The 69,315-nt window shown below is 38.8% G+C and overlaps 8 protein-coding genes and 1 long non-coding RNA gene across 14 annotated transcripts in view; 7 read left to right on the forward strand and 2 right to left on the reverse strand.

Annotated features, from left to right (window-relative positions):
* The first annotated feature begins 17,905 nt into the window (after positions 1-17,905).
* LOC121793752 (basic leucine zipper 43-like) lies at positions 17,906-18,764 on the forward strand. The gene has a single exon (XM_042191786.1). It carries the CDS (start codon positions 17,988-17,990, stop codon positions 18,642-18,644), a length of 657 nt encoding a protein of 218 aa, XP_042047720.1. The 5' UTR covers positions 17,906-17,987; the 3' UTR covers positions 18,645-18,764.
* A 1,252-nt stretch (positions 18,765-20,016) lies between these two features.
* On the forward strand, positions 20,017-24,864 carry LOC121794931 (chaperonin 60 subunit beta 4, chloroplastic-like). Of its 2 annotated transcripts, none has more exons than XM_042193339.1 (14): positions 20,017-20,367; positions 20,434-20,559; positions 20,864-21,001; positions 21,063-21,158; positions 21,229-21,471; positions 21,565-21,799; positions 21,872-22,041; positions 22,153-22,302; positions 22,376-22,480; positions 22,554-22,646; positions 22,730-22,822; positions 22,917-23,041; positions 23,120-24,169; positions 24,686-24,864. In XM_042193339.1, exons 1-12 carry the CDS (start codon positions 20,209-20,211, stop codon positions 22,980-22,982), a joined length of 1,674 nt encoding a protein of 557 aa, XP_042049273.1. In that variant the 5' UTR covers positions 20,017-20,208; the 3' UTR covers positions 22,983-23,041; positions 23,120-24,169; positions 24,686-24,864. The 2 variants fall into 2 exon arrangements, with proteins under 2 accessions (XP_042049273.1, XP_042049272.1); XM_042193338.1 differs by having other exon boundaries at positions 20,018-20,367; positions 22,909-23,041.
* A 480-nt stretch (positions 24,865-25,344) lies between these two features.
* LOC121794053 lies at positions 25,345-27,544 on the forward strand. Its single transcript, XR_006049225.1, has 2 exons — positions 25,345-26,658; positions 26,976-27,544. It is a non-coding gene; the product is annotated as an uncharacterized LOC121794053 (long non-coding RNA).
* Positions 27,545-37,747: 10,203 nt separating this feature from the next.
* On the forward strand, positions 37,748-40,104 carry LOC121794933. Its single transcript, XM_042193342.1, has 2 exons — positions 37,748-37,882; positions 39,122-40,104. The coding sequence occupies exon 2, from the start codon at positions 39,144-39,146 to the stop codon at positions 39,942-39,944; it is 801 nt and encodes a 266-aa protein (XP_042049276.1). The 5' UTR covers positions 37,748-37,882; positions 39,122-39,143; the 3' UTR covers positions 39,945-40,104.
* Positions 40,105-40,189: 85 nt separating this feature from the next.
* Positions 40,190-42,175, forward strand: LOC121794932 (peroxidase 11-like). Its single transcript, XM_042193340.1, has 4 exons — positions 40,190-41,016; positions 41,102-41,293; positions 41,372-41,537; positions 41,609-42,175. The coding sequence occupies exons 1-4, from the start codon at positions 40,696-40,698 to the stop codon at positions 42,034-42,036; spliced, it is 1,107 nt and encodes a 368-aa protein (XP_042049274.1). The 5' UTR covers positions 40,190-40,695; the 3' UTR covers positions 42,037-42,175.
* A 202-nt stretch (positions 42,176-42,377) lies between these two features.
* LOC121794935 (F-box/FBD/LRR-repeat protein At1g13570-like) lies at positions 42,378-44,738 on the forward strand. 3 transcript variants are annotated; one of them, XM_042193344.1, is made up of 4 exons: positions 42,378-42,552; positions 43,168-43,987; positions 44,131-44,289; positions 44,365-44,738. In XM_042193344.1, the coding sequence occupies exons 2-4, from the start codon at positions 43,187-43,189 to the stop codon at positions 44,659-44,661; spliced, it is 1,257 nt and encodes a 418-aa protein (XP_042049278.1). In that variant the 5' UTR covers positions 42,378-42,552; positions 43,168-43,186; the 3' UTR covers positions 44,662-44,738. The 3 variants fall into 3 exon arrangements, with proteins under 3 accessions (XP_042049278.1, XP_042049279.1, XP_042049280.1); XM_042193345.1 differs by having other exon boundaries at positions 44,131-44,283; XM_042193346.1 differs by having other exon boundaries at positions 44,131-44,283; positions 44,375-44,584.
* A 121-nt stretch (positions 44,739-44,859) lies between these two features.
* On the reverse strand, positions 44,860-48,045 carry LOC121794934 (protein NSP-INTERACTING KINASE 2-like). The gene is made up of 11 exons (XM_042193343.1): positions 47,648-48,045; positions 47,443-47,569; positions 47,284-47,355; positions 47,073-47,216; positions 46,913-46,984; positions 46,774-46,833; positions 46,606-46,691; positions 46,360-46,512; positions 45,936-46,274; positions 45,491-45,870; positions 44,860-45,414 (listed from the first exon to the last, which is right to left on the reverse strand). Exons 1-11 carry the CDS (start codon positions 47,736-47,738, stop codon positions 45,094-45,096), a joined length of 1,845 nt encoding a protein of 614 aa, XP_042049277.1. The 5' UTR covers positions 47,739-48,045; the 3' UTR covers positions 44,860-45,093.
* A 7,995-nt stretch (positions 48,046-56,040) lies between these two features.
* LOC121794936 (S-adenosylmethionine decarboxylase proenzyme-like) lies at positions 56,041-57,448 on the reverse strand. The gene has a single exon (XM_042193347.1). The coding sequence runs from the start codon at positions 57,297-57,299 to the stop codon at positions 56,217-56,219; it is 1,083 nt and encodes a 360-aa protein (XP_042049281.1). The 5' UTR covers positions 57,300-57,448; the 3' UTR covers positions 56,041-56,216.
* Positions 57,449-64,591: 7,143 nt separating this feature from the next.
* LOC121794937 (choline/ethanolaminephosphotransferase 1-like) overlaps positions 64,592-69,315 on the forward strand; it is a 5,196-nt gene continuing 472 nt past the window's right edge. Inside the window, exons 1-18 of one of the 3 annotated variants that reach the window (XM_042193350.1) lie at positions 64,592-64,735; positions 64,972-65,165; positions 65,770-65,779; positions 65,890-65,940; positions 66,204-66,281; positions 66,558-66,633; positions 66,753-66,775; positions 66,858-66,958; positions 67,042-67,136; positions 67,240-67,308; positions 67,625-67,694; positions 68,020-68,083; positions 68,187-68,227; positions 68,301-68,385; positions 68,511-68,573; positions 68,769-68,827; positions 68,941-68,993; positions 69,148-69,220. In XM_042193350.1, coding sequence (XP_042049284.1) covers positions 65,029-65,165; positions 65,770-65,779; positions 65,890-65,940; positions 66,204-66,281; positions 66,558-66,633; positions 66,753-66,775; positions 66,858-66,958; positions 67,042-67,136; positions 67,240-67,308; positions 67,625-67,694; positions 68,020-68,083; positions 68,187-68,227; positions 68,301-68,385; positions 68,511-68,573; positions 68,769-68,827; positions 68,941-68,993; positions 69,148-69,220 — 1,148 coding nt within the window. In that variant the 5' untranslated portion in view covers positions 64,592-64,735; positions 64,972-65,028. Of the gene's footprint in view, positions 64,860-64,971; positions 65,166-65,769; positions 65,780-65,889; positions 65,941-66,203; positions 66,282-66,557; positions 66,634-66,752; positions 66,776-66,857; positions 66,959-67,041; positions 67,137-67,239; positions 67,309-67,624; positions 67,695-68,019; positions 68,084-68,186; positions 68,228-68,300; positions 68,386-68,510; positions 68,574-68,768; positions 68,828-68,940; positions 68,994-69,147; positions 69,221-69,315 lie in introns of all 3 variants that reach the window. The other 2 variants (XM_042193348.1, XM_042193349.1) reach the window with 2 other exon arrangements.

Raw genomic sequence — 69,315 nt, forward strand, 5'->3', positions numbered from 1 at the left:
GCAGCAGCCGTTTGTTTCCATAGTCTCTTAGCACTACTTTGCGAATCCATCTCTGTGGGATCGACCCCACTTCCATATACTAATTCATAGTATTCGGGTTGAGGGATTTATTTTTGAAGGGGAGTCGAGTGTGTCCAACGACAAAAACACTGTAGTTCTCTAGAGTTCCTGGACCCAGTGATCCAGTGGATTTAAGGAGCGTTGTGTCTGGACCGAGCTTTGCATTAATTCTCATATGTGCACACTCGCTTACTCCTGAGTCTAGTCATTCGACATTAGAGTCGAGGACGACCCACTTCAAATGGCGCCGTTGCCGGGGATGGATGGCGTGCTTAGTGTTAGTGTTCAGAGTCTGTGGTGTAAATAGTTTTGATTTGTTTTCTTTCTCTTTTGTTTGCAGTTTATGAGCAGAGGCTCAAGATCTACCTACTGGAGCAACTCATCTGGGTGGAAACACGGCCAGTTTGATTGGCGGGTTAAGGATACAGTCTCTACTGTGACCACCAGATCAGGGTTCACCACGGGAGGCCCGTTTCCGAGTGAATTTACTAGCGACGAATCTTGGACGTCATCAGGACGCGAAGATCCAGAATCACCACCCGAATCAGAAACAGAGTCAGAAACAGGGGAAGCAGAGGAAGTAGTCATGGCGCAGGTGGTAGACCCGGATCCAGAAATCGGCTCTCTCACTGCCCATTTAGATGGAGAACCAGCTCAAGCTATAGTGATGAATCCACGCCAGAGGACTATCGAGATCAAGACAAACGTACTCGGCATCTTGCCGACGTTCTCTGGGCGTAGAAATGAGTGTCCGTATGAGTTCTTAAATGAATTCAGTAAGTTATGTGGTATTCAGAAGAGGCCGAATGATGCAACAGAGGATGATTATCGCCTACGAGCGATTCCGTTTACCTTGAAGGGGGAAGCTAATACGTGGCTATTGAGGTTGCCTCCGGATGGCGGATTCTATCCGCACGTGGAGGGACTTCAAGTTAGAATTCTTAGATTATTTCTTCCCATCCAACAAGACGAATGCACTTAAGAAAGAAATACTATAGTGTAAGCAAGATTACGATGAATCGTTGAGTCAGTATTGGTCGAGATTTAAGGGGTTGTTGGATGCATGCCCGAATCACCGAATGATAGAGGCAGAGACCTACTCTCTGTTTTACGATGGAGCCACTCCCGAGTCAAAGGACTTAATGAACTCCTCGAGTGAATTTCACAAGAAAAAGGGGAAGTGAGGCAAGAGAGATCCTAGGGAAGCTGATTGACGCTAAGAAGGCATACGATAACCCTAGGAATGCAGTGAGAAGAGGATCGGTGCATGCTGTGAGAGAACAAGAAGATGACAAAGTCGAAGCAAGGATTGATAGGCTCGAGAAGGCTCTTTTGAACGCGATTGAAAAGGTGATTCCACTGGCTTCACAAGGGAAGGAGAAATCTCCTGGTCCAGGAGATAATCAAATTCAACAATATTACGGGACCCAGGAAGGAGATTATCATTCCCAGGTCAATGCAATGGGAAGTTGGAATCCCGATGGGAGCTGAAATCCAGGGAGACAGAGAGATGCGCCCTGGAGAAACCATCCAAATTTCAGATGGACTGACAATGAACAGAATCAGCCGGCACCGCAACAAAGTCAGCAGTTTGCACCTCAGCCCGAAAGACAAGGTAATTGGTCAGGAAGGAATCAAGAGGGGCAAGGCAACTGGATTAATCGGAACCAAGGAGACCACTCGAGCTGGGGAAACAGGAATCAGAGCAGTCAAGGGAACTCTTATGTACCCCCACACCAAAGGAATTTTCAGAACAATTACCAGGGCCAAGGAAATCAATACAATAACTCTTCAGGCGGTCAAGGAAACGCTCGTCAGAATCAAGCAAGTGGACCGACTCTAAGTATCGGCCTAGGACCCAGTCAGCCACCGAAACCACCAAAAAGTATCGATGATATGGTGCACGACCTCGTCAGTTCTCAGCAACATATGCAAAACAACCTGCAATCGAACAATGACGTAGTGCACAAGCTTCAAGATGCTCAACAGGAGCAGAAAGCAGCCATGGATATGCTGGCTAAGCAATTGTCCCAGATAGCTACTTCTTTGTGTGATATGAGGGGAAATGAAGGGAAGATTCCCGCCTCCGTAAGGCCACCGGACAGAGCTAATATAAGTCAGATTACCTTGAGATCCGGGAAGGGATATGATGGGGAACAAAGGAGGTGACAGATCCCGAGGAAGACAGGGAAGAAGAGGATACAATTCCTAGGCCAAGACACTTGGAGGGAGGAAGTCCCTTGGTCAAGGATGACCTTAAGACAGGAGATTTAGAGAAACCTTTGCCTAGATCAACTGAACCATTCTTCCTCGATCCAGAGCCGGAGTTGGAAGATGAGGCAGTGGGAAAAGAAACTGGAGAGTTATCAGCTGAAAGTTCTACCGGAGCAGGGAAGCGACTGAAACCCTTTCCGAGTCGGGGGGAAACCAAGAAACAGAAGGAAGAACCGATAGACTTCATGGACATTTTTGGGAAGTTGGAAATCAATCTGCCATTCTTACAGGCCCTGAAGATGCCAGTCTTTAGCAAGTTCATCAAGGAATTTATAGCTGGGAAGGCTAGGCCCAGTGGGAAAATTCTAATAGGCGAGAACGTCTCCGCAGTGATTCAGAAGAGGAAGATGCCTTCAAAATGCAATGACCCAGGTATGTTCACCTTGCCCATCTCTATTGGTGATGTGAGAATCTAGCACGCTATGTGTGATTTGGGTGCGTCGATAAATGTGTTACCACTTTCCATATACAAGAAATTAGTGGGGGTAGGCATGGTAGACACGAGGGTTGTGATTCAACTGGCGGACAGGTCATGCATCTGTCCTGAAGGGGTGCTTGAGAATGTGATAGTCAAGGTACATGACTTCTTGTACCCTGCTGATTTCCATGTGATTAAGATGAGTGATAATGAGTCTGCAGAGTCGGGCGGAGTACTTTTAGGGAGACTCTTCCTACGTACCGCTAAGACTATCATTGATGTTTTTGATGGAACAATTTGCCTTGATTATAATGGGGAGAAATACACATTCAGCATTGATGAGGCAATGAAGAAACCTCTTGACGTTGAAAATTTACATGCTATAGATGTTATTAACCCTTTGGTCCAAGAATACCTTCAGACGGAATTAATGCAGGAACAGATTGAGAACTCCGGGATGAGTCATGCCATTGATAGAGAAGTGGCCAGTTGGTGTCAAGCAATGAACACAAGCGAGTTATCAGATGAGGAGCTAGCTGAAGCAATTCTAAAATTCTGTGCAAATCCGGAGCTAGCTAGGTCAAGGAATACACCTTATGTGGCGAGTGTGGAAGGTTCTGCTGGGTCGAGGAAGGGAATGACAACGGAAGTAACAGAGAAAAATCCCTTGCCCCAGGACAAAGATGTTCCCAAGAAAGAGTTGAAAACACTTCCACCAGGCCTAAAGTATGCTTATCTAGAGGAAAACGAAACTTTCCCTGTGATTATCAACAGCAGCTTGACCGAGGGACAAGAAGAGGGACTGCTGAAGGTAATCCGAAGAAACAAGAAGGCTATTGGGTGGACACTCTCTGACCTGGTAGGAATTAGTCCAGATTTGTGCATGCATCACATCCGCTTGGAGGAAGGAGCAAAAGCCTGCAGAGATCCTCAACGCAAATTGAATCCTAACATGAGGGAGGAAGTGCTGAAAGAAGTATTGAAACTACTCTCCCTAGGAATCATTTATTCCATACCAGACAGTGAATGGGTGAGTCCAGTCCATATGGTACCCAAGAAGTCAGGAATACAGGTGGTCAAGAACGACAAGAATGAATTGGTGCCCACCAGACTAGTTACTGGGTGGAGGATGTGCATCGATTATAGGAAGTTACATGAAGCGGCCAAGAAAGACCATTTCCTTCTACCTTTCATTGACCAGATGCTGGAGAGGCTAGCAGGCAAGCAATACTTCTGTTTCCTAGACGGGTATAGTGGGTATTTTCAAATCTATGTGGATCCCGAGGACCAGGAGAAGACAACTTTCACGTGTCCTTTCGGCACGTACGCTTACAGGAGGATGCCGTTTGGCCTGTGCTATGCGCCAGACACTTTTCAGCGGTGTATGATGAGTATCTTCTCAGATCTTTTGGAGGACTGCATCGAGATTTTTATGGACGACTTCACTGTGTACGGGAATTCATTTGACTCATGTTTGGCTAGTTTGGATATAGTATTGAGAAGGTGCCAGGAAAAACATTTGGTTTTGAACTTCGAGAAATGCCACTTTATGGTCCCTGAGGGAATTGTCCTAGGGCACGTAGTCTCGGAAAGAGGTATACAGGTAGACCAGTCAAAGATTGAGGTGATCTCAAAACTGCCTTACCCGACGAATCAGAAGGAGGTGAGAGGATTCCTAGGGCATGCAGGATTCTATAGGAGGTTCATAAAAGATTTCGCAAAAATTGCTCAGCCACTCACCCACTTGTTGCATAACGATGTTGATTTTGTCTTTGATGAGGAATGCAAAAAGGCTTTTCAGTTGTTAAAAGACAGGCTAGTATCTGCGCCTATTATTAGAGCGCCCGACTGGAATCTACCCTTTGAGATTATGTGTGACGCAAGCGATTATGCCGTGGGAGCGGTGCTAGGTCAAAGAGTTGATGGGAAAAGCTATGTGATCTTTTATGCTTCAAAAACGCTAAATCAAGCTCAGAGAAATTATGACACTACTGAAAAAGAAATGCTGGCGGTAGTATACTCATTTGAGAAATTTCGGCCGTAGTTGCTTGGGTCGAGGGTGATAGTCTTCACCGACCACGCGGCTATAAAGCACATGTTGGCAAAGAAAGAATCCAAGCCGAGATTAATCCGATGGGTGTTGCTTTTGCAGGAATTCGATTGGGAAGTCAGAGACAAAAAGGTAACAGAAAATAAAGTAGCCGACCATCTGAGCAGGATATTTCAAGGGGAGACCGAGGAAGCAATACCGGATGCATTCCCAGAGGAACATTTGTACTACGTAAAAAAAATTCCTCGACCTATCAGCTGGGAAGAGATTATGGTGTTAACAGGTCCAGGGGATGCCGAAAAAGGGAAATGTAATCAAAACGCTGAGCCATGGTTCGCAGACCTGGCAAATTACTTAGTCACTGGAGAGGTGCCCAGTTCGCAAGTAATTTCCCGAGCCCAGAAGATGAAATTGAAAAGCGAGGCCAAGAACTATTTCTGGGATGACCCGTATTTATGGCGAATGGGAGCCGACCAAGTAATCCGGAGGTGTATTCCGGAGTGGGAACAGAGGGATGTGCTGAATCATTGCCATGCCCTAGCTTGTGGAGGTCACTTTGGACCTAGGAAGACCGCAAGGAAGGTGTTAGATAGTGGTTTTTACTAGCCTACATTGCATAAGGATGCGTTCGAGTTTTGTTAGAATTGTGAGAGGTGTCAACAGACTGGGGGAATCTCCAGAAGAGATGAAATGCCGCAAGTCCCGGTGATCGTTTGTGAAATTTTCGATGTTTGGGGAATGGACTTCATGGGTCCATTTCCATCTTCATACGGGAATACATACATACTAGTGGCAGTGGATTATGTTTCGAAATGGATAGAAGCCAAGGCAACCACATCTTGCGAAGCTAAGGAGGTATCGAAGTTTCTTAGAGCTAATATCTTCAATCGGTACGGAGTGCCCAGAGCTATAATATCTGACAATGGGACGCATTTCCGCAACCGGACTATTGAAGCTTTGATGAGAAAGTATGGCGTCCACCACAGACTGTCTACACCTTATCATCCTCAATCTAACGGCCAGGCGGAAATATCCAACAGAGAGATAAAGGCGATACTGGAAAAGACGGTTAATCCGTCTAGAAAAGACTGGAGTAAGAGGCTTGGAGACGCACTATGGGCTTACCGGACGGCATACAAGACGCCTATTGGGATGTCACCATATAGGCTTGTGTTCGGTAAAATGTGTCACTTGCCCGTGGGAGTAGAACACCGAGCATATTGGGCGGTCAAGGAGATAAACATGAGACCCGAATCTTGCGAGGAAGAGAGAAAATTGCAGCTGCAGGAGTTGGAGGAGCTAAGGCTGGAGTCATATGAATCGGCAATGTGGTACAACGAGAAAACAAGACTTTGGCATGACAAGAACCTCCGAGTCAAGGAATTGCAAGTTGGGCAAAAAGTTCTCCTATTCCAATCCCGGCTCAAGTTGATGCCTGGTAAGCTGAAGTCCAAATGGGTCGGACCATACACTGTTGTGAGTCTTCGTGCAAATGGAGCAGTAGAGATCCAGGGAAGTGCTCCAAACTCTACTCCATTTCTTGTCAATGGCCATAGGGTGAAGGTATTTAGGGATAATTCGGAGATGTGTGTAGTGGACGAAATGCTACTACGCGCACTCCCTGATATCGCCTAATCGGTCTGGGAAGTGAGTGTTCTTAGAGAATTTCCTAGGTCCAGCATCCAAGAAGTTTTAACATGTCCTGACCTAGGGAATCTTGAGAACACTTGAACATAAAATGTAAATATTTAATCGCTTTCTTTAAAATCAAGAAAAACCCAAACAAATCAGAAAAAAATAATCTTCCAAAAATATTTTCGAAATACTAGACTCCTTAAGGAATGTTTTTGATACTGTCATACCCTAGACCCGGGGAGTCTGGCGTTTCATTTTTTTTAGTATAATGTTTTTCTCTAAGTGTGATTTTGCAGAAGGAAGTTACTTGGGCAGGGAATTGAGAAGTAAAATTTTGGAGGGAGTTGGCACCGGTTCGGATTTCAAAAGACACCTTTATGGGAGGCGTACAGTCGCTAGCGTCATGCCTGCAACCCGCCTGCAAAAACCGTCCTCGCCCATACTTATCGGATAATAACCGTGTTCTTTTATTTTTACTTACTTACTCTCTCTCTCTACATCCCAAATTCTCTCTAGGTTTTCTTTTCTAACCCTAATCAAAGAAGTTTCCGTCCAAGTCTTTGTCAAAAAAAAAATTCTGCAGAATTCTCCATGGATAACAAGCAAAGTGCCGGGAACACCTCAGGATCCGCCGATTCAAGTGCGGCGGCGTTTATGGCAGACATGCTACAAAAATTTGGGGGACCAGAAAAGGCGATGGAGGCATTTGCCATGTTCGCGGCTGTAATGGGGAAATCCGTACCAACCGCCTCAACATCCTCCGCACCACCACCAGAGACCGTTCAAGAAACCACCGCTGAGCCGGAGGCCGTCGCAGAACCCACTGCCGCCGTTTCAGAACCAACCGCTGCAGAAACTCGCGAAGACGAAGCAGATCTGGCCGCGGGGTTGGAGTTGTTGGCCGTAAGTCCACCCATGTTAGGATCTGCCACTGAGGGGGAAACCCTTGTTTTAGAGGATAGAGTGGTTGGTGTTTCTGAGGGGGAAACCCCTGTTACTGATAGCCGTGTTGAGGGGGAAACCCCTGTTTTGGAGGAGTTTGTTGAGGGGGAAACCCCTGTTGATGGAGTTGAAATTCTAGAGGGCAACGAAGCCCTAGATGCTGAAAGAGATGTGGAGGGGGAAACCCCAGAAGTGGTTGGGGGCGACGAAGCCCTAATTACTGAGGAAGATGTCAGAGAGGGGGAAACCCCTGAGAAGTCTGCGGGTACAGAAACCCACGTTGGAGAAGGTTTGGAGGGGATAGAGACCCCTGTTTATTTTTCAGGGGCAACCCCATTGTTGAACAAGGAAGGAGAAGCCCTCGGTGCTGAGAATGTCCAAGAACCCGTCGATGTCGGGTTGGATTTGATAGTGGATCTGACTGATGTCCCCGAAGGGACCGATTCACCGGTTAACGCAAGGGAAGCGCGGAGATAGGCTCGTCGGAGCCTGCTTGATGAGATAGATGAAACCGTCCTGCAGACGGAGGAAGAAATGCTGGGTCCAGAAGCCACAGCACCTGAGCAGGCAGAATCTCCCAGACCGAGCAGAGGGGAGAGTGATGCAGAGGAACGCCGCCACGCGGCCGAGAAGAAAAGGAAGGGGAAACAAATTGCTCCTTCCAAGACCAAGAAGGCGAAAGGGAAATCCACTGAATCCCCACTTCCTCGACCTGCCAAGGTACCATACGCTGCAGAGCCCGAGGATTCTGCTGGGTCTAGTGACTCTGAAGAAGAACAAGAAGAGGAGCTCAACTTTGAGCCAACTGAGATCTAGATTACAAGAGAGCTCCTGGACGAGATGAGAAAGTTTGACGACCCGAAACGCGCAACCATCCACAAGGAGAAGAGTGCCAAGGGCAAGTACGCTAAGTCTGGAAAAATGTACAGCTCATCGGAGCTCAAGCAGATCGCTTGCAATGATGAATTCCGAACTTATATCGACGCAATCGGCTTTGATTGGTTGCTCAAGCACAGCACTGCCGAAGTTCCAATCGACCTGGCAAGGGAATTCTTCTCCACCTTCCGATTTAAGTCCACCACCGATCTGAATGCTGACTCCATCAAATTCCGGCTCTTCAATGAAGAGCATGTGATGAGCATCCGTGAATGGACTCTACGGATGGGACTGCTTACGCGCACAGAGGATGATGAGGGTTTGTGGAGCGAGAGAATGATTGGTCCGCCGAAGCTGACGCCGGGATTCAAGACGCAGAACGCATGGGAGTTTGTGGCTCACCCTAGGGTAGGTCAGTTCAAAACCAGCTGGTCGAAGGCCCACCATATTGAGAACAGGGTCCTGCGATTCGCCCAGACCTTCATTAGCTACAACCTGATGGGCACAACCAACAACGCTCTGACGACCCCCGACTTGTACTTTACTTGGTGCATGGCCAAGGGAGTATGTGTTCACTTGGGCTATTGGTTAGCCCAAGCCTGCCATCAAGTGACAGCCAACCCTTCCCGACATCTTTACACATGCCACCTTCTAGGGGCTTACCTGCAACGCAACGTTATTATGAAAATCCACAAGTCCTGCAGAGAAGTGAAGATGTGTCTACCCCCGGAGGTGTTCAACGTGGACTACTTTTTCAATAAGGGGCTGCTCATTACACAGGGAAGGGACGTGTGCTTTTATGAAGTTGGTCAGTCGGAGGCGCAGACGAAGCAGGAGCCTGAGATGGTGGAGGCGAAGGATACTGCTGACATGGAAGCCGGAGCCAGGATAGAAGTAGAAGAAGTAAGGAAAGAGGTTAGATGGATGAGGTCAGAGATGAAAATGGTTTTGGAGGGGATTGTGGCCCTACGGGGTAAAGGAAGGGACAGTGCTGAGGATGCAGAAGTCAGAAAGTTAGTTGAGGAAGTGAGAAACGAAGTAGAGAATGTGAGGAAGGAGGTAATCGGTGTACGAAAAGAAGTGACGGAGATACGGATGGAAATGGGGAGAAGTAGAGAGGAGGCCGTAGCCCTGAAGGGGCGTATCACCGACCTAGTGGCAGAATCGTCAAGGCTTTCCGACAAGATGGCGGAGGCCGTCGCACTGATGATGAAGATGACGAAGTGGCTTCAAGCGAAGTTCCCCGAGACACCGAAGGGACTTCCTGAACCTAGCGGCGGTTCCAAGACACCGGGTCAAGGGAGTCTAGCTGTGCAGAAGCCGCCACAAGCCCAAAGGCCTCAGACCACCCCGTCTTCCTCCAGGCCCGTGCTTTTGAAGAAAACCGTGCCCCGACCCACAGAAGATCAGAAGGAGACGCCGGAGTCACCGGCAAGAAAGAAAGTTAAAGTGACCCAACAGACAGTGCCACCCAAGTCTGGCTCCCGCGGGGGCCAGAACCCGAATTGAATTTCCCCCAGAACCAAGTAACTTTTACTTTTCTGTCTTTTACTTTTCGTTTTTCTTTCGCTTGTGTTTTTATGTGCCAGCATGCATCGTTCTGTATATATGTGTTATACCTTCCTACACTTAGCCCAATTTTTGGTCTAAGTGTGAGAAGGGGTTGTTTTGTTTTGGTTTTGTATGTTGCGCTTTCTCCCACTTAGCCCGATGTTCGGTCTAAGTGGGAGAAGTTTGTTTTGTTTTTGTGCTTTGTTTACGTTTGTGTCTGTTGTCTGCTGTTCTTACTTCCTTTTCCCCCCTTCACTAGGATAGCTTGGGGACAAACTTGAGTGAAGTGGGAGGGGGGAGTAAGTATGGTGTTTGTGTTCTTTCTGTTTTAAGAGTCTTTAGGATGTGTGTTTCGCATGAGCTAGTGAGATAATAAGGCAGGTTTCCCTTAGTGAGAGCGATTGAAGAGAGAATGCATGTCAACTTTGACACCTTCTTCCTTAATAAACCAAAGGCGGTCTGAATGAAGTTGGGACGATGGAAAAAGCCTTAGATAACCCAGCTGTGCAGCCCTACTATAAGAGCGAGTTATAAGCCTAAACACTTTTTTGTGCTAACATGTAAATTGGGCTGCCACTTGATGCTTAGGGAGTAGAGTATGAAGGAGAAAAAAATGGATTTCGGAGGTATAAGCTGGACGAAGTCCAGGAAAAGGTGGAATAAGCTGGACGAAGTCCAGGGGAGGAGTAAAAAAAATAAATAAAAAATTTTTTGGAGGTATAAGCTGGACGAAGTCCAGGGGAAAAGGGGATATAATACAGGAAAAAAATAAAAAAATAAATAAATATAATATTAGTATCCTCAAGGGCAAGAAGCAATTTCAACCTGACCCAGGAAAATCAATGGAAAAAAAAGAGAAGTAAGAAAGGTAAAACTCTCATAACCCAACGCATCAGTGGCATAACTTTAACTGGGGAGCGTTTTGATCCTAACATACCTGGTGAGGAATGAGTGATCGAGCGAACCTAACAGCTGGGGTGTCAATAGGCTATCTTGACGAACTGACAGACCGTTTAGGTAGAAGAGGGGAGGGGGAAGATTTGAAGACTGTAGACGATCGGATTGAACTTAAGCTTGTGGGGACGGTTGCCTAAAAGTCGAACCTAGTTCATGCTTGTTTGTGTTTTGATTCTTTGTGTTGTTTTCTTTTATAAGTCTGTTTTTTTTTTATTTTGCCAGTTGTCTAGGTCCACGAGTCTGTTTTTGTTTTTGTTTGTAGAGTCGTTCTTGGGGACCGTGCATTGAAATTCGCCTTATTTCTTTCTCTTGTCTTTCATACTTGAGGACAAGCATGGTTTAAGTGTGAGCAATGACCCCGACGCCCAATCCCAATTGGCGGACCTATACGGCTACAGCAGCGGAGGAAAGACGACAAATTTGGCAAGTGAGATTGATTTATATTTTGACTCACACTTTTCTTTCAATGATGAAAAAGGAGGTCCCGTTCCCCAACAAATCGACGTCCTAGATTGGTGGGGATCACACGAGAAAGATTTTCTCATCCTTGCATCAATGGTCAAGGAGATCTTTTCGGTTCCGGCTTCTACTGTCGCCGTCGAGTCCGCCTTTAGTGTTGGAGGCAACGTCTTGGACGACAGAAGAAGTAGACTCACCGGGCAAAACATGGAAGCCACCATGTTACTTGATGATTGGTGCTCCGCCGAAATTAGAGACCAAGAACCGGATTGAGACAATCAAGTAGTACAACCCGACCAAGACTACTTCCCCGACGAAGAAGAGTAGGCCAATTCCTCCGATCAAGCCAAATAGGTAACGTGGACTTTGATTCCAAAATGCAATTGAGCATTGAGGATACGTAGGCATCTCAACTTAAATTTTAAATTTAAGTTGAGCTCAAGTCTTTTTCCTTTATTTCTTTTTTCTCCCATTTGTTTCGAATATGTAATTTGTTAATTGTAATAAAGACTTTAAGTCTTTTGTAATTTATAATTTTGAAGTTGTAATTTGTAAATTTGAAGTTGTAATTTGTAATTTTAAAGTTGTAATTTGTATCAATAAAATTGCATTTGTACATCGCATTATTCTAATTTTATTTATGCAAGTATATTTACATTTTTTTACTTAAATTACAATGTTAACCAAAAAAGCATGAACCGCTGGTTCACGGTTCGGGAACCGGAACCGTCGAACCTAGGAAGGGCCGGTTCAGGTTCAAGAAAATCTTGAACCAGAACCGGCGGTTCCGAACCATGAACCGCCGGTTCCCGAACAGTGGTGACGTCTAAACATGACACATATTCTAAATGGGCATCTCTGCTTTACTCTCTCTCTCTATACTTATTTCATAAAACAATAGTACATAAAATCTTGAGTCAAAAAGCAAATGTATCATATTGAGACATGTTTAATTTTATTTATTTATGTATAGTTATTCATTTTAATCAAATTTATCAATGAAATGTTGAATTAGTTGTCCAATAAAGTAACAAAATTAAGCAATAATTGCATCTAGAGTCAATCCATCGATACGGGCAATCAATTCTCTGTGATTGCGGGCTAATCGGGTGCAGGTCAATCAGTTTAATCATTTTAATAAATTAGAAATTTTCAACGTTAACCATATTATATTAGCTAACTATTCAGACCAGCTCACATGTTTAGGGGTACAATGACACTATGTATCTATATATATCTACTTGTATGTGGTAGTATATAATTATGAATCAAATGGTGATGTTATGACATTGAACTCACATACGTAGCTCCCTTATTCACATTTCCAAAGCTACAGTCGCCCAACGTTAGACCAGCCTATACTTTGTTACTAGGATAAATCAAAATGATGTAAAAACATTTCTTGGCTAAGCTTAAATAAAAATCTTGATACACACATATGTACTGCCTCCGTCCCCGATTAATTGTCACTCTTTTCCATTTCAGTTCATCCCTCAATAATTGTCACACTTCATTTTTATCATAAATGGTAAGTATGTCTCACATTTCACTAACTCACTTCACTCACATTTTATTATAAAATCAATATAAAAAAGTGGGTTCCACATTCCACTAAATTTTTCAACTAACTTTTCTTTACATTTCTTAAAACTCGTGTCCGGTCAAAGAGTGACAATTAATCGAGGACGGAGGGAGTATATTATAAATCCCAAAAATATATTGTTTCCATGGGTCCTGTTCTGGTCGACTTGAATTTGATGGGTTGGGCAATGAAATTGTAAGAAGGTGCACCATGATGATCACAAAACTTTATTTAACAAATGAATTTTCAAAACTAGTATGCCCCATTTTAGGTTATCATCACCATTCTTGTCTCTCATTCCTCTCAAAATCATGTTTGGTGAAAATTGGCCTAGTCTTCGTTTCAGCCCCCTCCGTACTTAACACTCTCCTCTTTTCACTCCTAAGAAAAATATTAGGAAAATTATAACTATCAATTATGATTGCATAAATACATAAAATTGATTTAGCATGCACTGTATATGTACATATAGTGGGGAAATTTGAGTTAGTTTTGAGTCTATTTATAGAGTAGGAATTAATTGAAATTCATTTGACCCTACCTCGTACAATTTCATTGTGATCTGCAGTTACTTACACTATTTATGAGTGTTACATTACATGACCAAAAATAAAGGGCAGCCATGAATAGTCGTTTTCTTTCGTTTTTCTGTCATTTTCTTGCGTACGTTTTGTTTTTGTTGTTTTCCTAGGAAATTTTGTAGTGACATTTAATTGTAGTAAATCTTACTTTTGGGATTCACTCATCCAATTATTGTGAGGTTTAATTATTAATTTTGTCGCATCTCAATATGTTGATTTGAATTAAACCTGTTTTTTCGATAGATCAACTCATTAATAGACGATGGATTCAAGTTAAGTGTAAATAACATGAACCATATACGATGTTACTGATTGACGAATTGGGTGGTTTTAAAATTATAGAGATGAAAGTTGATTTCAAAGTCTCTATGTTCAGTTCTCTTTGGGTAACTTGAGATTCGGCCCTTCTTGTTTGTCTTGTCTAGATTACTCATACATAGACTCTCTACTCAGTGTACTTCCTCGTACCTATTTTGTTGTCATAAGTAATACTTCATGTTGATCTTGTTGGTTGTTGTGTGTTTTTTGCTATTTGGTCTTGTTGCCATTTAGAGAAATTTATTTTTTCTTTGGTATGTAGTGTGTTATAAAGCTAAACTTTTTGGTTCGAGACTATTTTTCATTTTAAAAAAATTAAGAGCCCTTGGTAATCTTGCTTTTATATAGAAAAAGACTGATGCATTGAGAAAGTTTTAGTGTGAGATTAAATATTTATCCAACTCTCTCTCATACTTCCATACACGCACATTGAAATCTAGACTATCTAGTATTCTCAATGAATGCTTCAATATCACTATAAATATTTAATTAAGAATCAATAAATTAATTATTGTTTATATTCTTGCTTCCCTTTAATCCTATCCTCGGATAATTAGAAGTTTCCGATACTTACTTATTGCAAGGAATTTATTCCCAATTCCCATCTCATCTTTTCTTGAGTTAAGAATGTTTCGAAGTGGGGAAAGCCAAAAACCCTAAATTTTAAAATTAAGTTAATAAAAGTAGTGAGCATTAAATATTGAAACACTAAACCGATTTTTTCTTTTTCCCCAAGTAATAAAGAAAAAATTTATGCGGTTGCAAGTTGCTACTGAGATTTGGCCCAAGACTTTTTTAGATACATTTGCTGCATTTTATTTTAATCTGAAATCTTTTCTCATTTAGTTAGTGGCCACCATAGGTTGGATAGGAAACACAATTTTTTATAATAAAATAGGCTAATTAAAATCATCCACACTCTGTGTGACAATGACTCTCTAAAATTGACAATTTTTTCCTCTTATTTCACGCGTTAGTGTGCGTGTACGACACATATGAGTTGCAGAAAGTTTCAATGAGTTGAAACTTTTAATTAAATACTAAATAATTAAACATTCTTGTAGAAACTTCCATTATAAAGTATTTTTGATTGAGATAATTATATCTGGAATAAAAATAAAACAGAAATACATATAAAATGTAACTCAAATAAAAATAAAACGATAAGTCAAAAAAATTACTTATGAGATGCCATATCTGAAAAAATAACTTTACTATACCAAAATCAACTGATGCAGACATTGTAGAAAACTAAATAAGAATAACCTTTTTTCTTTGAAGAGACATAAACTGCATTTCGCGAAAAAGAAAAGCAGATCGATTGATGTCGATGCTTGGGAATTTTTTGTGATGATGTAAAAAATTTAAGAATAACACAAAATGAACTCAAAAAAGAATAACCCAAGATTTACAAATTCGATTCTCATCCAACTAGCTATCACAAACTTTATATCTGCACAATTGTCTCCATAGATAAATTAGGCAGAAAACCTCAGCTGCACTAGAATATTTTTCCTTTTCCTTAAATTGATTCCAACTGATTCAAATAAAGAAAAAAAAATAGCCACACTACTACTTAAGGATATTCTATCCATTTCACTTATCTGTATATATATACATATAAATGTCCTATCATATGCTATAGAATATCATATGGAGTATATAATATAAAGTATTTATCCAAAAAGTATTATAATCAAGCAAGCATAAAATGTCACAAAAAAAGTGGTGAGGGCCTATCATTCTGTGAGTTTCCTGCCAACCATTGAAGCATATATAGGCTTAGCTCATAGCCAAAAATCTTGATTCTGAGCATATATTTTGTGGCGAAAAACGACGTAATGGGTTTGATCGGACATGTAGTAGAAAAAAGGTTCGGAAAGCAACATATCAAGAACTCCAACATGTTTCGATGATCAAGTCATCTGATCAGAATTTTTGTAAGATATCGAAATAATAGTGAGTGAGTGAGCCCGAGGCGAAAGATAGCAAGTAGAGGATGCAACTTCCCACTTGCCACTACCAGAAGATGAAGAGACATCAAAAAATATGTTGGCAAAAAAAACAATAGAAAGTGGTAGCATGAAAGAATGTTGAGGTTTACTAATTCAAAACAAGGCCATTTAGCTGCTTAAAGACAAGAATGTCCTTGTATTCTATCCACAACCAAGTAACTAAATATAGACTGCAAGAAAAAAAAAAGGTTAAAACTTTTTGCCTCAGATTACAGTTGGAGGCCATTATTACAAGTTAAAATATGGCACAACTTTGATGAATCTTTCTTTACCATAGTATACCATATTTGCAGCAAGTCAACTAATAAAATCATTTTCAAGTAGTAGAAAGGGATTAATAGTACTTCACCTATGTAAATATAATTATGTATGCAATGTATCTATCCATGAACTCACACTTTAGTTTTTACATATTGACTAAAGGCCCGTTTTGGTCCTTAACATATTGTGATTTATTGATTTTGGTCCAAAACATTATCTTTTGAATTATTCGGTCCCTCACAAATAAAAACGGGTCACATTTGGTCCGAATTTGACGGAACCTTTACAAGTTAACGGTCAACGAATCTTAATTCGATTTTAACCAGATTAACTTAATAATTATGTTTTATTAATGTCTAATATTTAATTAACTAAAAACTAAAAAATTAAAAATGTTAAGTTAATATTTTAAGCTTGACGAGAACCTCGCGGTAGACGCCGAGATATTGCAGTTTTCATTATCAACCATAATTAGACCAAAATGGACCTACTCCGTTCCTCTCGATGTAGTAATCCGACGGGTTTGAGTACCAGAATTCGTCGTCGCCGTGGGCGGAAACGTAGACCTCAATCACTGCTCTGTACGTGTTGCTAGGGATTTGAATATCCCTGGAAATGACGTCGTTCTCGCTCTGGGTTCTGAACCAGAACCCTTCCTCCCCTGCGGCCGACACCGGGATGATCAAATCGGCGGGGATTTGGTCCAATTTGAGCGACTTAGTAGAAAATTTGCGTATGAGTTTTCTAGGGCTTGAGATTGGGGATTTTCTAATGTTGTAGAAGAGGAAGGTGATGTTGACGCGGAAGATGTCGATGTATGTGTCGTCGACGATGTTCTCGAGCATGACGGAGAGGGTGAGGTTGGAGCGGCGGAGGAGGGAGGAGTAGCGGGTGATGTCTTTGCGGAAGGTCCATGAGATTCCGTGAGGGGTGGGCTCGGGGGTGCTGGTGCGGAGGAGCTCGGTGCCGGCGAGCCAGACGGTGGAGATGCGGCCGTATTGTGAGCCATTGGAGGCGCCGGAGAATTGGAGGACGGCGTTGGACCAGGTGCAGCCGAGGGGGAAGAGTAGTTAGCGGGGGGGAGATTGTAGGTGTTGCCGAAGCTGTGGGTGAAGAGGGGGAGGCTGCAGGCGGCGAGGGCCAAGGGGAATTATAATTTTTTAGTTTTGGGTTAATTAAGTATTAGATATTAATAAAACATAATTATTAACTTAATCCGGTTAAAATTGATTTAAGATTCGTTGACCGTTAACTTTTAACGGTTCCGTCAAATTCGGACCAAATGTGACCCGTTTTTATTTGTGAGGGACCGAATAATTCAAAAGATAATGTTTTGGACCAAAATCAATAAATCGCAATATGTTAAGGACGGGACCTTTACTCTTACATATTTGATAAGTTGAGCTTAAGACAACTGCTTCTTTACCTCCCACTTTCAATATATCATGCTTCATCCAGTAATTAACAATATAAAAATTTTCACAGCCTAAGTTTAGGTATTTCATCCAAGCAATATGAGCCATATGAATATAAAATATGGGACCCTTCTATCCCAAATCCCATAGTGCTCATTGAGTCATCAAATTATTATTCAAATTGACATCTTAATTCCTCCAAGCCTGATAAAAATTTCTGTTTACCTTTATATTGACTTAGATTTCGTCACCCCTCCAATGCCATGAGGATTTTTCTATAATATTCTTGAATTTTTTTTATTGCATACCAAGATTTAAATTTTACATAGATGATGATCACTAACACCATGCATGCACAATTCAACATGAAGCATCTACATATAGTGTATGATTAAGGGCATAATAGAAAGGCATTTCCCCCCACACATTAACAAGAAATGGGACCAATCATTACACATGTTTATGCATACATCATCCATTTATATCTACCTTCATTTTACTCAAAAAATGATCTTTAATTTGCTTATGTAAGCTTCACCCCCTGAGACCTGTTGCCCTCATGGCCTATAAATACCTCCCCCTCTTCAACCTTCATGCATTCCCATCTCCCAATCTCAACAAACAAAAATCATTACAACACACCAAAACAGCAAACTAAACCAACCAAATCAACCATGATCCAATCAGAATTCCAAGAAATGAACTACTTCACCTCAGCAGTAGAAACCCTCCCTTCCTTCCCACCCTGCAGCTTTGGCCTCTACCAAAGCAGCAACCTCTTCTTAACAAACCTGCAGCCGAGCATCCATGCCCGGATGCACGAGCTGAGCCCGAACTCAACGAGCAATTCGACCTCTGATGAGGGCGACGATCAGCAGCAGCATCAGGTGATCGATGAGAGGAAGCAGAGGAGGATGATATCCAACAGGGAGTCAGCGAGGAGGTCGAGGATGCGGAAGCAGAGGCACCTCGACGAGCTGTGGTCTCAGGTCCTCCACCTCCGGACGGAGAACCACAGCCTCATCAAGAAGCTGAACCACGTGTCCGAGAGCCACGAGAGAGCCGTGCAGGAGAATGCTAAGCTCAAGGAAGAAGCCTCTGATCTCAGGCAACTCCTCACAGATATCCAAATCACCAACTCCTACTCCATTTTCAAAGACCTTGATGACATTCCTTGCAACACGGCTTATCTCAGGGCCGAATCTTCCGACCAGTCTGTTACTACTACTTCCACCAACCTGCTTCACTAGTTAACTAACTCAAGAGAGAGAGAGAGAGAGAGAGAGCTGCTTATGTCCCTTTACTTTAATTTGCATGTTGTTGAAGAACTTGCTGCTAATGTATGGAAATGTTTTGGTTCACATCTTTCACTTCATCTTCGCCGCATAATTATCATCAAAGATAGTTACCCCACCAAACACCAGTCACCATTAAAATGCATAAAAAAAGCAATCTTGATTAACACCACAATAACTCAATGCTTCATCACAGCACAAAACTGTACATACATACAGAGGGAAGAGAGAGACAAGAGGTAGTGGAGAGGCTGGTGATAGTGGATCATAATTGAAGAGCTGCTGCCATAAGCAGCAAAAACATTCAAAAAAAGGGATAAGCACTAGGAAAAATCGGCTACTGTTTTGATCTTATTATGAGGCAATAATTCAATACAGTCGCAGCGAGCAAAAATGAGACAAGAGAAACTATGATTTCAGGTGTTTCTGGAAGTGGTGGGTGGGACTGTTCTTGCATCAACAAAATTGGCGCATAAAAAGACAACTAAATTCGTCTATGCTTGCCCCTGTTCTCAGTGATCGTTCCACTATTGCATTCTCCATCAATGGATCAAACCCTAAAAATATCTTCAGTTTCGAAAAGGGGGAACTGTTTTAGTAATTCATAATTTTGGCGTGGTTCTGATCAATTAATTTCAAACCACTCCTAATTCTCTAATCGGAAGAGGAACATTTTTGCATTGGCTAATTTTCACGAAGACGATCGGAAGAAGAAAATAGGCGACGTAGATTGGTAAAGTTAGAGACACAAAATTCCCTTCTTCCTTTCTTTTCAAATTTTAATTTTCTAGAAAAAGAAAAAAGAAAAAATAAATTGAAACTTCTTTTTCTGAAAATAGATTATTAAGATTATCTTTATAGAGAACTAAATGCATTTTCATATAACACCATTTTTTTTCTAAAGTTTTCTGATGTAATCAACTTTTTCATATACTGGTTACTATCTATAATATTTGCACAATGTCTTCGTAGAGGGTGAATTGCTCGAAAAAATATTAGCTATAGTTAAATTCTAGTCCATTCCATAATTTTAAATATCATTCAAAAAAATCATTTGAGAAAATTCATCCTCCCATGTATAATGTTGATATTTACTGCTTTTCGTATGTGAATAGATGATGACTTTATTTAATTCATAGACGGTGATGTTCGTATATGGTTTTTCTAGTACAATTTTACCAAAAAAATTTGTTGTGTGATAGTTACGAATAAATCTAAAATTTATAGGGACAGACGGAATTTGACAAAATAAATTACATTCAATTTGCCTAAAAAAGATTTTATCTTCTAATTTTACTCATAATTTCCTTCTGAATAGAGCCAAAAGCCCATTAGTCCAATACCATCAAGAAGTAAGATGTTATCTATTTCAATTTTCTCTTATCCCTCTTCTGCAACTGTCTGGACTGCAAATAACATCAAGAAAAACACCCTTTTGAGGCAGAAGCCATATCAAAAGAGTTCAACACAAAAACAGAATTATTTGTTTGTCCAAATTCTTACACCACCACACTGAAACATGGGATGTTCATTCCAGCCATTGCCTGCTGCCTTCACCAACCAACCACTGCTCACTAAAATTGCCAAGAAACCTTCAATTTCCTCTGCCTTGAATGCCAAACCGCCAAAAAAGGATTTGTACTTCAACCATGATGGTTCTGCCACTCAAAAACTATTGGTAGTATATTCTTCACCATCTATGTTCTTTCATTTTTGTCTTTTCTTACAATTTTGGTTTATTCAGACAGGGGTGAATAAGGTTGCAGAGCTTATTGGAGTGACAATGGGGCCTAAGGGGAGAAATGTGGTGTTGCAGAACAAATATGGACCTCCCAAGATTGTCAACGATGGTGAAACTGTGCTTAAACAGGTTCTTCCAGATTGTTTAGTAGTATTACTCATTTTCTCATATGTTTTCATATTTTGAGTTGAAAAAAGTTGTTTTTTCAATACAAAGATTGCATTGTAGTTTTCTTGTTGAGAGAGAGAGTTGAGTAGTGATCAGAGACTGTTATGGCTAATAGTAAAGATTGCATTGTTGTTTCCTTGTTGAGAGAGAGTTGAGTTGATTAGTGATCAAAGATTGGTATGGCTACTAGTAAAATTTGCTTTGTAGTTTCCTTGTTGAGAGGGAGTTGAGTAGTGATCAAAGATTGTTATGGCTACTAGTAAAGATTGAGCTGGATGATCCTCTAGAAAATGTTGGAGTCAAACTGGTGAGGCAAGCTGGCGCTAGAACGAATGATCTTGCTGGAGATGGTTGCACGACGTCCATAGTTCTAGCACGAGGCCTCATTGCAGAGGGTGTTAAGGTATGGTTTCCTTCACTTTCCCATAACATTTGTGAAGTTTTAACCATGTTTCTGGTTTAAGGTCGTTGCAGCCGGCTTGAATCCGGTTCAGGTTTCGCGAGGGATTGAGAAAACAGCAAGAGCCCTTGTTGCTGAACTCAAATTGATGTCTAAAGAGGTATCATCATATCTTTTGCTATGTTAGGAAAGTGACGAAACATTGAGCTATATTGGGGAAATTTTTTAAGGTTGAGGACCATGAACTTGCACACGTTGCTGCTGTGAGTGCTGGGAATGACTATGCTGTCGGAGACATGATTGCTGATGCTCTTCGCCAAGTAGGAAGAGAGGGTGTTGTCACCATTGAGAAAGGGAACTATGCGGAGAGCAAGCTAGTGATAGTCGAAGGGATGCAATTCGATCGTGGCTACATGTCTCCTTATTTTGTCACTGATCGACGGAAGAGGATAGTAGAGTTTCATGACTGCAAAGTGAGTTTCATGCTCAGCCCTTTTGATTTCTCTAACTAGAATAGGAAACTGGGATCTGGCATTCTGACTTTTTTTTTCTTGCAAGTGCTGCAGTTGCTATTAGTAGACAAGAAGATCACACATCCAAAGGAGCTGTTCAAGATTCTTGACAATGCAGTGAAGGAAAAGTACCCGATTCTCATTGTTGCTGAGGGGATCGAGCAGGAAGCTCTGGCTCCGGTCATCAGGAACAAGCTGAGAGGGGTGCTCAAGGCAGCAGCCATCAAGGCTCCTGCCTTTGGCGAGCGCAAGAGCCACTGCTTGGATGACCTTGCTGTCTTAACCGGAGGTGTGGCTGAAATCCAGTTTCTTTGTGAGTCTTCAATCACGATATACTTAATTGTTCGTTTTGCTTCTGCAGGCACTGTGATCAGAGACGAGATGGGGTTCACGCTTGAAAATGCACGCTTAAATATGCTGGGATCCGCTTCAAAAGTCACTATAACTAAGGATTCAACCTTGATTGTGACTGATGGAGCCACTAATGAAGCCATGAAGGAAAGAGTAAGGCAGCTGCAGCGGCTCGTGGAGGTACGTTTCCACTACTCTAAAATGCTCAAAACTAAGCAACCATCGCTGAACACTAGTGAAGGATTTTGAAATGTTTATGGTCATGTAATGAATAAGTGTTGCATATTACAGAACACTAGTGAAGAGTTTCAAAAGAAGATTATAAAGGAACGAATAGCCCGATTATCAGGCAGCATAGCACTGCTTCAGGTTGGGGCTCAAACAGTCGTCGAGTTGAAGGACAAACAGCTGAGAGTTGAAGATGCTGTGAATGCAACAAAGGTAGCTGCAGATTTCTGTTTATCTGCTGACATAGAATCTTATCAAGTGCAGTCACACTCATTTATGTGATCAGGCTGCGGTTGAGGAAGGCGTAGTCGTTGGTGGTGGCTGCTGCTTGTTAAGGCTCTCCACAAAGATTGATAAAATCAGAGAGCAATTAGACAATGAAGAGCAAAAGGTAGTAATAAAAAAGACATGTTTCTTCCTAGTTTGATCTCAAACTTTGGCTTATCAGATAAGTGTATCTGCAGATTGGAGCTGACATTTTCAAGAAAGCATTGTCTTATCCTGCAAGACAGATTGCCAAAAACGCCGGTGTAAATGGAAACACTGTCATCTACAAGGTCTATTCATACCTGCTTATCCTAACAGATCATGTAATACTAATAACCTCGACTTGCTTTTGAAGTTTTCCAAAAGTGTGCAGATTCTATCGTCGGATGATGTGAGATTCGGGTATAATGCTGCAAGCAACACGTACGAAGATCTCATGGCTGCCGGCATCCTAGACCCTTCAAAGGTGGGTTGAAATCAAGAAACCGGATTTAGTATTTAAACTAGTGAACATCTCTCATTTAAAGACTCACTCTATTTTACTTTTGTAAGGTTGTTAGGTGTTGCTTAGAGAATGCTGCATCAGTTGCGAAGACGTTCTTGATAGCCGATGCGGTGGTTGTTGAAATCAAAGAGGCATTTACGCCGAGAATGATGAGAAAACCAAAAGCAACGCCAACTTCAGGTAACAATATATATATACTGCATTTGCAGTTTATGATCTTCTTCATTGTATTCCTACGTGATTTTTGTTTGGTGGTAGGTGTTGGACCCTTTAGCCAGTTCATGAACAGAGGATGAGCCTAACACAAGATTAATCAAGATTGTGATGCTGAAGAACTTACCATCCAAATTCCTTTTTTTCACTACAAAATTCTGTTTATCAAACACTACATATATTGCTCACCATTATTTTTGATATATTTGTTTCTTTTTCCACCATTTTCTTCTTGTGCTTTGTTTTTTTTTTGTTAAATTCTGTCATAACAATAGTCAATTTGCATGATGCAAATTTGAAGGCCGATAAGCCCACGCTACGTAATACTTATATTAATATTTATGAATATATTTTAAATGCAAAATATTCAATTATGTATATTAATATTATCATTACTTTGATAGCAACAATTCACATTAATTAACGTTTAAGTATTCTAATTAAAACTTAATCATCCTTACTAATATATTATCTCTGTCATATGGGAGTCTTAGTGATATAATTCATATACATTTTTCACTACTGGAAATATTAAATCATAATTTTGATTAGGGCTTACTATACTAATTGAGCGAATTAAATCCTAAATATGATAAAATTATTTTAAATCCCTCGATTTATTCAGCAAAGTCTACCCGAGTTGGGCCGAAAGACAACCCCCTATATATAGTTATTTAGCCCAAGCCTGTATTTGGAGTGGGCCCATTAAGAATGATGAAATAATCGTGTGCCACGCAGCCACAGCGGCAGCTGCTTGAGCGGCAATATGTGTCGATTCTCATCTCTCCCGAGACGCCATCGATAGTCGATAGATACACATATAAATATTGGTTGCAGAAACCCACGCAGATGTGAAAGCAGAAGTCTCTCAGCTCATATCAGGGATTTTCCGATTTAATAGAACAATAAAAGAGGGAGGGAAAGAAATGGCGATGGTGCTGATGGGATTGAGCGTGCAATTCGTCTTGGATTTCGTGGTAGCGGGTATTTCCCTGATGATCGGGATGGGATTATTCGCTTTCATCGCTTCAATTCTATGCTCTGCCGCTTTCTTTCAAAACGCCAAGGAGATTAATTGAGATTGGATGTGCTTCTGTGAGTATTCCAATTTCTGTTTTTTAATCCTGTTTTTTCCCTAATTGAATGCGTTTAAGTTTGTATGGAACTGCTTAATGGAAATTTCATGGAGTAGATTTTTGTAATCGAAAAAGCCCAGCTTGAATCAATTGGTGGATTCTTAGGTATGAAATTATTGTAATTGAGTAACTCTGTCACTGAAATCTACAATTTAATTCAAATCATCGTTTTTTATCTAGTCCATGGGAATTGATAGAACATGGAAATCCCATAGAAATCTTCAATCATACTATATGAATTAGAACAATAGGCATAACATTGAAATGCAGAAAACACCATGCTTCCATTTTCATTTTGCTTCTATTGATGATGTTTTTGTCATTCTCCCATTCCCTTAAACAAAAAGATTGTATTATCATGTGTTCTCCTTCCCCACATTTCCTTCAAAATTGAATATGCTAATTTATCATTTACTTCGATATATTGATTGATTTTGAGCATATTTTATGTTGCAAACATTGTTTTATTTGGCAGGCTGAAAAGAGATGAGCTTGCTGCAATTGAATAAGGCTGTAGGTTCTCATCTTCTCCCTCCTCATCATCCGGTTTAGTTTCCAGTGAGCCTCAGAATGGAAGAGTTTTTGTATGTAAATTATCACTTGTATAAAACTGGATATCGGCTTTATGTTATTACAAAATCCACTTTACATCAATACTGTGTTTCATTTCATCAATATCTCCACTTTATGCTGTTACAATTGATGTAGTGTAGAGATCCAATTATCTGAGATGGTGACAACATTTTCAGTGGAAATTCTAATTACTCACAAAAATAAACTATTTTTTCCCCTAGAGTAGACCATTGAACCACCCGGATTGTGGCCGAGATGGCGGCGGTTGTTGACCTGCCAGAGTGGGTAGTGTGGGTGGGTTGTGAATGTGGAGGAGCATTTCTTGTTTTGTTTTTTTTTTCTGATTTTCTTCTGTTTTTAGGAGTAATTTTTTGTGTAGGAAGTTCATGATATGGATATATATTGGATAATGTTGAAAAATTGGAGTTTGAACTTATGGTTGTCACGTTGCCATGTCCTTTATTGTGCAGTGCAGTCTCTTAACTATTTCGATTTTTCATCTGTTAGTCCTTTTTATGGAAATGCGAATTGTTTTGTATTTTTCCATTCACATCCTTAGCATCTTAGTGTAAATAATACTCCTATTACATGTCTACATGTGAACTTTTGTGGTACTAACAATTAAAAAGTGATTAAGTTATTACAATATGTCAAAAATTACAAAATCAGTCAATCTACGTAAATGAATCTCTTGTCCGATTCCACGCATTTTTAAAACAACTATTTTTGGTGGGAATTTCACATTATTTTTTCATCATCTTCATTTCACATGTCCGAGTTTACTTCATTTCCAAATTGACAAGCTTAATTATGCGATTGCAACTGCAGAAGTGGCAGTCATAGCAAAGAACAAATGGAATCAGCAGCTATTTCACAATTGAAAAAAAATTCAGACAGCTTGCTTGCTGCTGTCTGATTCAATTCTAGCTGTTTACTTGAATGAACACACATTAAAATGTATTATTGCTAACTTCTGCAATCCTTATATACTCATTCACCTCTGACGAGGTGACAAGGACAAAAAATTGAAACGATTCTTACTTCTTTCTCGATCTCGTAGCGCAATCCGCCTTGCCTTTTGCAGCCTTAATCTTCGCAGCATTCTGCTTCATATCGCCTTGTTTTTGCTCTTTCTTACCGCCATGTTTCCTTTCGCTGGTGCTCTTTCCATATCCGTATCCAAGGTGTTTGTTATATTGCCCAAACTGATCACTGGGAGCAGAGGAAGCATCAGAAACCATTGAATCATCGCTATCTGCATCTTTCTCCCTGTGCTCTTCTCCACCTTGGCTACGCTCTCGATCATCATCGCCGTCGTGGTGTGGGGAGTCTATATATGCCGTCCACCCCGACTCGTTGCTGCTGCTGCCTTGAGAGAATTTGGAAGGATTCATTGTAGGTAGAGAGAGGTGAGGGGATATAATTTTGTGATGCTTTTGTCCTATTTATGGAAGAATTTCTTGACTGGAATACTCTTCATCACTTTGAATGTTTTCATGCATGAAAAAAATGAAAGTACTGATTAGCTGTCTGTGCAGATTGAATTACACCAATATGTGGCTTTTTTATTTATAAAGATTAAAGATGGGACCTTTTTGCAGGTTTAAGTTTTTTTTTTCACTTGATTAACAGAGATTTTAGACCCTTTTACGACAATGTCGGCCCTCAAAATCTTGATGCTCTTTTTATGTATTCACAAGCATAAAGCTGTCTGTGGATGATGACAAAAGTCGGGCCGAGCCCCACCCCGCCCACGAGCATGGTAAAATATGCGAAACGAGACTCTGTTGTGGTTGTGGTTTTGAACCCTTTTATAAGTTGTGATGGTATCAAAGAGGATGAGAGGGAGGGAGTCAAGGGACCCTTCAATTTCAGGTACTCTTTTATACAATTATTTTACCTCTGAAAAGGCTTTGAAACCTCTGTCATGTCATCAACTAAGAGAGCAGCCTTTCATGTGGAGTATGCAGTAAATCCAACTGTGTTTTTGGATTCTTCTAGTATTGGGTTGAAATGGCATTAGGAAGTCACATTCAAAACCTTGCTGTTATTTTTTTAACACAATGATCATGGAATTTTACTAGCATTTGGGACAATGTTGTTGAATCATTTTTAGTAGTTTTCACCTTAGCTATCATCACATTCTTGGAAGTTATAGCATGTTTGCTGAAAAGGGGCCTACCTCTTGACAGGAAAAAAAAAGAAAAAGGAAAAGGGTATTAGTATTTATCATCACAGTTTGTCTTGGATGTTATAGCATGTTTGCAGAAGAGGGTTGATGTAGGAAACGGACGGATGTCGATCTGATTTGGAGCCTCGGCTTGGCCATATTCCGGCGTGGTTCCCTACCATAGTGTCAATGGCTTGGCCTATTCTCTGTTTGAACTTGCATTCATTGTCTCAGTGTGTTGAATTGTCTATATGTTTTCTCATTCAGAAAATGACTTCATTTCTTGGAGTTGGGCTCCATGTTGAGACAGTTTCTTGGAGGTTTTCAATCAGTGGGACAAACAGGGCCTTAGCTGGGGTTTGGATGAAACATTTTGTTGGTTTGCACATATTGGTTTACTGGTTTGAAAATGTGGCAGCTAAGTATAATTTGGATTGGGATGTTGACAGTGTTGGGGCTCTCGTCTGCAAATGTTGTTTCATCAACAATTTCACGTGTATTCACTAACCACTCAGACTACATTCTTTATTTCTATTAAGTTCTTTTGTATTATCGTACTCAAATATTATATACTCCCCATAATTTTATCTATATCAATTTTAATCGATAATTGATCAAGTAAGCATGAGAAAGAGAACAAATGGATAAAATATGATATAATAGAAAATATGGCAAGAAAGTTCTTTTTAAATGGAAATGAGAGTAAAATGGTAAATTAAAATTATTTTTTTGGAAGGAGGTAATACTAAATTCAACATTTTCTATGGAAAAATGAAAACATTATGACCAGATGAATATACATCCCACAATGTTCCATAAACTAGTTTTTCCACTTCTTTACTAAGTGAAATTTAAAAAAAATCCGATCTCAGTACAACTCAACAAAAATAAATCATTTTTATAAATATATTGAGAAAATATAGTACTCCACCCACTAATACATAGTTATATTGTTTGTCATAATTTTAATTTGTTTGAATATATACTACTCCCTCCGTCCCACAATAAAAGTCTTATTCTACTATTTTGATCCGTCTCACAATAAGAGTCATATTTCACTTTTATCATAATTGGTAAATAGGTTCCACATTCCACTAACTTATTTCACTCTCATTTTATTATAAAACTAATATATATAAGTGGAATTCATATTCCACTAACTTATTCATTCTACTTTTCTTTACATTTCTTAAAACTCATGTCATAATTAAATAGAACTCCTATTGCAGGACGGAGGGAGTATGTTAAATACGTTTTATTAATTTATTTCACTTATTTTATAATAAAACTAATATATAAGAGTGGAATTTAAATTCCATTAACTTTTTTCATCTATATTCATTCGCATTTTTTTTAAAATTGAGCTATAAAAAGTACTCACTACTTAAGATTTTTATTAACGGGATGAAGTATTACTAAATGATCAAAGCCGACAAGGCAATCCTATCTGGCCCAATATATAGCTAGGTTGGCCCATGTATTAAATAGGCTAAAATATGTAGGCCCAATCTCATTGTCTTATGAGCTCGTGTAGGGTTAGTATGAATGATTTTAGGTCGGTTCGCGCCACTATGTAGGCCCATTTTCATTGTCTAATGTTTCTTTGCAGTAATAGTAGTCCATTCCTTGTTAATTGAACTGTTTCTTTTTAATATGAAGATTAACATTAGTGTATTAAGTGAATGATGAATAAAAGTAAGAGAGTGTTATTTTTTACTAAAAATAGAAATGATTAGGGGTGGTTCGGTATGGTATACCGTACTTTGAGTGTCATACCGTATACCGTACCGAAAGTTACAGTATGACAAAACATCATACCGATACCGTAATGAATTTTTCGGTAGACCGGAGTTCAGTATACCGAAAATTCGGTATGGTAATTTTTGATACCGTTACCATACCGTGTTTTTGGTATATCGTACCGCGTTTCGGTATACCGTACTTTTACGGTATATCGAACTTCGCTACGACATACAGTTATACCTGTTATACCGGAAAAATAATACTATTATACCTAAAATATTAAAAAAAACAATTTCATTGTTCAACTATTTCAAAAAGTATAAAACAATTAAACTCCATACAGTCATTCTAATATTCAAAATTATAAAACTTTGATAACCAAATAAAAAATAAATTGTAAAATAATGAGCAACATTATCTTCATTTCTTGGAACCTTGTTGGTGAATTTGACAAAATACATTACTTGTATATGGGACTGAAAATAGAGGATCCAACCTGCTACTATAAATATAAGGGTTTTATATACTCTATAATAATAATCCTATAAATATAACATAAATATTATATAGGTATATATATTCATATATTTAATAATCAACGGTATACCGAAGTGTCGGTATATACCGGATCTTCGGTATGCCGTTATATACCGGTATATCAAAGATTCAGTATACCACGATATAGGAAATCAAATACTGTTATCATACCGAAAAATATGGTATACCAAAAAATCGATATTTTCGATATTTTTCATTACGGTAAGTTCGGTATTCCGGTACTTCGGTATAATTCCCCCCAGAAATGATCAGTTATGTTGGAACTTCCAAAAATAATAAAAAACAACTTAATTAACAAGAAAGGGGGGAGTATAGACTATAGAGCACTTTTACCCTTTGAATCCTTAAACGAAATTAATGGCATTGATGGGGTACGCACTAAACAAGCCCAATAGCAGTGACGGCCCATCAGCCCAAAGCCCAAGGAAGAGTATCAGTTCGGCATTACCAAAGAGTTCGGCCCCAGCCTACAGCTCGGTAAAAGCCGACCAATCAAGCCCTACTCTCAGATCGGCAAAAGCTGCTCGGCAATAGTTCAGCAGTTCGGTCTCAGTATTCGACCGAACTGGGAGATAGTGGACCCATGCAGGATCTCATGACCACTACACGATCTATTTAGTGGTGTCAAATCATGCAGGATCTCATGCGGGATAAGCGGACCAAACAAAGAGGTAGTGGACCCATGCAGGATCTCCATGACCTCCACGACATCCACAACCATCATGAGCGGTGATGCAAGCCACGATCTTAGTTCAATGTATAAATAGAACTTAGATCAGATAGACTGAGAGGAAGTTCTCTAGAGATCAAATATCAAATAGCAAATCTGTATTGTAAGCTGTAGAAAACAGATCAAGCAATACAACTCTGCCTTCTTTTCTTCCCGTGGACGTAGATTTACCTCAGTAAATCGAACCACGTAAATCTCTGTGTCGTGATCTGTATTTTCCTGCATTCATTACCATCAAAAATTCGCCAAACCATCACTGGCGCCGTCTGTGGGAAACAGAGAACCAAATTTGTGATAAAGCGAATTTTTGACCCTTTTTCCACCCCAAAAAAAAATGCATACCAGATCGCATACTACCCGTAATACCGTTCGTGAAAACCATGAGGAAGCTAGTCCAGCCCGCAGGTCTAGAAAACAGCCTCGGGAGAAATCTACTTCCAGTTCTCACGGAGAAGGAACAAGCCGCTCAAAGACTCATCGCACCGAGTCTTCCCAGCAGCCCGATTTGAACGAGGCTGTCAAGTTGTTTTTGGCCGAGAAGCAGGAAGAGTTCTTAATTTTCCTGCAAAAGGGCCAAAAGCCGGAGACGAAAACGGTGGATTCTCCCTCCTCATCCAGACATGAAAGTCACTACCGCAGTAGTGCCGTGTCTTCCAGGAAGAAGAATCCTCAACCCCGACATGTTCCTGTTCCTCCTCGGTACCGGAATCACAGGAGAACTCCATCTCCTCCATACCGAAGAGATGTCGGGTTCGCCATGTACGGAGCATTGAAGACTCCGTTCTCGGACGATATCACCCGAACTCCCTTACCACAGAACTACCGAACTCCGTCGATGACTTATGACGGGTTAGTGAATCCTCATGACTTCCTGGGACGCTATCAGTATAACATGGTGAACCAGGGTCTCAATGAGGTCCATATGTGCAAGCTGTTTCCCGAGCTGCTTATCGGGAACACAAGAAGGTGGTTCGATAGCCTCCCCCAAGGCAACATTAGATCTTACCGAGATCTAATGGATGCTTTCCACAGGAGGTTCTTTCAGAAAGCGGAAGCCCGAATCACTTCGGCTCAGCTGCTTTCTATACGTCAAGGTCGCGACGAAAATATCAGCGACTTTATGACGAGATTCCACAAGGAATGCCTACAAGTAGATAATCTCAATGATCTACTTGTCATTTCGGCATTCCAAAATGGAATCCTACCCGGAGATCTCTACAGAAAGCTCGTGGAATGCAGTCCGCAAACAGCTCAAGAGATGTGGGACATTGCGGACCAGTTCTCCCGTGCCGATGAGGCAGACCGTCGCAAACGGTCTTTAGACAGCTCATCCCGAGGAGACAGGAGGAAGCCCGATCATAGCGATCAGGGACATCCTCGCCGAACTCCTTTTGGCGATCAGGGACATCCTCGCCGAACTCCTTTTGGCGATCAGGGACATCCTCGCCGAACTCCTTTTGGCGATCAGAGGCTTCCTCGCCGAACTCCTTCCCCACTAAAGGAGGGATAGCGGTCATCCCAGGTGATCAAAAAAGAGCGAGTGTGTGCAGATTGCGCTTAAAAGTGCCGAGCAATCAGATCGGCACCATCAAGCATAGCAATCACAGCAGCCAGAGTCAGAGGCAGGCGAAATGACCGAAGTCACACCGGAGCCGAACTCGATGGTGTACGGCACTGAAGCCGTGATTCCGGTTGAGATCGGCGTACCCAGTCCCCGAACTCTAAATTTCTCTTCAGAAATGAATGATGACGGACTGAGAGCCGAACTAGATCTGGCCGAAGAAAGAGGAGAATTGGCCTGCATAAAAGCAGCCAAGTACAAGGAGCAAGTAGCCCGGTATTATAACCAAAGGGTGAAAAAGCTGCAATTTCAAGTGGGAGATCTCGTCTTGAGAAACAACGAAGTAAGCCGAGCAGAAAAGCTGGGCAAACTCGAACCCACATGGGAAGGTCCATATCGGGTGTCAGAAGTCCTCGGCAAAGGTTCTTACAAATTGACTCACATGTCAGGAGAACAAGCACCCCGAACATGGTACATTTCCAACCTCAAGAAGTTCCATTTGTAAGAGACAGTCCGGTCAGTCAGTCTTGTGTCTAGTTCGGTCCTAGGGGTATGTGCTTGCTTTGTTTTTTACTTGTTTTTCATGTCTGTCTATGTGCGTTTTGTTCGTCTATGTGCGTTTTGTCTGTCTATATGCGTGTCGTCTCTTACAAATGTTACTGAGGTATCTTGTTCTTCGAAGGCTGATCCCCTTTTTAGAACATATATAAGCCAACGATTGTGAGTCCAAGCTTCCAAGGAGGATACAAGACCACAATTCAGCTTAAAAACAAGCAGTTCGTCTGAAACGAGCTGCAACAATAAGCCAACGATTGTGAGTCCAAGCTTCTAAGGAGGATACAAGACCACAATTCAGCTTAAAAAACAAGCAGTTCGTCTGAAACGAACTGCAACAATAAGCCAACGATTGTGAGTCCAAGCTTCTAAGGAGGATACAAGACCACAATTCGGCTTAAGAAACAAGCAGTTCGTCTGAAACGAACTGCAACAAAGGGAAAGTCCGATCCACGCGATAAAACTCGCCGAACTAGGACAAGGGAAAGTCCGATCCACGCGATAGAACTCGCCAAATTAGGACACAAGCTTAGTCCGGTCAAAGAAATTTACTTCATAAGACCAAAGACGAGTCCGGTCAAAGAAGTTTACTTCATAAGACCAAAGACGAGTCCGGTCAAAGAAGTTTATTTCATAAGACCGAGGACTAAGTCCGGTCAAAGAAATTTACTTCATAAGACCAAAGACGAGTCCGGTCAAAGAAGTTTACTTCATAAGACCAAAGACGAGTCCGGTCAAAGAAGTTTATTTCATAAGACCGAGGACTAAGTCCGGTCAAAGAAGTTTACTTCATAAGACCAAAGACGAGTCCGGTCAAAGAAGCTTACTTCATAAGACCGAGGACGAGTCCGGTCAAAGAAGTTTACTTCATAAGACCGAGGACGAGCACGATGAAATTTTTTTTCGCTGAGCTGTAAATACGCAGTGATAGAAGCGAAATAAAGATTTCATTTATTAAAACTTGTTCGGCATACAACTCCGCTGCCCTACGAGAAGGCGTTACGCTATTACAAAGGACTATTCTACTGTCCCTGGTTGCTAAAGTTGAGCCATCTATTCACAAAATCCTCGTGAAGCCGAGTTCGGGCGTTCTCGGCAGCCGAAGAATAAGCAGGTCGACGAGATGCTCTAATCGACCTACCGCCTCTTCCCTGAGCCCGGGAAGCTCTAGCACCTCGGCGGCGAAGAGTCTCTTCACGAAGCATTTGTTGATCTTGCTCACTCATAATCACAGCTCCTCTACGAACTTCAGTCCGTCCTTGTCTTGACGCCGGTTGCTCCTGAGTCCGTTCTCGTCTTGACGTTTCCGGCTGTTCCTGAGTTCGTTGCTGACTTGGAGTAGGGTTTTGAGCAAGTGAATCAGGGGTTTGAGCTAGAGTGTGACCATCTGTTGGCGGGAAATGCCTAAGGAATCTCTCGATTGAGGGACGCCGGGAAAGAATGATGTCGTACCGAGAAGCCCAGCGCCGCAATGATTTCACGACTTGTTGGCAAGCCGAGCTCTCCAGCGCATTGTTCCTCCGGAGTACATGATATTCCTCCCACAGTTCGTCAACTCGTTCCTGAACTTCAGAGATGGTCATTCCCCCGCGCCTGCAGATGAAATCCTCATACGCAGTCCTCTCAGCGACGGCAGTGTTCAGCTCGGCCTCCAGATCTTTCTTTTCGGACTCTAAGTCCTTATTGTCGGCCTCCAGCTTCACTAAACAAGCCAAGAGTTCGTCATTCTTCACCTGGTCAGCTATGGCTCTTTTCTCAGCTTCGTCTAAAGCCGAAGAGTACAGCCGCTTCCAGTGAAGTACCTCCAGCTCCTTAAAGAGTTCAGAATATAGAGCAGCTATGTCAGTTCGGCATTTCAGATTACTGAGCAGGTAGTAAACCACAACAGGAGTAAAAGAGAGTACGAAAGGCTATACGAAGACACAAGAGCAGAAAGAAGAATTTTTTCATTCATAAGAAAAAAATTTTTCTACACAAGGGCTTCAAGGCCGTTTTACAAGAAGGAAGAAACTAAACTAAGAGAAGGGAGACGAAATCATACTCCGCCAGCTTCGTCTCCGCCTTCTCGGTGAGGTTCAGCTTCCTTCTCCTTGTCTGTTTCAGCTTCAGCCTCGGCCTCCCTGCTCTCCCCAGCCTGCTCGGCGCCACCGTAGCCGATCTGCTGCGCCTCCTGCTCGGCCTGCTCATCGCCGGTCTGCCGCTCATGCTGCTCGGTCTCACCCTCTCCATGGAAAATTGGAGCGGGTGAAACTGACCCTATGGAGGCAAAGATAGCCTCCATGTTCTCATCGCGGTCAGCTCGGCAACTACGAACTTGGTCTGCAGAAAGCAGGACCGAGGACGAAGCAAGCTCCTCAAGCACCGGCAGACTCTGAAGCCGAGCTGCTATCTCTCGGCCGTACAGCGGCAGGATGACTTCGGGACCCTGCTCGGCTTTATCGGTCATCAGTTTCAGCAGATCACCGACAAAGGCCGAAAATTGGTTGCTCAGAAAGAGTTTCTCCGCGAAAGCACGGAGAACCTCTCCTTGGGCAACCACGGCGGCAGCATCCCTCCGTTTCGTCTGCTCTCGCTGGATGACGAGCTGGTTTTTGGCAAACTGAGCTTCATCTTGGGCCGAAATCCTAGCAGCTCTGGCTTTCTCAAAGTTTGCCTCAGCCTGCTCGGCCCGATGACAAGCAGCCGCCAACTTCCTCTGCATCTCAGCATAGTCGTTGGACGCTTTGGAGAGTTCGACGGCGACGAGCTTGGAGAGCATATCGTTCCTCTGAAAATGGAAAAAGCAAAAAGTCAACAGAGGGGCTACAAAAAATACAGAAAAAAAAAAAAGCAAGGCCAGAAAATCAAGAAGAAAGTTCACCTCGGCGAAGTCCGTGGGCCATAAAAAGGGCTCACAGATATGTTCCGAAGGAGGCGCCAAGACCACGTCTTTCTCCGGCGCTCTTGGGGGCTTCTGGGTCTTCCCCTTCCTACTTGCCGAAGTCGACTCCGGCTTCTTTGGATCCGAAGAGGTCTTTTGCCTCTTCGGATTCTTCTCGGCATCAGACGCCGAGCTGCTGGTTTTCGGCCTCTCCGGTTCCTTAGATTCGGAGGATTTGCGACCGAACTTGTTTAGCAAGTTCACTGCCAAAAAGCAAGAAAACAAGGTTAGTTTTCGTCGTCAAGGCAGTAATGCATAAAAAAGAAATCCTCACCCTCAGCCTCTTCGTCCGAAGACGAGGAGTCGAACACGAAGTCGCCCTTGACGAGCTCAGACTCCGAGTACTGCTTCCTAATCATGGGAATCTTATTGAGCTCGGCCTCGAGCTCGTCCAACGGTTCTACCCGAGGATGAGGAATAACGGACTTCGGCCCTCTCCAGGAAAAGTCCGAAGCCGAAGTCCTATTATAAAAAAAGAAGCGATTTTGCCATTTCGGCCATTTGGTTTTACAAAAGGCTCTAAAGGGCTGTAAAGGGATCAAGTAAAACCAAGATCCCTTCCTCTTAAACTGGAAGAAATTAAGGATTGCCCTCAGAGACAGATCCTTATCTAGCCTACGCAGTTCGGCAGCAAAGGCCGATAAGTGCCTCCAAGAGTTCGGAGTCACCTGACCTAAAGGGAGTTGAAAAAAATCTAGCAGCTCTACAAAGGCAGGGGGAAGAGGGAAACGAAGCCCGCATTCCAAGCCGGCTTCATAAACGGTGGCGTAACCCTCCGGCGGCGAGTCAGCCCTATGAAGGTCGTCGGGAATCGCAACCTTCCCCCCAGGAAAAAAATATTTTTCGTGTAAGGATATCACAGTATCCTTACTCAAGATGCTGTGAAAATACTCTACGGTCTTCTCCCCGGATTCTTTCCGGCTAGAAGACCCCTTACCCCCTTTCCTACCGCTACCTGACTCAGAAGAAGAAGAAGAAGACATAGTTCTTACTCTTTGAAAGTCTGAAAAAATTCTGAAGAAATTCTTGAAAGCGGAAGGAAATTTTTTCACAAAAGAGAGAGAATGCAGAAGAAGCAATAGCAAAAGTGTTCAACTGATGAAGAAAGGACGTATTTATCAGATTCGGAGAAGATTTCAAAATCATCGCACCGTTTCGAATCCCACCTTTTCAGGATTCAACGGCCGGATTTTACTGTCGCATTTAATGCAGTCACGCGCAAGGCACGTCCCCTGACGTCAGCCTCCCCTGTACCTTTATCCAGAATGCCGAAGTGACTCGCTTCGCCGAAGTGATTCACTTCGCTTTTCGGGGGGGGTAGTGATGGGGTACGCACTAAACAAGCCCAATAGCAGTGACGGCCCATCAGCCCAAAGCCCAAGGAAGAGTATCAGTTCGGCATTACCAAAGAGTTCGGCCCCAGCCTACAGCTCGGTAAAAGCCGACCAATCAAGCCCTACTCTCAGATCGGCAAAAGCTGCTCGGCAATAGTTCAGCAGTTCGGTCTCAGTATTCGACCGAACTGGGAGATAGTGGACCCATGCAGGATCTCATGACCACTACACGATCTATTTAGTGGTGTCAAATCATGCAGGATCTCATGCGGGATAAGCGGACCAAACAAAGAGGTAGTGGACCCATGCAGGATCTCCATGACCTCCACGACATCCACAACCATCATGAGCGGTGATGCAAGCCACGATCTTAGTTCAATGTATAAATAGAACTTAGATCAGATAGACTGAGAGGAAGTTCTCTAGAGATCAAATATCAAATAGCAAATCTGTATTGTAAGCTGTAGAAAACAGATCAAGCAATACAACTCTGCCTTCTTTTCTTCCCGTGGACGTAGATTTACCTCAGTAAATCGAACCACGTAAATCTCTGTGTCGTGATCTGTATTTTCCTGCATTCATTACCATCAAAAATTCGCCAAACCATCAGGCATGTTTCAAATTTGTTATCTTTAAAAAAGAGGGTTCGTGTTTGTAATACGTATCATCAATATTGATAATACTTGTAAGTTGAAATCTAGTGCTTTTCTATATAGGTATGTATTGTAAGAGATTTGAAAGTATATATAATTTCTTTACCAAAGAAATGTATCATCAATATTGATAGTACATTAGTACTTGTATTGGAATCTAGTGCTTTTCGTTTAGTGAGGATTGTTTCCAAAGTTTGAATTTTTTCAATAATTTCATTAAAGTTTTAGTTTTCCAGAAAATGTTACTCTCTCCGTTCCACTTTAGAAGTACCATTTAAGTTTGACATACGTTTTAAGAAATGTAAACAAAATTAATGAAAAAAATAATGGAATGTGGGTCCTAATTTTAGTTTTTAATAAAATGTTAGTGGGAAAAAGTGAGTGGAATGTAAGACCTATTATCATTTATGGAATATTCCAATCGAAACTCTTAAAATGGGACATCCAAAAACAGTAAATAGAGACTCGTAAAATGAGATGGAGGGAGTAATTTATATAGTAACTAGCACATTAGGTCAGTGAAATACAGCTTCGTTCATAAATCATACTTAATCGTTTTACTCCATCTATAATCAAAGTTTTAATTTATCATGAAGGAGATGGTAAATTATTATTAATCATCCTTAAATATAAATTTAGCATTTCATGAATTTAAAGTAATCAGAAACCTTTAAACTTAATTAAATTATATAAATATATCTGAATTTTAAAAGCATAAAACTATTACTAGTACTCCATTTCTTGCCACAAAAGCTTTTGTTGAGCGATATGAGTATTTCTCTGATTATTTAATTTTACAGATCTCATTTCTCTCATCGACGCACCGCCGACCTTCTCCGATTCCCTTTCGCCGTCGCCGCCGCTCCTTCAGCTAGGTTCGTACTGCGCCTTTTCTAATAATTCTGTCTTAATTTCATGAATGCGATGAGTTTTTCTTTCTCGTCAAGATATGTCTATTGATCTCTTTGTTCTTCTTTGAACGAAATGTTGGCTGTAAGTGATGAGATTTTAATCAATAAATGCTCTTTCTGCTTCTCCGTGACATGATCTTCAGCTATAACCTATTATGTTGTTGTATGGTGTAGCTTAGTTATAAGTAGGATTCTGCAGCTGAAATTGTATCTCTCTGGGAGAAAACCCTAATTTTATTTGGAATTAATTCTATTGTTGCTTATTCATGCTCGGAGAAGATTATAGATTTGGCAAATGACTGTTTCTTTCCTTTGTAGACTCTGTTTTAGCTTCATTCGTTTCATGCCAATACCATCATAGTATGTATGCTCTGTTCCGTGGCTTGAGTTTAACATGAAAAAACTTGTTGCATTTGCAATTTAAATCATTTATTGTAAAATAGTGATCACTTGTGTAACAATCCACTTGGCTGAATAACGACTGTGCAGTTTCAACTCAGCCATGTCATGATTGGTTAGGAGACTGCTTGAAGTGCAGTTACTAATTTCTGGTAGTAGAATGTAAATGAATTTGAACTAGCAAGAGTCTCGCGAATCAAAGTCATGGGGCTCTCGTTAGTTCACACAAAGTGATATTCATATGTGTTGTATGCTTTTCTATTCCTATTCGTAAGTAGTAAGAATTCCTTTTTGAATTTAATTAGATGTTAATGTAAATGAACCATAACTATGTAATCCTATTGCTAATAGATTTACTCCAAAATAGCATATCCAAATTATAGAAACCCAGTAAAGAAATGCTACAATTGCTGAATTTGTACCCTTCCATTTTAGATTTGTTTGACTATGTAAATAAATTGCAAATATGATCCAAGTAATAAAAGCCCAAGTTTCTTTTGGGTCCCAACTCCAATAGGAAAGAAGAAATGGTTGTTTAGAAAAGCTTTGTGTTGCTTATGATTTATGCATATGATGGAACCTCCAATACAGTGGGATATTTCATTTAATTTCTTGAGGCCATCTAATATCTTTGCTAAAAACAGAATATATAGGATGTGGAACATTTTTGTTAGATCATGGTTTATGACCTGTTGATTGATAAGTATCTTATTAAGCTTTGTGCGTGTCATTTCACATATATAATCTTCTTGACACTCAAATTTACATGAGCATGAGTTGATATATTGTTGCTTGAATTCACAGGTACCCAACTGAGATAAACGAGATGGACGATGTGATAACAGACATTCCACCTCCTTCAAGACTTCTTTTGGAAGATCTAAACAACTTCACTCCACCACCACCTTCGCTTCCATCTCCGTTTTTGGTGTTTTCATGTGCTGATTCAAAAAAAAACTTCTCCCCCTCACTTCTCCTCATTGCCATGTCTTCCCCATCTCTTCACCTCTTACACCACTTGTCCTCCAAAAATCTCATTGGGACACTTATTCTCCCCGAGATCCCTTTAGCTGGAAACTCTGTTGAGCCTTCACTTCGAAACAAATCATGCAACATATATGCCCTCAATGAAGCTGATAAAATGATCATGATCGTCCTGGTCCAGTACTCTGTTACTTCAGAGAGAGCTAATGCAGTGGCTAGGTTGTTGATTGGTGAAAAGATCACACCTCAGAGGGTTTTGATTCTGGATTCTGTTCAAAGCCACAATTTTCGTGGCAGGCTATCTCCTGACGAGACCATTGCCTTCAAGCTGGAGACGTCACTGGAAAGAAAACAATCTGATGGCAATGCTTCTTTCGTCAAAGGTATGGATTACTATCCATCAGGAAGCATGGTAGATGGCTTGGCTGCTGCTCTGTTGAGTCGATGCCAACTGAAGAAGATCAAGGGAACTTTATGCGTTTCGTGGCCTGATTTTGGTACTCCAGTGATGTCCCTGATCAAGTCTCTCTTGGTCGGGAATGTCTTATCAGGCGTAAACTACACCATTGATGAGAACTATGAGGACGCGTATCTGAAGCTGAGCCGGAGAAAGGATCGCACTGATTCCGACCTGTATACGTGATCCATGAGTCCTTAGAAGCAAAACGATGTCACTTGATCATGTTTGTTTTTTAGTACTTTCAGTTTTCCTCCCTTTTTGGGCCATCAAAGTTGACATTGTTGTTATCATGCACTTATTTCATTAATATCGTAGTAACTACTTCATCTTCATGCCAACTTAATTTCTGAATGTTCATTCTTAACTTGTGACCAAAATTTCCTTGATCAATTCTGAGCTGAAACTGCTGGAAATCAAGAATTATGCATAGGTGTCTTTGTGTAAGAATCAAGACAACTATTTTTCTTGTCCTTGAATTAATTTCAACATTTCGTATTGAAATTGAATTTCTGTGTGACAAATTTACACGATTTACAAGAAACTAGTAGCTTCTCTTATAGCATATAGTTACACCAAGAATCCATTTTTTGTGTTTTTGGTATTTAATCATTAACAAAATTCAAACTCTTTTGTTAGTCCACCTTAGATCATGCATCCAACGAACAGACTCCTTTTTTGTTATCAAGCGGTTAGGAATTTTTTGGATATCCTCAACAACATATAGCAAGACAGATTTTTTTATTATTATTTGACAGTGGAAAAGTTGAAGGGGGTAAAACATCCATCATTTTATGTACAGCTGATTACATGGTACTACAACCCTATTATTTGGTTTGGGAGATCCCACCAACCAGACTGGTAGTAGTTACATCCTCTCTTGACTAAACACTTTCACAACTTTTTACTCAAAAAAGCACAGCCATTGTTTGAATTTATGTACTTATATAACACATGCTCAAAAGGCTTTCTTGACAATCTCTGTGTCTCTCTGAAACCATTCAACAAAATCAGATTTAGCAAGAAAATGGCTGCTTTTCTTCACTCAAAAGGGCTCATTCTGCGACTGATCGTCATCTTGGCTCTTAGTATAATAGCCTTGCACGCAAGTGAGCCGCCTCTAACCTTAGATTACTACAAATCAACGTGCCCCTCCATGCTTGAAGTAGTCCGGAAAGAAATGGAATGCGTGGTGCTCTCTGATCCGCGCAATGCAGCCTTGATCCTACGATTGCATTTCCACGACTGCTTCGTTCAGGTCACCTTCTTGACACCTACACTACAACGTTGGTAATGAAAAAACAGTGAGTTTTTGTGATACTCTTTCGATCGTCTTGATGCAGGGGTGTGATGCATCAGTGCTGCTGGATGACACAATCACACTTCAGGGTGAGAAGAGGGCATCCAACAACATACATGCCTTGAAGGGGTTCAGAATCATTGACAGAATCAAGAACAGGCTCGAGTCCGACTGCCCTGACACGGTCTCCTGTGCTGACATCCTCACCATTGCTGCTAGGGATGCAGTCATCTTGGTACACGCACATACAAATAACACATTTCACTAAACTAAGCATCAAGATTTCAACTTTTTCTTGATTTTGATGGTGCAGGTTGGTGGACCTTACTGGCCTGTTCCACTAGGCAGGAAGGACTCAAAAACTGCAGGCTATGCTCTCAGTGATGCTAACCTTCCCACCGCAGACGACGGCCTTCTCTCCATTATCTCAAAGTTCATCTATCAAGGCCTCTCTGTCACTGACATGGTTGCTCTTTCTGGTAAGAAACACATCAGTTTTTTATGTTGTTTGTGATTGTGATGGATAATACTATACATGCTGTTGTCACAGGGGCTCATACAATCGGCATGGCGCGTTGCGTGAACTTCAGGGACAGAATCTATGGAGACTTCTCTACAACTGCAGGAACAAATCCAGCCTCAAAGAGCTATCTGAGCAAACTGAAATCAGTGTGCTCACCTATCAAGGGATCATCGGACCAGAACGAATCAGCCATAGACTACGTCACGCCCAATCTGTTCGACAACTCCTACTACCAGATGCTGCTTAGGGGAGAAGGGCTGATCAATTCGGATCAAGAACTTTACTCTAGTGTTCTAGCAGTTGAGACCAAGAAACTTGTCCAAAAATATGCTGAAAATGCAGTTGCCTTCTTCGAACAATTCGCCGAATCTATGGTGAAAATGGGGAATATAACGAATGCAGACACTTATACTAATGGAGAAGTGAGGAGGAACTGCAGATTTGTCAACACTTGAAGCCTTTCTGCAACAATGAAATCAAGAATGAAGTTGATGCCTTTACTTATTTCATTATTTTTGTATTCACCACAAACATTTCTTGTATAAGTATACCACTTGGGTTTAAATCAAAAATTCAACTTTTTCTTAGAGTTTATGTTGCTTTGATTATGATCAAAATTTCCAACTTTTTTTAGAGTTGATGTTTGCTTTGATTATGATGTTCAACTCAACTTTTTCATAATTTACTTCAAATATACTTTAAATGAAAATTAAAAATTTATTCGTATATTTCATAATGAAATATTAAATGGTATTTGTGATTAAAAAATTACAATAATCGTTATACAAATTTTGGAAAAAAACGATAAAACTTGCCTCCTCCTTAAACGCACGCAAATCGACGTAGCTGCTGCCTGCCCATTTCGTAGCATTTCTCTTCCGCCGACTGGCAAAACAATTTCGAGCTTCCAACAATTGCTACAAATGCCCCAATTCTAATATCATTTCATCACTCGTGATTGCTTTCTCAAGGTACATTTCGTTTCGACGGTTTCTTATTTGAGCTGTCTCAATAGTCAAGATTCCATTTCTTTGTGCGATTTCGTTTGTGTAAATTGGATTTCCTTAGAGAGTGTAATTTATCACCGATTAGTAGTTGGTGAGAAGGTTGAGAATTTTTGTAGAAATTGGATTAATATGATCACCTCTTGCGTGTTTCTCGAAGTGGAGTCTTTATGCTTGCAATTATTTTGGGGCTATTTTGTCTTGTTATTTTTTATTCTTTAAGCTAGTAAAGGGATTGAGAAAGATCTAGTTTCTGGGCATTACTTACAAGATTTTGAATCGTGATCACTGATCATATACTAACTCTAATGTAGGTATATGTAAATAGGGATCTTTTCAGTGAGTTATGCGTTTTTATGCAAGATTTTGTATCATCATGCTCAAACTATTCCTTCATGATTTTCAATCTTGATTTCATATCAGTGCTGATGTAGGTATTTGTAGATAGGGATTTTTAATGAGTTATGCGAATTCTTTGTTTTTGTGCAAGATTTTGTATCATCGTGCTCAAATTATACCTTGAAAAGTCATGGTTTTGAGTCTTGATCACATACTAATGCTGATGGAGATATTTGCAAATAGGATTTCTTTCAATCTGACTATGATTGAAGCAGAAAAGGATTCGGCGCGGGATTTGATTAGTGATTTGCCAGATAGCATTATAGAAACCATACTCACAAAGCTTCCAATCAAGGATGTTGTGAGAACAAGCATCTTATCTACAAGGTGGAGGTATAGATGGGCCTCAATAACCAATCTCGTGTTTGATGACAGAGGTGTGGCCGAGTATGATGAAATTGTGCATTTTATACAGAAGTTTTTGCTTCTTCATGATGGTCCGATTCACAAGTTTTCTGTCCAGTCTTCTTATATGCGCGGCTCGGCTGAAGTTGATCAGTGGTTTCTCTTTCTCTCGAGGAGAGAGGTCAAAGAGTTGATCATTGAATTAGGAGAGGACGAGTGGTTTAGGGCGCACTCAAGCCTTTTCTCTTTCAAACATCTGACACGCTTGGAGCTTGTTCATTGTGAGTTGTGCCCTCCGCCTGATTTCAAAGGATTCATGTGGTTGAAACACATTGATTTTCAGCAGGTTGTGTTCCCGCAAGATGATTATGATCGCCTCATTGCGGTTTGCCCCCTCCTTGAGACTCTGACGCTGTCTTCCTATGATAGCATAGAATTGACTATCCATGCTCCAAACCTCAAGTACTTGACTGTGGATGGTGAATTTATGGAATTATGCCTTGCACACACCCCACTTCTGGTTTCTGCGAATATCAATCTGTATATGAGTGATCATATTGTTGAGCACTTGGAACAAAGCTCGAGCTGCAATTTAGACAAGTTTCTTGGTGGTGCTGCCAAGCTCGAGAGGCTGGTTGGGAAGGTGTACTTTGTCAAGGTATTATGTCTCATGATCTCGTTAATCTAGTAACACATTAGATGATTTTCCATCCGATATGTTGTGTAGTTAATAGTTGTAGTTTTGAGAAACTTGTAGCAGTCAATTTAAAATTATAAGCTCATGAATCCCTTTAATTTCAGTTTGTGAGCGTAGGTATTGGCCATGGACGTAGACTAATGACTTATCACCATTTGAAGTATATCGAGTTATATGAAGTTAGCTTTGAAGACCTTAAGGAAGTATTGGTTGTGCTTCAACTGATTGTAAATTCTCCTCTTTTGAAGACGCTACAGGTCTCAGTAAGTTTGCTCAACTTGCATAAATTAGATGCACCTATCTATTAGCAGCTCGTTTATGTTCACAAATGAATGTAGGTTTCTACAGCCTCTCGCACAAAAGTTGAGCCCGAGGACTTGCAGTTCTGGGATAAGAACGCATTTGATGGTGCAACGTTGCATGAGTTGAAGACCGTGAAGTTGAGTGATGTGTCTGGTATGCCCGTTGAAATGGGGTTTATCAAGTTTTTGCTTGAACATTCACCCTGTCTTGAAGAAATGACTATTAGACCTACTAACATGACAGATGCAAGTGTGTCTATGTTAGTTGAGTTGGCGAGCTTTCGACGCGCTTCTCCACAAGCATCTGTTGTTTTCATTCATGATCCAATGTGATTTCTGCTATGTAACTTGTGCATATCAAACATCATGTTGGTTTTTGCCTAATAATTGAAGTTCAGATTTTCTCTAAATTATTCTTTCTTTGTGATTAGCCTTTTTTTTAACAATTTAAAAGTGCAGCCATTTTACCCTTATTTTAGTAGTAAAAGAAAGTTTTAAGATGATTCAAATAAAGACAGTGGACAAATTTGGTGGAGTAGAAGACTATATGATCCAACTCTACTAACATAAGTAGTATATAGTTGAGAAAGGGGTCGAATATACATTAGGGAAATTAAATATCAGACCCTCTCATATAGATAAACTGGGCTTCCTTATAACATTATTTTTACAACTTGCATCCTCCAAAACTCGAAGAAAACCCACTCTCCTTGATTGATTTTGTTTGGCCTGCAAAATTTTGGTGTTATTGTGGAATAGGATCCATCATCTAGGTTCAGAGAGCTCCATCGCCTGAACCAGTATCGATGAATCATCTGTAAGATCAGAGTATCTCTGGGAAGCTGAGAAGTCATTAGCCCTGCACCTAGTTGTCTCTGCTCTCTGCGACGCCTCCCATTTCTCTGCCAGCCCGTCTCCTTCCAGCATCCTCACCACTTCCGACATCTTCGGCCTATGCAAGGGGAGGTATTGGGTGCACAGCAAGGCCACCTGCACCATCTCATCCAGCTCAATCCGGTCATAGTTGCTCTTCAGATCCTTGTCCACTAGCATGTCTAGCTTCTTTTCTTGATGGATCTTCTTCACCTATATACCAACCGTTATGCTTGTTAGAAAACAACATTGGAAATAAAGTTAGTTGGTTGGTTAGTTAATTGCTCACCCAATCAAGCATGGCTCCTTTCTGGTTTGCCGCTTTGCCAAATTCAAGTGCCCTTTGGCCAGTGATGAGTTCTAGCAGAAGAATCCCGAATCCAAAAACATCTGTTTTGTCAGAGGATTGGCCTGTGGACAAGTACTCTGGTGCTATGTGCCCGACTGTGCCACGGACAGCTGTGGTAACGTGTGAATCGCGGTGATCAAGAAGCTTTGCTAGCCCGAAATCACCCACCACTGCCTCAAAGTAGTCATCAAGTAGTATGTTAGCCGCCTTGACGTCTCTGTGAATGATCTTCGGATCACATTGCTCGTGGAGGTATAGCAAACCCCTTGCTGCCCCCAAAGCTATCCTTTTTCTTGTACTCCAATCCAATGATGGTTTCCCTGCATTTTGTAGCATATCTGTTAAGTCTAATGAAGAAAAGGGAAATCTTGCATCATTCTTCTACCTTTGAGGCGCGAAGCTACGCTTCCATTGGACATGTAGGGATAGACGAGGAGCCTCTCCGTTGGGGTGATACAGAACCCGTAGAGGCGGAGGAGGTGCCTATGGACAGCTAGGCTGATCATCTCCACTTCTGTCTGGAACTGAATCTCTCCGCCTCTGTTGTTGCCATCGTTGAGCCTCTTCACAGCCACGACTGAGCCATCGGGGAGGCACCCCTTGTAAACGTTGCCAAAACCGCCTTTTCCTATCAAGTGTTTGCTGCTGAAGCTGTGTGTTGCAGATTGGAGCTCTCTGAATTGGAACCTTTTTAGGTTGCCTAGGCACACATCTTCATGTTGTTCTGAAATTTTCAGGAGGGAAAAAAAAGGTTGGTTGCCTCAAAATACATCAAGTTCAAGTGATTGTATTTGGTGACAGTTAGTTACCATGAAAATCAAAGAATATCTGCTTGTTGTGCTTGTGCCTCCACCACAGCAGGAAGCCAAATCCAAGAACCAGTAGGCAGATGCAGCCGAGGCTCGAACCAAGGGCGAGCGCGACTCTGTGGCTATCCGAGCTCGATGATGATGGCTGAGGAACTTCCTCAATGGATGAAAAGTAAGAGATCATAAAAAAAAGGATATGACTACAACTAACCAGTAACACATTTTTTTATGTTTATGAATTCTTACTCTGAGAGAAAGAGAGAGGCATTGGTACAGTAACATTGCAGTCTGGCTCCTTGCCAGTTGCACATATCATAGGATTTCCCAAAACACTGCAATAAGACATGAAAATCAACTTTACTTGAACATGGTAATCATGTTAAAATCCCATAAAATGAGTAAAAAACAACTTACTTGAATGTTGTTGCAAGAAGTTTTGGCACTGGCCCACTCAAATTATTGAATGACAAATCCCTTAAAATAGTAGAGAAATCATAAAAAACATATCAAAATCAATTCTTGCAGTATGCAAATAATGGAATTAGAAGCTTACAAAAATTTCAGCTGTGTCATGTTTCCCAATTCCTGAGGAATAGTTCCAGTCAGACTGTTATTGTTCAACCTCCTATTTCCACCACAAACACACAAGAGAGAGAGTTAATGAAATGAAGAAAAATAAACTTGAGTTTGATGCCACATAAACAGATGCTCACATGTATCCAAGGCTTCTTAGGTGGGATAAAGAAGGAGGTATCTCTCCTGTGAGCAAATTATCTGAGAGATCAAGTTGTTGAAGCTTAGGGAGCTCTCCCAACTCAGGAGGTATTTCCCCAGTTATGTTATTGCCCTGCAACAGCCTACAAACCAACAGATTATGTTAAAAAGGATCGATACGAGTCGGTTAATGATGATTTCGATACTCACAGACTTGTGAGGTGTGTCAAGTTCCCAATACTTCTTGATATTTTCCCTGACAAACTTTGGCTGGGTATTGCTCTGCTTCAATCAGCATAATGTATCATGCAAGAATGAAAAATTGTTTTCAAATTTTTTCCATACAGTAAGTGGGATTGTTTAGCTTACAGTATGGCAGCATTATTTTGGACACAGTTAACCATAGAAAAGGCACATGGATCAGCAGCATTCTCATCCCAGTTCAGAACTCCATGAGGATCAACCAGAGACTTCTTTATATCCATCAAAGCCACCACTAAACAAAAACAAAATTTGATCTTTGATGGACATGTATCTATAAGGAGTATAAATAATCAGAGAGAAATAAACTGACCTTCTAAGTTGACACCATTTGGTGTGAGCATAGCAATGGAAGAAGACCAGAAACAGAAGAAAGCCAGAAACAAGAAAACAGTTTTTTCCATTGAGGAAAATTTGGGATTGAGATTGCAAAGAAAGATATGAGGCTGTTTTTGTGTGAATAGAAACAAAGGAAAATAGTAATTTGTGAAGGGAATTTTCAGTTTCTTGTTAGTTTGAAGAAATCATCAAAAAAAAAATGCCAAAAACTAGAAATCATCACATGAGAATAGTACTAGTTTTGAAGCTTGCCATACTACTAGTTACTACTAATACTAATGCAGCAGCACTTGTTTCACAGATTGTCAGATTTTCCAAGAAAAAGAAAAGCTGAGGTTTTGTAACAAAAAGGGTGACCCACCACTTGTCCATCAAAGTTGCAAGAAAAGAATATATAGAGAGCCACATTTATTGTTTTTTAAATGAATTTAGATAAAGCAGGAATCCTCCAATCATACTGCTGTTTAAAGCCAACATCAAAGAATTTGAACTGTAAAAAACAAAGTTGATGGGCTCCTTGTTCACACCACTGTGATGTTAAATTTTTAGAATCTTATCACACACTTTTGCCCCCCTAATGTTTTCCGAATATTATTCGAACTTGTTATATTATACAATGGTCGATATTAATAGCGTATTTCATATTGATGGTGTTATTTTAGGCGTGTAGATGAAATTCTGTGTCTTCTAAATTCGTGTAGGGGAAGAAAATAGTATATTTGTGTTAAAAGATGCACATCTACATTTTAATTCAAGACAAGATTAAATGAATTAAATTGTGGGTTTTATAAATAAAATGTACTCTACTGGTATAATTAAAACTGAAAAATGTAGTACTACAAGTTAAGAAAGATTGGTATAATCATGCTGTGGATTGTCTTTGGATTGAGTGTAAGAAGGAGAACATGCGTATTGGGATTTGGATATTTCATTGCGTTACTGTTTCTCAAATGTCTGAATCCAGCATTCCCACTGTTTGTTGCTTTATAAAATTCTTTTTTCAATTTCGAAATAAATAAACTAATTATTAGTACTAATCAAACACGAATATAAATAAGTTCAATAATAGTGCTACCATTACTTTTAAATGAATTGTAACATATTTTTGTTTATACAGATATTACTACAACTCTTTTCTTGCTCCGTAATTAGTGGCAACATATGCTGGAATAAACTTTGCTAGTTTTTTTTGTAGCACAAACCCGTGAGTAATAAAATTGAGTCACCTCCATATTTTTATTAATTTATTATGTGCCAATAATATATAATCAATCTTAAATATAGTTTTCCTGCGTTATGAGGAATTAAATAAACCAAATGAATCAGTGATACCACCAAAACTAATGGTGTGTTATTCAACAATATTAGGAGTGCTATTTTTTTTATTTTTAGTTTTCATTTAATGGAGAATGGTATTTGTGATATAATAGGTTGCTCGTGTGATCGTTATTCATCAAGTGCGGGTGTGCAACTATATTATACTCCCTCCGTCTCGCACTACTCGCACATTTCCTTTTGGGCACGGAGATTAAGGAATGAGTGATAAACAAAGTCAACAATTACGGCTGTAGGTATAAATTGTTACTAAAAATGAAAAGAGTGCAAATAACTTGGGACGCCCAGAAAGGAAATAAGTGCAAGTAGTGCGGGACGGAGTGAGTAATTATGTTTCTCTCTTCAATTATATATGTACTAGTAATTTATTTTCTTCTTCTTTTGCAGTGGAGTGGATTCCCATTCATCCAACAATTTTGCTTTTGCTTCGTGATTCCTTTTTTAGTTGATTCCTAAAAGCTTAATCATAACAACGAAACGTAATTATTACTTTGGTCAATGGACAGACAAAGAAGTTGGTCCAACTGCATCATTGCATAATTGGTAAAATATTGTATGTTTTTGCCTAAGTTTAGTGATTTTCCTTACATATTTTTATGCAAAGAAAAAACTAGTACGTATATTTCTTATGAATATAGATTTGGAATGCACATTTATTTACTTTCGCATGACCCTTCTAAAAAAGGCTTTTTTCTATGAGTATAAATTAAGTTGATAATAGTCATTTTAATTATAAACGTTGATCATAATATGATAATTCTATTTTTAAATATTACTACTTACTTATCAAAATTTGATGTTTAAATTATTATACCTCTAAATAAAATGCTACTCAATCTCTCATTATGAATAAAGATAAATGCCATACATTAAACAGATAAGGAAATGAATGATGTGCCTCGAAGACTTCATATTTTTTGTTATTGCGATTTAGATTTAGAACATTTCAAATTTTATTGCTTGATTATTTCGAATTAGCAGATATGGGCTCGAGTTAATCGGCCTTCCCGCATAATCGGCTTATTAAATTAATATTCAATACTTTCAAATTATTAAATGAAAAATCAGCTTCAATTCGACCTAAAGAGAATGGATGAGTACTTATATATATGTAAATAGTTGTACTTTATAACACGTGCAAGATGGACATGATGGCTTGATTTATACATTACTATTTGATTGTCTTATATTCTCCCTAAATTTATGAAAAATGTTACACATAACTAAAATTTACTACTCCCTATTTTATTCTTTATAACACTCTTAAATCATGAATATATTTTCACTATAATTGGTTATTTATAACTAGATTTGGTTGGTGGTCCATCAACTAGTTTCGTATTTTAATTTATTTTTTTCCTCTAGTGGTTTTTTTTATTGAATTATGATTTGTCCTTCAATAGACTCGAGCATTTGATTATTACGCGAAATAAAGTGTGGGAACCATTGCTTGTAAAGAGTATACATCGTATTTTCGATCGGACTTATTTGATTTTATTTAAGTCATTAAGAAAACAAGAAAATGTTTTAACATTGTACAAATTAAAATCGATAAATTACATCAAAACAAACATTGAATCATGCGGTATATCTTACTCAGCATAGTTATGGGTCATGTCATATTAAACTAACAAGTTTGTTTGCAATTTCCAGGTGATATCTCGACTAGGCATTGTTCTGGTAAATTAGTTAAACCATCGTTAATTTTAAATTTTCTACTTATCGATTGATGAAAAATAGAACACATTTAAATTCTCGATGACAGTAAACTTTGTCATTGTTTTGTGTTTATTGGTTGAAACCCATGTTTTGCTACTTGTCATGACTGTCTTTGAACATTTATTGTATACTATCAGATATATACCTCATTTAATTTTCTAATTATTTACCTCAGATTCAAACATTAAAACCGTCAAATAATGACAAATGTGCTACCAAAAACGTAAGTTCTAATTCCCACTAATAATATACGTGACTTTTATAGTATATATTGGAATAAAAAAAATAGATGGAGGGGAATATACATAAGAAAGAAATTCTCTCTCTTTCTCTCTCGTGACTCCCTAAAAGAGGGATTAGAGCAAAAATACTAGTCAAAGAATTGGTGTGTGGGACACATGAAAATAATCATCATGGAAGATTTGATCTTATTGAGTGGAACCCAAATGAGTATTAAATTATTGCCTCTTTCCATTAATTTTGGTTTGGTTTGGTTTGAATGGAAGCTAGTAATACAAACATCTGTTGCACCAACCCATTTTTTTGTTTATCAATAAATAAATAAATAAAAACCTTCATCCTAAATACTCTTCACTTTCCCTTTCCCTTCAATATATCAAGCAATTTCTCTTGTGAAAAAATTATTATTCCACCATGAAAATAATAAAGTTACTTGTACTTAACTAATTACATGTCAGAATACTTGTTATGCCACTAAACAAAAAAATTCATCCATCGTTTTTTCACTTCCCAACTCTATAGAGATCGAAGAGACAAGAAAAATGGAATCAATTTGGTATATTTTTCTACTTAAAATAAAATATTTGGCTTGTTCGAGAAAAAAATTGGCATCTAAATGAAAGGGAGCCCCACCTGCAAATTATTTAAAGAAAATAAGAACTTATTCCCATTACATAATTTGCAACTTTTTCAATAGTTTTTAACCCTTTTAAGCTTAGGATTCCTCCACATTTCATTCCCTACCAATTACATTTTATTATTCTAAATTGATAATCCTATGAAGTGGACAATAAAGGCGTGAAACACTGATCATATTCTTCCATTATAGAAACTTATACAATTATATCCTTTTTTGTTCTAATGTGAGGTAAAATAAGTAGTATTTATATCTATCTTTTGCTTAATTACGTGACATAAGAGATTTAGTACAATAATTTTTGAGGTTGTATCCTTATTTCAAGAAAAACATCTGAAAAAGTAAATGAGAAGATTGAGATGCAAATATTCTAACAAGGTTTTGTGTTATACTATCTTTTTATGTCATTCATAAGTCCCAATGCATTAAAAAAATTGAAAATTCGGCCCCTATAATTTATTTTGCTATTTTTATTTTCTATTCGAGATATGACTTCAATATTATATTCATCGAACCGGCATTTTTGCTTTATTAGAAATATTCTTGATAATTACTGGAGTACAACCTTCCCCTTTATCACCAATTTAAATATATATGTAGTAACATAAGAATATTAAAGGCAGCGATGAATCGTCCATATCAAAACGAGATCGACTAGAGAAAAAAAAAAGTGAAATAGCGTTACCGTGAAATTCTTAATGCATTATTGAATTATATATAAAAAATGTGTTGATGTATATATTTGTGATAGACTGATAGTGTTATGTGTTACTCCACAAAACAAAATAATAGGAGTAATAGTAGAATTGCCCGCACGGGCTTAACTCAGTTGGTTCCTGGGTGGTAGATTGTCTCTAAGCAGACAGGATCGAATGCTGGCAGCCGCAGTGTGGGAGTTTCACCACTGTGGTGGCTCCTTGTGTGCTGGTTACCAGTGTAAGTTCCTCCCACCTAATGGGCCGCTGAGGTACCGTGTTTGAACCCCTCCATAGCGATGTCGGGCCGGGTTATGGGGGCGCCTGGGGTGAGCGAATCACCTTTTGTCCCTAAGGAGTAATAGTAGAATGAAAAGATGGATTGAAATGTAGTGCGATCACTTTATAAGAAGAAACAAAAATGTTGTGCGGTTTACAGGGAAGTTGCTGTTGGTTAGATTAGCACAAAACATAGCATTCGTGTCCTATATTTGGAATTGTAATATGGGCTGGCATCCACACACAACGAATATCATTTGTCCTATTTTTCTATTTTCGTATGTCCCACAAAATTTACCTTATTTCACTTTTTTATCATTTTGGCAATGGACCTCATATTCCACTAACTTATTCATACTCACATTTTATTTATAAAACTAATTATATAAAAGTAGGACATATATTCCACTAACTTTTTTAACTCACATTTCGTTGTATTTCTTAAAACACATGCCGGGTCAAAATAGGATAATATTTGTGATAGAAATCCATGGGTTCCATCCTAAAACTAATTGGTGATAAGAGGAGAGACCCATGAGCCCATGAGACTTATATAGATTAAGCTCTTTGTGTACAAAGATGTGGGATATTATTATATTCATTTTTATGTTTCAATTGCCAACACTCTCCCTCAAACCCTTCAAGGTGAATCTTGGAGGGGTTGTTTTGATCGATTGGACAATTGGCGGCGACCCGCTCTGATACCATGATAAAAATTCATGGGTTCCATCCTAAAACCAATTGGTGATAAGAGCATCAACAATAGCGCCTAGCGCACCGCTTAGCCGAGCGCCGGCGCTAGGCGGTGCGCTAGGCGATCTATTGCAACCGCCTAGCGGTTTCCGGAATTAAAAACCGCCGAGCGCTCGGCGGTTTCACGGAGCTAGGCGGTGCGCTGGGCGATCCGCTCGGCGCTATTGCAGCGCTCCGGATCGCCGAGCGCATCGCCCAGCGGATTTTTTAATTTTTTTTTATTTAATGATTTTTTTATGAAACTCATTCTTGGTTGTTTCTCTTTTATAATGACATCCGTGAATGTTTTATGTTCCACTTTCGATGTGGGACAAACTCATTCTTGGTTGTTTCTCTTTTATAGAGACATCCTTGAATGTTTTATGTTCCACTTTCGATGTGGGACAAACTCATTCTTGGTTGTTTCTCTTTTATAGAGACATCCTTGAATGTTTTATATTCCACTTTCGATGTGGGACAAACTCATTAATGAGGATGTTGTAATGTTATTTTAATTTTAATGAAGTGTATTTTTTTAATTAATGTACTTTTTAAATTTTTAATATTATTATTGAATTTTCCCGTATGTCTGTGGTAAATTTAATTCCGTATTTTGTGTGATTGTTAATTATTTATTTTATATAATTTTGAGTGACGTGGCTAGGCTATGGCTGGGCTATTTGCTTGTTTTGATGATGTGGCAGGAGGATTTTTAGTGTTGATGATGTGGCAGGAGGAGTTTGTGGCTAGGCTATTCCTATTGTGGATGGCCTAAGAGGAGAGGCCCATGAAACTTATATAGTAGATTAAGCTCTTTGTGTACACCGATGTGGGATATTATTATATTCATTTTTATGTTTCAATTGCCAACAATTTGATGAGGGAGGGAGTAAGTTGCAAGATTGCTGGCATATATAGATATCATATTTTATTGCAAAGGTTTTAAAATAATGATGTTAAAAAAATCAATTATCACCAATTATATTTATGCGTGTATCTCATTCTCAAGTTCCTTCAGTGGCGGCCTCAGTCGGCACCGTGTTATACACAGCTCGTCCCTCTACGGAGGTGGTGCATCCATCCTCACTCACCAATCACCACCCTACTCCACACCTCGTCGTTGACACACTTTCCTACAAACTACACTATTCTCCTTCTCTTCTCTCTGCCTAGATCCGGTCCGGGTTTGACCATGGCCGCGCACGAATGTTCCACGTTTTGACAAACATTAAATTCAACTTTTTCTAATATAGTCTCCCATAAATTCAATGCAACGTATTATTATTATCATGTCTTGAACCCAAAATTTGGGATGGATTTTGGGCGGATCTCACGATTGTGTTTGTCCCAAAATAATGCTATATTAATATCCTATCGATCATTAATAGATACAGATTTTTAAAAGATTTTATATATACTCAATAACTTCTTCCCTTTTTCTGGCACTGGTGTGACTACATTGAATTTCAAATGGGTCAAAATGGGTATTAAATGGAGTGAGTGGGGACCCGATTTTGCATACTTGCAATCTTAAATACGAAATGACATAAAATAAGCGTATGCACGACCAGTATTCAAAACACATAGGATTATTCATCGTATTATTAAACTTTTCTTGGTTGGTACGATGAAATTAATTGAGAGTGAGAATCGAATAAAAATAGGGATGAAATGACATTTACTTTGCATTTACATTGCATTCTCTCCTTCATTCTATCATCAAAGTAAATAAACAAAATATAAATAGAAACCAATTTTATTCTGGCTGTGGATTGGAACATCTAGGGGTGGGTAGGTACGGTATACCTTACCGAAACCATCATACCGTATACCTTACCGAAAATTCGGTATGAGAAAAAACCATACCTTTACCTTACCAAAATTTTCGGTATACCTTATTTTCGGTATGACAAATTTCAATATCGATACTATACCTTATTTTCAGTATGTCATATCTAAATTCGGTATACCGTAATACCAGAGTTTTACGGTATATCGGACTACAGTACGACATACCAAACAGTCATTGCTTTATAAATAATTCTAAATACAAACACAAATGAAAATAAAAATTTAAAAATATTTAGAAAACATGAAATTTAATCAAACTCAAACATATTCAATAAAAAAAACTGCAACAATTAAACTTCACGCAATCACACAACGTTCAATGATATTTGTTTGGAACTAATTTAACTAAAATCTTATATTTGTTTGAAACTAATTGATTCAACGATATCAAGTTTTCCTAATTGAGTTTATTTGATTTTATATTTACATGATTGTCCGACAACTATAATGAGACAAGATTTTATTTCTACATGTAAATATTTATTTGTGTGGTAAAAGTATGAATCTACTTGATATAATTTGGCATATATTGATATCGGTATATACCATATTTTCGGTATATACCTAAAATTATGGTATATACCGTATTTTCGGTATACCCCGGCATATCTCGGTATATGAAAATTCATACCGTTACCGTACCGAAATAAATCGGTAAGGTATGATACCTTACCGAAAATTGCGGTATACCGAAAATTCGGTATTTTCGGTATTTTTTCGATACGGTAAGAGCGGTATTTCGGTATTTCGGTATTTTTACCCAGCCCTAGGAACATCCAAGTCGTTCTTTATTGAAAGAATGGAAATTTATAAGTTCATGACAAACATGACTCGGTCAAATCAAAAATTGAAGCGGAAAGAATGCAAGTAGCCCAGATATATAAAACAAATAAAACCCACAAAATACTCCATAACAATTTCAGTCATTGAAACAACAGAATACCAAGAAAGTAGTAGTAGCAGTAGAAGTAGTACGAAAACAAAGGCAGTCCAAAATCACAAAAACAACAATAGTTCGAAAACATTTATTGAAACATTTATAAAAACGACACAAACTACTCCCTTTCTTCTTCTTCGTCGTCTTCATCTCTGAAACATTTCAGAGTGGACCTCGGAGATCCACATGATACAGACCTCACAAATTTCTGATAAGTGATCGCACCACCAGCACCCAGATCCTCAACGCTTCTCTCTCCACCATTGTAACACTTCAACTCCGGGAAACAGATCTCCTCAAACAACTCAGCGCCATATTGAGCATGCACAGATACAGAAAACTCTTTTGGCTCAAAACAAGCCAATACCCTCTCAACCAGAGCACCAAGATTCATACTTTTCAAGTCATAGCCCGCTGCTTCAAAGCTCGCGTAACTGAAGCCATCTTCAGGAGTAATATGAATAGTTGACACAGAATCACCTTCAATTGAGTTCATAGAATAACCACAGGGCTCGAACTCGAAGTCACAAATGCGTGATTTTGGGAGGATGTTTCTTATGCCAGACGTGTTGGTCATCACAGCTGCAGCATTGGACTCATTCTTGAAGAAGACAGCAGCTTTCTCCCTGTCTAACCCAGTCATGCACATCTCCAGTGTGTATACAGGATTATCAGCTACGCTGGGACCGGCACTAGCAGAATAAATGTGCCATTGCTGTTGCTTATCAGAGCTTCCCATAACATAGGCTTTGCTTCCGCTTGAACCAAGCTTTCCAAAATAGCCATCAAGGACAGAAACTTCCTCAGAGAAGGAGCGATGCGGGAATGATTGAGCTCCAGGAAAGATGAAGCTTCCACGTGTGTACTTCACATCTTGAACAGAAAGAGAAAGGAGCCCAGCCAGCTTGAGTATGGGAGGGATCGACAGAAGCAATTTCGTTGTCCCACAGGTTTTGATGATGATCTTATAGGGATAAACGAAAAGGCTGGACTCAGAGAGGACATATGAATCCACATGCTCATTTGACAATGAATCAACAATGGTGCATTCAGCAGGTTGTAAAATTTCATCAATTTGGGATTTTGAAAGAGAACGGAGCCCATTACCCTCAGGATCAGCAAAGATGCTTGGTTCAAAAAATGAGATTTCTAGTCTTTTTTCAAAACCTTCAAACCCTATTGCAGAAGCAGTTAAAGCCATTTTGAAATAAGAAGCAGCAGACCACTAGAGAGCAGAAACGAAGACAGCCAAGAATGAAGAAAAGGAGTGTATGGGAAAAAAACTGAACTAATTGCAAAAAAAGCTTGTAAAGCGTCTAATTGACGCGGTGGGGAAACAATATAGGAATATCAGGATGGCTTGCGAGCGCACTGCAAAAAAACAGAGAAAATGATTTTCAGTTTGCATTCACAATATTAAAAACAATACTATATGCATAACAGCAAACTAGATAGCGATTGAAGATACTCACGTTCGAGTAAGCAGCAGATCTGAACTTCTTGATGCCACCGTTTGGTCGAACGTCTTCAATGCTGTATCCGAGGGGAGCTTCGTAAAATGAAGATTTACTAGTACTAGAATTCTTTTTCCCACCTTTTGTCTCCATTATATCATCTACTCTTAACTGCAGGATAAACAGATGAAGATTGGAAAACTGGGTAACGAAGGAGAATGTGCATAATAACAAGAAAATGATGATGACATACAAAGATTGAAACCGTGTACAATTATGTAGAATGACAACCAAGCAGTCATGGATGGCCGAAACCATAAGGAGAATAATAGGTATGAAAAAAAATAAAAAATGCAAACAACAATGAAGATTTTGAGCTTGGCAAAACCATAAAGATGAATATCAGATAATAATATATAAATGTTATTCATCACAATTCATTTTTTCCACCAAATGTCCAATAAACGTATTAACAACCCACTTCATCAAACTTGAAAATATTTTAAACGTATTACCAATACAGATAGGGATCTATTACTAAATTGACAATTTCAGCACAAGAGATACACAAATGCTTCTGAAATGCGAATCCAAAGGACACATCCATATCATGAGTACACATGAAACTGCAAATGGATAAGAAACCACGACTGCAGGTAGATTATTTAAGAAATTCCATTAAAAATCGCATATTTTCATAGATCCATCATCTAGATCTGAAAAAAACAGGAAGTAATATACACACCAATCACAAACTTTTATCACCTCTTATCATAAACTTTAACTGCGTACATAATTCGAAATTGACAAACACGAAACTGATGCATAACAAAACGTTGACAGCTCAAATGAAATCGCGAATAAACTACAAATCGCATACTTACATGAAATGGTTTTGAAATTGTGTGTGAACAATCGCCTCAAACACCACAATTCACGTAGTGTTGTCCTGCAATTATATAAACAATGAAAGTTAATCAAATCTATCCTATCACCCTTACATAAAATCGTATATATATATAAGTCGAGAAATACTCGCACCAAAAAAATATTGTGACGGCCGAAGATGAAACCCTAGAATCGCAATGTCAGTTTCTTTTTCAAAATGATTTCGTTTCCTCTGGAAAAATCATGTAGTATGACGAGGCATATTTATACAGCTAGGCAGTCATTCCTGACCGCTAATCTTTTCAAATATTACGGTATTACCCTTTACTTGTAATCTCATTTTGAAATTTTCTTGCATATTGCGAAAATTAGATTATCACCTCCCAAAAATGCAGAGAAAACTTTCTCTAAAATAAAATTGTATAAAATCTAAATATTTAATATTGATTACAGTATTAAATCATTCCAATGTTTGAGATCAAGGATACTATGAATGGTAGAATGTGAAATCACAATCAGTATTACATATTCATACAAATATCTGAATTGGAGTATTAAAATAAATCTATAGTAGTATAATAAGATTAAGAACTTCCTTATATACTTAGAAATCATGTAGTGTGCATAAATTATGGAAAACATTGGTCCTACATTTAATTATTGTAACCGTGATACTGATACATGATTTGAACCTTTTCATTTAATTATTGCATTCTTTTGGAAATCATTGAGGAAAGGAAATCAATATTTATATAGTACTCCTTATTAGTACTACTACTATTTGGTTGCCCATTTCTCTTTATCCGTTGCCATGAATAATTGATTATTTAATAGCATATCTGTGCCCCTTTTTATAAGCCACTCATCTATCTTTTCCAATATTATTTTTCTCATATCATATTTACAAGGTCAAAAGTGGACCGCACAATCCTTATTTATAATATGATCCGATCTTCTAGGTGTGGTTATACTAATTCTTATAAATCCCTTGGCTAAAAATAAAACTGCAGAGATTAGTGTATAATTATATGTATTTGGGTAGTCACAAAAATTCGACACATTTGTCTTCGTATTCAATTGTTCGAAATTGAATTAGTGTGAAATTAATCAATTATCAAAAAGTGTGGATAGAACAAAAGTGTTGTGGATTGTTTAACTTTAAAGAGTTAACATACTTGTAGTGAGAAATTATTCATGAAATTATGCGTGACGAAGGTAAAATTGTTTATCCTAATTATGTGCAATTTGTCATGATGTCATCTTCTGGTTAATATTTTTTCATAATAATGTTTTTTTTTCTTTTTTGTCAATATCTGTACCATGACATTGGTTGAAAATTAAACTGCAAAGATTATGGTGTGTATATTGTATGCATTGAGAATTAAATATTTCGTATTCACAATGTTTCCAATGAAATTGTTCGTGCCAATTCTTCGAAATTCATTTGATTTTAAGGGGGGTTGAGAATAGTAATTCTAGGCTAGTCTTGCATGACACTATTATGAGACCAATAACGAAAAAAATAATAAGAGCTCTAAATATATATTTTCTTACATACAAATATACAGAAATAATAGTATATCAAGGTACTTAACTTTGATTTTTACAATCTTCTTATTCAAACTATTATTCTCCATCCTAAACCTAAACTATTCTTGCACATGAGTTGCACTCATTATTTTTTCAAGAGGCATTTTTTATCTCATAAATTTCAGCCTCTCTTCATTTTTAATTTTTCAGCATTTTGGTCTTAAAGGATCGGCTGACTAATGGTTGAAGATAGTTTTCAATTATTTTTAAAATAGAAAAATGGCAGTGGTTTACACTGTGCTTCTGATCGCTTAATATATCTGTGAGAAAAATTGAGCAAATTATAGTTAATCGCACAATATTGTGAGACAAAATCATAGTACTCCTATTTATTATAGTGCTAATTTGGGCAGACCCCTTATAAGTACATATCATATATCTTCTTAAAAATATATATATAAATTTTTAGAATTTTAATTCGTCCACAAAAATATGTATTTTATTTTTTGTAATATGATCATCATTATCCCAACTTTCCCTCTTCTATTTATCTATTAACAGTATAATATTTTTTCTTAATATTACTTTGTTATTTTAGATTAAATCTGTATCGTTTGCTACTAAGACTATTGGAAATAGACATTTTAAAAATTGTACTCCATAAAATCCTTGTAACTGAGTTATAAGTATTTTTGTAGTCATTCTATTATAGTTTATGTCAAAATTATTTCTTTCTCTAGTAATATTTTTTCATTACTTTTTTTTTATCACTTCATTTAACTACTTAATTTTTTAAAAAAAATTCCTATTGAAGTGAAAGTCTTTAGGGTAAGATTTAAGCATTAAGGATTATTAAAAAAGACATTTAAATTTTTTTTATTGAAATGATAAGATGCTCAAGTGGGGTGGGGGCAGTTATTAATTTGAAAAAAATAGGCAATCTGACTCGGTCACAGGCATTTGTGAGCTGTATTTTGTTGTACCTGCCTGCACTTGCTAAAGCAAGGAGACAAATAAGTCCAATCTATTAGTAGAATAGTGCCCCACTCCAATCTTGGGATAGAAAAAGATTCTTTGATTATCTAGGTCGATAAAATATGTTGGCAGCAAAGCATAATTATTCTTAAATCTTAAATGTCACCATCTAAAAAAAAATCTATATAATGTTTTCATGATTTTACAAGTATTGTAGTTCGTGTGTAATTTTAAATTAATCACGTTCGTAAACGAGATAAATCCGGCACTTAATTATTTTATGCAAGAAAAGAACCAGTTGAATACGTCAAAGTGAATTAGTGAGCAAACATTGGTAGAGCATGTTTCTTGCCACTTTGTGAGAGAGTTCTTAGTAGCTTCCCTTCCTTTTTTGACATTATGTGTGTACAATCACGAAAAGTGGATTTCAAATGCATATTTGAAATCGTGATATGTGTAGGAGTTGATTTCTTTTACTCCATTTAGTTTTATTAATAATATTGTTGTATCAACAACATTTTTCATGTCGTAATGGTATAACACAACAGAAATAAAGAATAGCACATCATGCAAGTCGAGTCGAAGATGACACTTATTCATCAAGACTGCATACATTCCGACTAGTGCTCATAAATAGACTTACCACCCTAAATCCTTTTATAGTATGTAAAGCGTCTCAACTCGCTAAGCATTAGCAAACTTGAGTCAAGTTTGAAGTTGGGTCTCACACATGTACTAGGTGTTGAGCTTCACACTTGCACCATGGTTGGGTCTTACATACCTGATTTATGTGCCAGGTTCAAGCACCCGCGCGACTTTCGCATCGAGTGTTTCACGGGCACATCTACTGCACTAGCGATTCTTAGCGGATACTCTTGTTGGTTCTAGCCATAATCCATTCCATAGTATTTTTCAATTACCAACGATGATCATGTTATGATCGACAATGTATAATGTATGAAAGGCATGAATTAATTTTCAAGGAATTAATCATGTAACTGCCGCTTCGGTTACGAGCCCTATAAGCACAAAACCAACTTTTTCAATAATATTTTATTATGATTTTTAAAAAAATGAGAGATTGTTTGGAAGCCGCATTGCATTCTCAACTATAAATGTATGGATGTAAAATAAGAATTTTAAAAATTATAGAACTGTCAATTTCGTACTTCCATGTAATTAAGTTTGTTCTATGATGCGTTAAAAGGGATATATTAAGAGCATCTCCAATGCCCGGATGTCCCACTCGGACATCCACTAGAACTTCCCAAAAACACCTCCTGCCACGTCACTAGGACTTCCCATTCCACTGCCACGTCACTAGGACTTCCCCTGCACAATCCGCCCTTCCCATCACCCTTCCCACTAGGACTTCCCGTAATAAAAAAAATCACAAATTCACAAATAAAGCAATTTACATTTACGGAAATAAAATTTCAACACGAATACGAACGGAAAAATTTAACAACTTCATTAAAAAAACGAAATGAAGTTCAACGAGCCGTATATATAGAGTTAAAAAAAAAATACCGGACGTCCGACCCACGCCACAATGGCGGACGTCCACCCGCCCGTCGCCCGCACGTCCGAGGACATCCGACGTCCTTACGGGACGTCCGTATCCGACTTGCCATGCCACAATGGCGGACGTCCCGGTCGCCCGTCGCGGATGTCCGACCGGACGTCCGCCATTGGAGATGCTCTAAGAACTAATAATTTATGATAATCTTGATGGGCCATGTATACTAGCCTACTTGCTACAAAGCCCATTTTATTAGGAGACATTCGATCAACCACAGCCCATTTATGAAAAAGTAAGATTATTGTAAATTTCAATATTAAATGTGTGCCTTATCCAACTTATTCAGAAATTGAAATTGAATTTGCAGAGTTTAACAAATAGGAATGCTGATTGTTGAATTGGAAAAGCATGCATATATGACAACCAAATGCACTAGACTGACGTTGAGTCAAAGTTAGATGAACTACAACTTAGTACTATTTGAGATTCAAATATTTGGACCCATACCTAAACATTCTTACAGATTATTACCATCCGTTTCCATTCAATTAAGTCAATAGCTCAACTTACATACAAAATGAAAAAAAAACAAAGCAACCTCAAACATTTTGCACGTTGAAAAAATGACAAAATAGTTTTGCCTTTTCTTTTAGATAGCTGGAGCTCAAAATGCCTAAAAACTTTTCCTTTCACAAAATCAAAAAAAATAACCACTTTGAAATGTGCTTTAAATTTAACGCCACCATTTTATCGATTATGCTCAAAAGATTCAAAGTTGGGATACTAATTTTTTTCATCGTTTTCAATCAGACATACAAACTGCAACGTGTTAGAAAGAAGCCAACACATATGCTAATAAAGTTCACTTTTAATTAAAAAAAAAAGAGAAAATACTCCCAGTATATACTCCATCCGTCCCACAAGAATATGCATTCTTTCCTTTTTAGTCAATCCCACAAGAATATATGCACTTTCCAATTTTGGAAACTCTTTTCTCTCTAATGAGGTGGGACTCATTCCCCACTAACAACATTTTAATTATTTTCTCTCTCTGCCTCTCTCTTACTTTACCAATTTTGCATTAAAACTCGTGTCGAACCCAAAGTGGATATTATTTGGAGAGGGAGGGGGTTTATAATAGAGCTTTAATGATGTTTGAAAATTACTATATACTCCCTCGTCCCAGTTTAAGAGTCACATTTTGTCATTTAAGCCCGTCCCAGTTTAAGAGTCACATTTAGAATCTACCATATTTGGACATAAAATTTAACCTAATTGTTTATGAAATTTACACTCAAATGTCATTACTTTCATAAAAATAAAATAAAACAAAATCTTAAATACACAAAAAGTCAAGAGGGACTTTCCACTACCTTAATTCAATTATTACACACTCCACCAAACACTACATCACTTCATTTATTACACAATCCACTAATTTCTTAAAACCCGTACCATAACTAAATCTTACTTTTAAACTGCGACGGAAAGAGTATCCATTTAGGATAGACTTCGTCTAAAAAAATTAGGATGATCTTATTTCCTTCCCATTTACATGAAATTAGACTGTTACTAAATCTTTTCCAGTAGTTTGTGTTTGTTATTTACGCTTTAGATGAAATTTTCTAAGTTTATCTAGTTATATTATAGTGACATGTTTTGATTGTAATTGTACGCACAATAATATGGAGTAATAAATGCAGCGTTGAATAAATCTATACATTATAAATACAGTGTAGAATATATTCATGTGCATTTATATATCATCTTGATTCGATATTAATGCCAAGGCTCATAATTGAACTTGAGGTTTTTTTTAATAAATTGAACTTGAGGTTGTCCTTAACTGTAGTGTAGATTTACTTATGCATGTATTTTTTTTATAATTTTTAAAAATTTTCTCTCTATAAAAATTTCAATTATCAAGTAATTATTTCGAACTATAACGATAAATGTGTATTGACTTAATAATTTATTTTACTATGTATATGCATTAAAAAAATCTAAGTACATCTGAGTTGTTTGAATAGACTGGAGATTTTTTCAAATGATATAGGGATAGAATGAGTCGCACAAGTAGAGAATAAGGAACATGGGAGAGAAAATTCGATTAAATTTAAAACAATTAGAAATAAAGCAAAAAATACTAATTTAACGTTTTTAATTATATGTGACAATGGAAAAAGCGTGTAGCAACTTTATTCGATTACCCTTCTCTATCTTCTCTCACAATCTCACTCGCAATTCCGCTGCAAGTTTGCAACGAAGGTGAATTCGAATTCCATTAATCTTCTATTCCGTTTTTGTGTCTAATTGCGAAAAGCTGAAAGAGAATCCGCCTTTTTCCTCAATGTGAGAGATAGTTTATGTAAAACGCGTGCATTATTCGTGTGTATGTTTTTTTTTTTATTTCCTTTTCCAGTTTCAGGATTCGATCTGCACAATTTTCTCAATTTTTTTCCTTTTTGTCTCTTCTTTTTTCCTGGATTTATATCTTTTTATAGATCGGAAGATCTGTATTATTGCATATCTAAGGTGAAATCACAGAGGGAAGGAATAGAATGGGATACATCGGAGCTCATGGAGTTGCGGCGTTGCGGAAGCACAAGTATAGCGGAGTTGATCACTCCATAGTGTCCAAATACGTGCTGCAGCCTTTCTGGACCCGCTGCGTCAACTTGTTCCCTCTCTGGATGCCGTGAGTTCAATCCCTGTGTGTGTGTGTGGTGATGTTATGAGTACTTTTTTTGGATCTTATCGATTTCTTTTCTAGTAGTATTTGTTTTGGTGAAGATGCAAGATGTGCTTTCTTTTGTTGGAGTGGTGTTAGTGTTATAAAGGTGGATGCTTTTCTGATTTTAGCTGAAAAACTAGGAGTGTGGCCGTGTGGGATTTGGCCAGAAATGTGTTATTGTTTGTCTTTAATTTTCTAAGGAATTGTTATGAGACTTAAAAGGGATCTTATTGTTGTTATCTGTCAAGTATACTGAAGAAAATTAGCATTTTTTTATTTCTAGCATGACACATATTTCCAATTTAACATCATAATCCATTCTTGGACAGTTGGGCTGCATCCTAATCTGTCCTATTTAGTGCTGCTGAGTGGTTCTTGTTTTCATCTTTTGTTTTGTGTAGACATGAAACCTGATTACTTGGTTCTTATGCAATGATATAGACATGGAACCGGATTACTTTCATGAACGTGTGCACCATGAAGTTATATTTTTTTGTGCATTATACCATTTCCACTGATTGTCACTAATATCTACCTGTTTCCTTTTGTGCATGGGCTGAGTTTGCAGACCTAACATGGTAAATGTTCTCTGGTTACCCTCTCATAGCATTTGAGTATATATATTGTTGATTTCCACATTTTTTTCTTTCTATTGTCATGTTAATTGCTATCTTTGTTTTCTACCCAGATTACACTTACAGGATCAATGTTTTTGGTTACATCTGCATTGCTTGGATATGTGAGTGCTCTCATCCGCTCTCTCTGTCACACACACACACACTTGCGTCTTTAGAGGCTGTTGCCCATGGGGTTTTCTCCATATTAAGAAAGTTTAGTATTCAATGATTTTCCAAAGTTCATATTTGGAGCGGTTATAATATGTAGGTGCTCATCCACTTCAAATTATCACACATGAAGTGATGATGTATTTGCAAATCTTGCATTCTTCACCAACCTGGTGATAAATACTATTTTTTTTCCTGCGTATCTGATTCTATGCAGATATATTCACCTCAACTGGATTCACCTCCTCCAAGATGGGTTAATTTTGCCCACGGATTACTGCTCTTCTTATACCAAGTAAATTCATATCTCTGCTAATCACTTCATTTATTTGGAGAGTTCATATTTCCTTATTGCAAATTAAAAGTTATACAAGCTGCCTGGATTCCTAAGCCCCCACCCCTCTGCAGTGCAGTTTTAGCTAATGTTAAATTGCAAGATACTATCAGTTTTCTTGCTGTTTAAAACAATACAATTGCTCATTTTCAATTGCCTGCAGTTTCAATTCCTGGTTATGTTTGAAGAGTTTGTTGCTCATGTCTGTTATTTCTTTTCTTCTAATATTCACACTAGACTTTTGACGCTGTTGATGGAAAGCAAGCAAGAAGAACAAATTCTTCTAGTCCATTGGGAGAACTTTTTGACCATGGTAATGTTTGTCCTTTTAATCATTTCCAGTCTTTGATTTTGCTACTGCATTATTTTCTTCTCTTCATCTGTAAAGTGCTGACTGTAATCTTACCCGATTGCTGACTTGGCAAATCTCAGGGTGTGATGCTCTTGGGTGTGCGGTATGTATGGAAGTTTTTTTTTGTGCAAGGCATTCCCATACTTATGCTGCTTGATTTTTCTCTTTGGTTTCTTCTTATCCAGTTTGAGGCCTTGGCCTTTGGAAGCACTGCCATGTGTGGTAGGAATACTTTTTGGTTCTGGGTTATATCAGCTGTCCCTTTCTACTGTGCTACATGGGAGAAGTATGTAGATCTTTGGTTGATGCCTCTCAAACTGTTATATTGCTATGTCTTTTAGTATTAATTTGTTTGTTGCATTGTTGCAGCTATTTCACCAATACGCTTATTCTTCCCATCATTAATGGACCTACTGAAGGCCTTCTGCTGATATACACTGTCCATTTTTTCACTGCTATTGTTGGTATTGCTCTCTCATTTTACTTCCCTGCTAATACTTAAAACCCTATATGTTTTTGCGCTAATTTTATCTGCCGCCTAAAACCTCTGAATGGCTTTGTTTCCAGGTACTGAGTGGTGGGCCCAGCCGTTTGGAAAATCCATCCCATTCGCCAGCTGGGTTCCGATTGTAAATGGTTAGTCTAGCAAATTATTTCGGGGTTGGTGATATTTGACACTACCATATACATATTCATCATTGTAGTAATGTAGACTATGTAGTGTCACTTCCATTTAATCTGATATAGGTATCTTACTAATGTGGTGTTTAATTTATTATGATTCTGACATACAATGTTACTACTTATTAGGTCTTTGTTCCTTTATCAGCTCTCCATAGTGATATCATTTTATTGATTTTGTGCCTCTTTTATCTTGCTTAGACTTGTGTGTTCTTATGGTCAGCTTCTTTTGACTACATTTTTGCTTTTTAATACCATTCTGTTTTCCCAGAAATGCCGATGTATAGTGCAGCATTGTTCATGATGATAGTCTTTGCGGTTATACCTACAGTTTTATTCAAGTGAGTACAATTTTTATATTTGACCACAGTGATGATGCTTTGTAAAAAAGGTCCAAAAATAAGTTTTTCACCTAAAGACACTTTTAATATGTTTATTATTGTAATGAACGTATAGGCTGTCACAATTAATGTTTCCAAATTTGTTCTCTCTCTTCGGTTCTTGCAAGGCATATATATTCGCATCAGAAACAAGACATTAATAGTCCAAATGGCATTCATTTCTTAACAATAATCACTGCTGGTCCACATTGAACTATGGCATGTTATTGTTAGGGTTGGCTTAAATTCTTCATTTCTTCTAAACATATATGACATTTACGTGCAGTGTGTACAATGTTTATAAGATTGTTCGAGCAAAAAAAGGGAGCATGCTGCTAGCTTTGGCAATGGTATGCACATTTGATGTACCGATCAATAGCTCAGATTGCAATTTTTGTCCAAATAATCTCTCTTTTCAATTTCAACTAATATCTTAATCTTGTATATTGACAGCTTTACCCGTTTGCTCTTCTACTGGGTGGAGTTCTTTTCTGGTATTGCTTGATATCCCACTATCTGCGTTATTAGACATTTATTTATAATTTAATATTGTGTATTATCGTGCAGGGACTATCTGTCTCCTCTTGATTTACTGGGCAACTACCCACACCTCGTCATATTGGGTATTGGTTTGTCATTCGGGTTCCTCGTGGTAATATTTTCTTCTAGTTATGAAGCTTTGCTGCATGATAGTACGACTACTTTATTGGCTTCAAAATAATGTCTTCTTGTCCTAGAGTGTCTAAACAGTTTCTTACTAAATTGATTGTGTTGCAGGGAAGGATGATTCTCGCTCATATATGTGACGAACCCAAGGGCTTGAAGACAAGCATGTGCATGGTAAGAGACTAAGAGCAATGCTTAATTCTTCTATAGAGTTCTTCATGACATTTAATAAGGATGGTTAGGTTCAACATAGTTTAAAAGGAAAGCCCAACTTCATTTTTAGACGTTGATGGGGGGTATAATCAACTTTAGGTTTGACCTAGCCATATTTCTGCAGAAGTCTTTTGACTTGTGTCTTACTCTTTGCAGTCGCTATTATACCTTCCTTTTGCCATTGCAAATGCACTCACAGCCAGTCTAAATGATGGGTATGTGCTGAAACAACTATTTAATCTCATATTCTCTAATCGGAGACAGGAGATGCAAAGGTATATATTGATTTGATTATTTAACACTTTCTTGATCTTCATTTTTGTTGCAGGGTTCCTCTCGTTGACGAGTTCTGGGTTCTTCTTGGTTTCTTTGCTTACTCCGGTACGCGCTTTGCATATACGAGCTCCCTTTGAAATTTCAATTATTTGTTCCCTTGAACCCGTAGAAAAGACATCTCCAAAGATAGTGAATTGAGTTTCCTGTTCTCCTCAATTTCCTCTGGATCTTAATCATAGTTTTGTTTTGTCATATGCAGTGGTGCTATATACGCATTTCGTAACATCCATTGTTCATGAAATAACAACAGCTCTCGGAATTTACTGCTTCAGGTAACGAATATACTTATATTCGTTTCCTGATATAAAATCTGTTTTCACAGCACATATTCCTGCTGGGTCCTCGCTAACGTCCTCATATGGAATGA

The sequence above is a fragment of the Salvia splendens genome, chromosome 3 (genome assembly GCF_004379255.2).
Source record: "Salvia splendens isolate huo1 chromosome 3, SspV2, whole genome shotgun sequence".
Lineage (NCBI taxonomy): Eukaryota > Viridiplantae > Streptophyta > Magnoliopsida > Lamiales > Lamiaceae > Salvia > Salvia splendens.

Bases quoted from the DNA above. Each gene is read 5' to 3' on its own strand.
- LOC121794934 (XM_042193343.1), bottom strand. From the start codon at position 47,738: ATGGAAAAAACTGTTTTCTTGTTTCTGGCTTTCTTCTGTTTCTGGTCT. The intron at 46,692-46,773 runs GTAAGTTGTTTT...GTCTTATTGCAG, and splicing joins CTTCTTGCAACAACATTCAA to TGTTTTGGGAAATCCTATGA. The intron at 45,871-45,935 runs GTAGAAGAATGA...TACAAAATGCAG, and splicing joins CGTAGCTTCGCGCCTCAAAG to GGAAACCATCATTGGATTGG.
- LOC121794932 (XM_042193340.1), top strand. From the start codon at position 40,696: ATGTACTTATATAACACATGCTCAAAAGGCTTTCTTGACAATCTCTGT. The intron at 41,294-41,371 runs GTACACGCACAT...TTGATGGTGCAG, and splicing joins CTAGGGATGCAGTCATCTTG to GTTGGTGGACCTTACTGGCC. The intron at 41,538-41,608 runs GTAAGAAACACA...CTGTTGTCACAG, and splicing joins TGACATGGTTGCTCTTTCTG to GGGCTCATACAATCGGCATG.
- LOC121794933 (XM_042193342.1), top strand. From the start codon at position 39,144: ATGGACGATGTGATAACAGACATTCCACCTCCTTCAAGACTTCTTTTG.
- LOC121794935 (XM_042193344.1), top strand. From the start codon at position 43,187: ATGATTGAAGCAGAAAAGGATTCGGCGCGGGATTTGATTAGTGATTTG. The intron at 43,988-44,130 runs GTATTATGTCTC...CTTTAATTTCAG, and splicing joins GGAAGGTGTACTTTGTCAAG to TTTGTGAGCGTAGGTATTGG. The intron at 44,290-44,364 runs GTAAGTTTGCTC...AAATGAATGTAG, and splicing joins TGAAGACGCTACAGGTCTCA to GTTTCTACAGCCTCTCGCAC.
- LOC121794931 (XM_042193338.1), top strand. From the start codon at position 20,209: ATGGGATGTTCATTCCAGCCATTGCCTGCTGCCTTCACCAACCAACCA. The intron at 22,481-22,553 runs GTAGTAATAAAA...GTGTATCTGCAG, and splicing joins TAGACAATGAAGAGCAAAAG to ATTGGAGCTGACATTTTCAA. The intron at 22,647-22,729 runs GTCTATTCATAC...AAAAGTGTGCAG, and splicing joins GAAACACTGTCATCTACAAG to ATTCTATCGTCGGATGATGT.
- LOC121794936 (XM_042193347.1), bottom strand. From the start codon at position 57,299: ATGGCTTTAACTGCTTCTGCAATAGGGTTTGAAGGTTTTGAAAAAAGA.
- LOC121793752 (XM_042191786.1), top strand. From the start codon at position 17,988: ATGCATTCCCATCTCCCAATCTCAACAAACAAAAATCATTACAACACA.